We start from the raw sequence: 72089 nt of genomic DNA on the forward strand, positions 1-72089 counted from the left end.
CTCAAGAGTACGCTGCGCGTACTCAGGTGCTTATTTTGGACGCGGACTCGCCTAGGTACGCTGGGCGTACCCAGGGTTACGCTGGGCGTAGTTGGCCCAGATGCAAAACCCTAAATGTGGCTTGAGGGCTATAAAAGGAATGAGATGGTCTTGTCCGCAGCTACCATCCCTCAGAGAGAAACCCTAGAAGAGCAACTTTATCGTTCTAAAGCTAGTGTGTGTGTTCTTGAGCAAGAAAGTGCCTTTGTGTGTTAGTAAAGAAGAAGAGGAGGTTCTTGTGGAGGCTAGAAGTTGGAGTACAAGCTTGGATCTGAGTTCTACAGAGGGAGGAGCTTCACTTGGAGGTATAAAGCTCAAAGCTTTCCTTGTTATTTTTGATTTGTGCTTTATTGGACCATTGCTAGGGTTAAAGTCCTAAAGGTGGAGACTTTATGAGCATAAAGGACTCCATGGACCTAGATCTGTCCCATTTCAGTGATATTTGTGTTATAGATCCATAAAGTTTCCATCTTGGTCGTTGATATGAGGTCATGCTTGAATTATGAGCTTTCTAGAGTTGGGAAATGGAATGTTATGGGTGTTAGTGACTTGTCCAGCCATGCAAAGGCTTAAAGTCACCAACTTTATGGATTAAGAGTCTTAGAAATGGTCAGGTCTAAAAGCTGGACATGGGTCTTAACTGTTTAAGACCTCAAGAGCTAAGGAGTCTGAAACTGGGAGTTACGCTGGGCGTAATCCCAGTACGCGCGGAGTAGGGGGTCGCGTTCCCTGTTTCTGTGAGGTTGCCGGGTACGCCCAGCGTACAGGCTTGGTACGCGCAGCGTAACCCGGAGAGTTGACTTTTGTTGACTTTTAGGGTTTGGTCAACAATTGGACTTTTAGGACCATTAAGGGGTAAAATAGTCTTTTAACCTTCTGAGAGGACATAGGAAGGGATTAGTCTAGCCTTGAGAGCCGTTAATGATTTAAAATAATTACTTTATGTGATTTGGCGGGGCTAGGTCGTTGTTTCGAAATTCAGGGATATCGAGCACGTGAGTTACTAGACATCATACGAGGTGAGTCTTTTCACTATACTGTAGCTGGAAGGGTACTTATGTGTGACTGTAAGGTCTTGTATGCTATGATGTATGTACTATATGCGGTTATGTGATATGTATGTGCTATGTATGATTACGTATGATATGGACCGGAAGGTCAAGAGGTTACGGACCGGAAGGTCGATACGGGTAGGACCGGAAGGTCTACCGGGATTTGGGACGGGAGTCCCCTGAGACACATGGATCGGAAGATCCTACAGAGTTGTGGCCTGGAAAGGCGTATGTGTGGCATGTGGTATTTTGGGGAACTCACTAAGCATTTATGCTTACAGTTGTTATGATATGTGTTTCGGGTACTAGCGAGGACCGTGGGAAGGCGCCGACATGATCCGTACACACTTATGGAGTTTATGTTATTGAGATTCTGGGACATGTTTTTGTTATGACACAGTGACACATTATGTTTTGTGATTATCATGTGAATGAAAGTATGATTTAAAAATGAAAAAATTGTTTTGAAAATTTACGTTGTTACAAGTTGGTATCAGAGCCTTGGTTTGAGGGATTCGGGTGCATCTTCGGATAGATCTGAACTCAAACTGAGGAATTGAGAAAGTTTTTCATAAAATAAATAATTTTTCTAAAAGAGTAAAAGATTTTGAGAAAGGCAGAAGGAAGCATTGTGTACGATCAGCCAGCGCCTGAATGGTGATTTCCCAAAATACCCTTACATTATGTGTTATGAGATATGTTATGATATGATATGCATGCTAGAGTTGGCTAGGTATTCATATTAGGACTAGAGTGGCCTGATTTTGGGATGCCTTAGCCTAAGAAGATTTTTGCTGCTATGTGATGCTTGAGAGTGAGTAGATAGCAGTGAGGAGCTTATAAGAGGTCTACCGAAGGGTAGCCTATGCCAGTGAGATGTAGGGTACTTGTGATCTGGGATCCATGGAGGAGGACTTAGAGTGAATGCTGATGCGGTGTGGACGGTAGTATAGGGCCCGTACTACTGAAGACACCGGAGCAGTGCGCACCCTAAGTAAGAATCCTTTGGGTACTAAGGAACAAGTAGGGTTGAGTTATCGAGTGTGAGTATGCTCGAGCGAGTCTCTGATATTATTATGTTGTATTTCAGAGACATCATGGTTGGGACATGCCACAGACCTGAGGCGAGCGGTGTGAGTGACGAGGAGCTTCGTCAGATGATCCACGATGAGGTGGCAGCGGCGATTCGAGCCGAGATTCCAGAGATGTTTGGGTCTATCAAGACCACATTGAGTGAGACGTTTGATGAGCGGTACGCAACGGTGACTGAGGCTGCGGCTGCTGCAGCTACTGCAGCTGTCGCTGCTGCCAGACCTCAGGGAGGTGACTCGTTATTGCTTCGAGAGTTCAGCAACACGAAACCACCAGAGTTTGATGTGACGCAGGATCCGATCGCTACGATGAGATGGATTTCTGATATCGAGGGATGCTTCTATACGTGTTCATGTCCGGAGCATCTGAGGGTACGGTTCACGTTGAACCAGCTCCGCTTGGGAGCGAAGGATTGGTGGAAGTTCGTGACGGCGAGCTTCACTCTTGCAGAGATTTCAGCGGTGACCTGGGAGAGGTTCACCACCATGTTCAGAGACGAGTATGTTCCCCCGGTGGAGAGGGAACGGTTGGTTCAGGAGTTCTTGACCCTCAAGCAGGGTACTGATTCTGTTACGGTGGTTACCAGGAAGTTTCATGAGGGGGCGATGTTCTGGCCTGAGCAGGTGTCTACTGAACAGGCACGCATGAGCCGATATTTGGGCGTTTTGAGGAGGGACATTCGGGAGTTCGTGTCGAACTCGACTTACCGGTCATTTGCTGAGCTCCAGGCAAATGCCCGGAAGAGGGAGATTGAGTTGGAGAGTCAGGCCAGGGAGGAGGCCGAGTCTCAGAGGATGGATCGGCGGCCGGCACAGTCTCAGCAGACAGCCAAGCGGGCCATGCCCGCTGATACGAGATCTGGAGGCCAGAAGGGCCGCACTTGTGGGAAGTGCGGCAAGGGACATGATGGGGTCTGTCGATCGGGTGCTTGCTACAAGTGTGGCAAGGAGGGGCATATCGCCAAGGATTGCCCCAAGGGATTTATGGTTTGCTTTCATTGCAACCAGACTGGCCATCGCAAGGCTGAGTGCCCACAGTTACATCAGGGATCAGCACAGGGATCTGCACCTGCTGCTAGGGTTACCGAGGTTCGGCCAGTAAAGGCCGAGGCACCGAAGGCTCGCGGGAGAGCTTTCCAGTTGACAGCGGAGGAGGTCCGCGCAGCGCCCGATGTTGTGGCTGGTATGTATTCTTTATTTATTTATGTTGAGTTGAGATATTGTGCTTATATGATGATATGCGTAGGTACTTTTCTTGTGAGTTCTGTACCTGCCTTAGTGTTATTTGACTCGGGTGCGAGTCGATCGTTCGTGTCGATAGCGTTTAGTCGGCACATCAGTAGCAGACGAGAGGCGTTGAGTCGACCTCTGCGAGTTTCCATAGCTGACGAGCGAGCGGTGTATGCTACGGAGGTGATACAAGGATGTGTACTCGAGATCTTCAGTGTTGAGTTCCCGATAGATCTGGTCCCGATAGCGATGGGGGACGTGTGTTTCATAGTGGGCATGGATTGGTTGAGCCGATTTGGGGCTGTTATAGACTGCGAGCGACAGTTGGTGACGATACGAGACCCTAGTGGGGGAGTACTTACGGTGTACGGCGAGGGTACTCGTTTTGGGACAGTGTTTTGTTCGGCTGCCAGAGCGAGGCAGAGTTTACAGCATGGCTGCAGCGGGTTTGTAGCCTATGTGATGGACACACGAGGGGCCGCTGAGGGGCCAAGTTCAGTGGATGACATTCCAATAGTGCGCGAGTTCCAGGATGTTTTTCCCGAGGAGTTGCCGGGTGTGCCTCCGGAGAGGCAGGTAGAGTTCCACATTGATTTGGTTCCGGGGGCAGCGCCTATCGCCAAGGCGCCTTATCGCCTTGCACCGCCAGATATGCAGGAGTTATCCTCGCAGCTTCAGGAGCTGCTGGGGAAGGGGTTTATTAGACCGAGCAGCTCCCCCTGGGGAGCACCGATCCTTTTTGTCAAGAAAAAGGATGGTTCACACCGGATGTGTATTGATTACCGGGAGTTGAACAAGTTGACGGTCAAGAACCGTTATCCATTACCGAGGATCGACGATTTGTTTGATCAGTTGCACGGAGCGTCTTGGTTCTCCAAGATTGATCTGAGGTCTGGATATGATCAGATGAGAGTGCGTGATGAGGATGTCCAGAAGACGGCGTTCAGGACTCGTTATGGGCATTGCGAGTTCGTGGTGATGCTTTTCGGACTCACCAATGCACCAGCAGCGTTCATGGATCTCATGAACAAGGTGTGTAGACTGATGTTGGATCGTTCGGTGATCGTGTTCATCGACGATATACTGGTGTATTGGAGATCTAGAGAGCAGCACGAGGAGCATCTGAGAGAGATACTCGGGGTATTGAGGACGGAGAGGCTTTATGCCAAATTCTCCAAGTGCGAGTTCTGGTTACGGGAGGTCCACTTCTTGGGGCATCTCGTCAACCATGATGGGATTTTGGTCGATCCGGCCAAGATCGAGGCGGTTATGAGGTGGGAGGTGCCAAGATCACCCACCGAGATCAGGAGTTTTCTGGGATTGGCCGGCTACTATTGGAGATTTATCAGAGATTTCTCCAAGATCGCCGTGCCTCTCACCAGGTTGACCCGGAAGGGTGTTGCTTTTTCATGGGGTCCGGAGCAGCAGACCTCGTTTGAGACACTTCGCCAGAAGTTATGCGAAGCCCATGTGTTAGCCCTCCCGGAAGGGATGGAGGATTTTGTGGTGTATTGTGACGCGTCGATATCGGGGTTGGGTGCAGTACTTATGCAGAGGGGGCATGTGATAGCGTATGCATCGAGGCAGCTGAAGCCTCATGAGACGAGATATCCCACCCACGATTTGGAGTTGGGAGCAGTGGTGTTCGCCCTCAAGATCTGGCGTCACTATTTGTATGGGGTTCGGTGTACCATATACACGGACCACAAGAGCTTGAAGTATTTGATGGATCAGCCCAATCTGAATATGCGTCAGAGGAGATGGTTGGACGTGGTAAAGGATTACGATTGTGAAATCCTGTACCACCCGGGCAAAGCTAATGTTGTAGCTGATGCGTTGAGTCGTAGGGCAGAGGGTGCCCCGATTCGAGGCACTTGTATGAGATTGACAGTGATGACTCTGGTGTTGGACACCATTCGGGAGGCCCAGGCAGAGGCTGTGAGATCGGAGGACCGCAAGAGGGAGCGGGTGATCGGGCAGATGCCTGAGTTCGTTACCGATAGTCGAGGGCTGATGACCTTTTAAGGTCGGATTTGGGTGCCGTATGCAGGCGGGGCACGTACCACTTTGATAGAGGAGGCGCATAGATCGAGGTTCTCGATCCATCCCGGGGCCACGAAGATGTATTTGGACCTGAAGAAAGATTATTGGTGGCCCTGTATGAAGAGGGATGTCGCGTGGTTTGTCGAGAGGTGCTTGACCTGTCGCAAGGTTAAGGCCGAGCACCAGCGTCTGCATGGCAAGTTGCAGCCGCTTGAGGTTCCCCAGTGGAAGTGGGAACAGATTTCCAAGGATTTCATCACCAAATTGCCAAGGACCGCGAGGGGTGTCGATGCAATTTGGGTGATCGTCGACCGGCTGATGAAGAGCGCGTATTTTCTTGCTATCAGTGAGAGCTCTTCTGCTGAGAGGTTGGCAGAGTTGTATGTGAAGGAGGTGGTATCGCGTCATGGGGTACCGATCTCGATTGTGTCAGATCGAGATGTACGTTTCACTTGCAGGTTCTGGAAGAAGTTCCACGAGGAGTTGGGTACGAGGTTGCATTTCAGCACCGCCTACCACCCCCAGACGGACGGACAGAGTGAGCGGACGATTCAGACGCTCGAGGACATGCTTCGAGCATGTGTGTTGGACTTCAGAGGAAGTTGGGACACGTACTAGCCGTTGGCTGAGTTTTCCTACAACAACATCCACCATTCTAGTATTGGTATGCCTCCCTTCGAGTTGTTGTATGGGAGGAGGTGTCGGACTCCCATTTGCTGGGGAGAGGTAGGACAGCGTGTGATGGGTAGCACTGAGATAGTGCTGCAGACGACAGAGCAGATACAGCAGGTTAGACAGAGGTTACTGACGGCTCAGAGTCGTCAGAAGAGTTATGCAGATCGGCGACGATCCGAGCTGGAGTTCCAGGTGGGGGACTTCGTACTCCTGAAAGTGTCCCCTTGGAAAGGAGTGATCCGATTCAGGAAGAGGGGCAAGCTGGGGCCCCGGTACATCGGTCCGTTCATGGTGACCGCGAGGGTGGGCAAGGTAGCATATCGGTTGGAGCTACCTACGGAGTTGAGACAGATTCATGATACCTTCCATGTGTCTCAGTTGAGGAAGTGTATAGCCGACGAGTCGGCAGTGGTGCCGCTGGAGGACATTCAGGTGGATGCGAGCCTGAATTATGCTGAGAGGCCAATCGCGATTGTGGATCGAAAGATCAAGGTTCTGAGGAACAAGGAGGTGCCCCTGGTTCAGGTTCAGTGGCAACATCGGAGGGGGTCTGAGCTGACCTGGGAGACAGAGTCAGAGATGCGGGAGCAGCATCTGGAGTTGTTTTCAGCATGAGACTTCGAGGGCGAAGTCTGGTTCTAGTGGGGGAGAATTGTAACATCTCGAAATTCAGGTACAACTATTTAACCCTTCTCTTTTTGTCAAGTTGTCAAGATTAGCCCTTGAGTGGAAATCGTAGCAAATGAGTACGCTGGGTGTACTCAAGAGTACACTACGCGTACTCATGCGCTTATTTTGGACGCGGACTCGCCTAGGTACGCTTGGGGTACCCAGGGTTACGCTGGGCGTAGTTGGCCCAGGTGCAAAAGCCTAATTGTGGCTTGAGGGCTATAAAAGGAATGAGATGGTCTTGTCCCCAGCCACCATCCCTCAGAGAGAAACCCTATAAGAGCAACTTTATCGTTCTAAAGCTAGTGTGTGTGTTCTTGAGCAAGAAAGTGCCTTTGTGTGTTAGTAAAGAAGAAGAGGAGGTTCTTGTAGAGGCTAGAAGTTAGAGTACAAGCTTGGATCTGAGTTCTACAGAGGGAGGAGCTTCACTTGGAGGTATAAAGCTCAAAGCTTTCCTTTTTTATTTTTGATTTGTGCTTTATTAGACCATTTCTAGGGTTAAAGTCCCAAAGGTGGAGACTTTATGAGCATAAAGGATTCCATGGACCTAGATCTGTCCCATTTCAGTGATATTTGTGTTATAGATCCATAAAGTTTCGATCTTGGTCGTTGATATGAGTCATTCTTGAATTATGAGCTTTCTAGAGTTGGGAAATGGAATGTTATGGGTGTTAGTGACTTGTCCAGCCATGCAAAGGCTTAAAGTCACCAACTTTATGGATTAAGAGGCTTAGAAATGGTCAGATCTAAAAGTTGGACGTGGGTCTTAACTGTTTAAGACCTCAAGAGCTAAGGAGTCTGAAACTGGGAGTTACGTTGGGCGTAATCCCAGTACGAGCGGTGTAGGGGGTCGCGTTCCCCGTTTCTGTGAGGTCGCCGGGTACGCCCATCGTACACGCTTGGTACGCACAGCGTAACCTGGAGAGTTCACTTTTGTTGACTTTTAGGGTTTGGTCAACAATTGGACTTTTGGGACCATTGAGGGGTAAAATGGTCTTTTAACCTTCTGAGAGGACATAGGAAGGGATTAGTCTAGCCTTCAGAGTCGTTAATGATTTGAAATAATTACTTTATGTGATTAGGCGGGGCTAGGTCGTTGTTTCAAGATTCAGGGATATCGAGCACGTGAGTTACTAGACATCATACGAGGTGAGTCTTCTCACTATACTGTATCTGGAAGGGTACTTATGTGTGATCGGAAGGTCTTGTATGCTATGATGTATGTACTATATGCGGTTATGTGATATGTATGTGTTATGTATGATTATGTATGATATGGACCGGAAGGTCAAGAGGTTACGGACCGGAAGGTCGATACGAGTAGGACCGGAAGGTCGATACGGGTAGGACCGAAAGGTCTACCGGGATTTGGGACGGGAGTCCCCTGAGACACATGGATCGGAAGATCCTACAGAGTTGTGGCCTGGAAAGGCGTATGTGTGGCATGTGGTATTTTGGGGAACTCACTAAGCATTTATGCTTACAGTTGTTATGATATGTGTTTCAGGTACTAGCGAGGACCGTGGGAAGGCGCCGGCATGATCCGTACACACTTATGGAGTTTATGTTATTGAGATTCTGGGACATGTTTTTTTTTATGACACAGTGACACATTATGTTATGTGATTATCATGTGAATGAAAGTATGATTTAAAAATGAAAAAATTGTTTTGAAAATTTGCGTTGTTCCACAATTACACAATTATCATTGTGTTCAACTTGTATTCCCCCCCCCCCCTTAAAAGTATTTAAAACAATTAAAAGATTCATTACGGGGTATGAACTCACCTGATGTGGGTGATTCAACGAATACGCGTGTAAGGATGAGAAGTTCCACGAATGAAGTCCCGAGACACAATAAGTCCTAAATGACATATATTGGCATGAATATAGTGTTTATAAGCAACTATATGAAAGGAAACGCCTTCCGGGACTAGGAAACACTTTGTCCAAGTGTTGGAATCACATGTGATTCATCAAAGGAAAGTGAAATGACACTAACATGAGTTTACTACCATGGGTTTATGGCACAAGGGAGTTAACGGCCATAAACTCATGGTCAAACATGCATAAGTGTGGGTTTGAATGCTAGGGAAACTTTAGGGACTTTTGCTCTACACAAGGATGATAAAGACCATCATAAGGAAGGCTTGTGATGAGTTTACGGCCAATGAAGGAGCTTACAGCCGTAAACTCATGGACATTATGAAGTGAGTGAGGTTTAAGGTCCTATACTCATCAATGAACGGTGCTAGGCCACAAGCTTTACACCTAGTAGGGTTTATGGTCCATACATGTTATAACATTGAGTTTACGGCCAAGGGAGATCTTGGGCTGTAAACTCAAGATGTTCTTGGGAAAATGTATGTTTCAAGGGTGTGATTCAAGGCTTCCTAGTAGATACGAAGTATAATGAAGGAATACTTACGATATGGAGGCTTGAAATGGTTGATTTTGGCCAAGAACACTAGTGTGTTTTCTTGGTGTTCTTGGTGTTTCTTGAAGATCTAAGAAAACATGATTTCCATGGATGAATCATGAGGATGAAGCTAGTTAAGAAGGATTAACAACAAACTAGAGAAAGAACACTTACGATTTTTGAAGATCAAAGATGAAACTCGGGATGATACTTGAGAGAGAACTCAAGTGTTCTTGAGGTGAAAGTGAAAGAATGAAGAAAAGTTGAAGGATATGAGCTTATATGGAGGAGTTTACGGCCCACCTTGAGTTTACGGTCGTAAACTCAAGTGTTGTGGCCGTGAACTCTTTTCGATGAGGTTAAGGCTGGTTTTGTTGTACAGTGTCTCTAGCAGGTTCATTCTAACTCTCATTCCTTAAGTGTACTAGGCTTAAAACTCCTTAGAATGACCTTTAACCAGGCTAGAACTCATTACCAATGAGTTTGACACTCAGTTGAGATGACTGACTGACCTCTTAAAGCAAAAAAATTTCGGGTTGTCAAACTAAGTCCATAGTTGCCGATGTTATTTGTTAGGCACTAAGTCTATAGCTGCCAATGTTCACTCATATCATCTTTCATCTCTCATCATTCATCTACCCATGTTTTACCCAACATATTCGTAGGTATAAAATACATATACAGTTTAAATTATTTAAAACATGTATAAAATCGTTCATCCAGCATAGATAACAAGTATACAGATAATATGCACACATAGCACGTAATTTATCTAAAATACTTCATATCTATGTGTAAGATGAAAGTAACTATGCACTCACTTGTTAAGGTGGTGATTCCGAACTCAGACAGCGCTTCGCTTCTTAAAAATAATTTCCTTCGAAGAAACCTAGTATTATTACCACTAAACTTTAGCCTAATATTTACCGTGACTAATTATTATTATTATTATTATTATTATTATTATTATTATTATTATTATTTAAGCGCTTGAACAATATTTTCCAACAACTATGTACAGACAGGGGCCAGACATAAAACACCAGAGGACAGGACCATTTTGGCATATAACACTTCTGAAATCCAACAACCCTATGCGTCACTTTAAACCAGATTTCCCGTACCGCGAGTAGTTAAAAATATATTATAACGACACATATATAAGTCATAATAATAGCCCAAATATTTATTATAAGTTCATAATAACAATACTAATTTTAAATATAAGGTATATTAAGAAAGGGTAAGCAAAACTTACTTACAAGGGGGTTTTAGCTAGGAGTCGGGCTCTGCAGGGGCAGAACTTCGTCGCTGAATCTTTCTAGGAAAGATTCGTGCAGCGCTTCAGCGCTCACCTTACTCTACTAAAACTACAGAAAGAGAAGTTGAATCACGAAGGACCGAAATGCTCGGGGGATAAGAAGAGAAAGAATCTTGAATCAAGAGAATGGTGCAAGAAATATGAGAGCCCAAGGCTCTTTTTTATAGTAATTGAATTTACACAAACTACCCTCCATAATTATTTAATGACCTTATAGTTATATAAACGACTAAACACCCCTTCATAATACTATTTTAAATAGATTTAACGATATTTGTACTAAACTAATGTCGAAAGTATTCAACACTAGTCTAATAATGACCGCATCGTCGATACCTTTCTAATGATATATACATATGTATATATGTGTACCTATATATGATTTATACTTTATTTTAATACGTAAATATGCTATTATAATTTGTAACTCGTTCATACGAACTCCATTTTTGACGCTATTTATATCCACGCGTAGGTGGAGACGTACTCTACAATTTTCATTTAGACTCTGTCGGCTAATTTTGACTTTATTTTTAAAGTTATATTTTTAACAAACCGGGATAGGAAAAGTCCGTTAAAAATTCATAACTTCTTCATCCGACGTCCGTTTTCGTCTGTCTTTTTACAGTTGCTCTACTATTAATGAGATCTTCAATTATCATTTAGGTTGTGTTTGCCAAAAATCGATCGATCTAAAATTCGAATTTCGGGCCGTGCACTGCTATGCCAAATCTTAGAAAATTTATAACTTCCTCATACGAAGTCACATTTGGGCGTTCTTTTTTTTGTATGTTCTCGGTTTAACGTATACTACAACTTTTGTGTAGATCACCATGGCTAAAAAGTCCTTTATCGTAATTTCACTATTTACGTCTCCCGGTGTCGTGCCGGTTTTGCCGTAAAACTTCGACGAGCTATAACTTCTTCGTTATAACTCGGATTTTGGCGTTCTTTATATGTACGGAACCCTTGTAGCATATACTACCACTTGGTTAAGATTATTCCTTCTAAATAATCTTCCATCAAAAACTCATTTTTTGATGCTCATTGTCTCTAAATTGACTAGTCCGGATCTACGGGCGTTACAATATATATATATATATATATATATATATATATATATATATATATATATATATATATATATATATATATATCCCCATTATTTCTCCTTCCCTCTTCGTTTGTTCTTCTTGGTTTTCAAGAACACTTCATAAAGCCCAGAAAAAAAAATTAAACACAGAAAAAAAAAATTAATCAAAAAAGATTAAACGCATTCTTCAAGTTGGTTTTGCAAGTTAAATGATGGTGAGCTGTTGCTGATAATGGGCAAATTAGGTGAATGAACAAGGCAGTGGGGTTTGGTTTTTCTTTTGACGGCGAAGGAATAAAGAGAGCTCCAATTTCTTGGAGCTCCGAAAACCGACGACCACGCATCCGTTATGGACCACCACACCACCCCGGTTATCACGTCTCCGATCTCCCCTTTAGACGAGTCTCCATCGAGTCACACATTATGGAGCCGAAGCCCCTTGTTAAAGCAAACCCTAGTGTCGCCGCCTATTAAAGCACGTACATGATGCATCACCACCAACAAGAAAACTCTTCATCACCACCGTTGGAAACCTTAGATGTGCTGCCTGTCCAAACCATAGCGTCACCATCAGATGAGAACAGTCTACATGAAACCCAAGCCGTCATGAACATCCTAGATTTGTGTTTGAGGGAGTAGCGGATGAAGAAGAAGAATGTTGATGAAGAAGCACAGTTCACCGGTGGATTTGAATCACATGCACACGGAATTTGAATCAAATGTCGTTATGAACATCTCCGACTGGATGAACGAAGGTGATGGTGACGGAGTGGAGAGACGCTGAAGTTGAATCAGATGCAAGAGGGATGAGAGGAACATATTTATGGTTTGAGGCCAAATTTCTTTTGATTTTCATACCCATACACTAACTAACCAAGGAAGATTGATGGTGTTAAAGTTTTAGACGTGGGAGGTAGACGACGACTTGATATATATATATATATATATATATATATATATATATATATATATATATATATATATATATATATATACTAGCCGTTTACCCGCTCTAAGCGATGGGTGCAAATAAGTTTTTTCAGAAATTAGTTGTAGAGGCGATTAGTTTCTTTGCACAAATAGTTACTACATCTAAACAATTATTAATAAGAGTTATGCTAACAAATACGAAATCAGTAAGAATAAAAAATGAAGTGTTTAGCTTGTTTACAAATGTGTACGAACACATGATTGATCGTGTATTGTTAATCATGCAACATTTTTTATAGAACACATTTGATGTTTAAACTTCATTGCCGATGAATTGTTCGTTAGACTTCACAAATATTTTTTTATTGGCACGTGATATCCTTCTCGATGAAGTTGGACATGCGAATAATTAGTTTTGGAAATTATTTTCATTCGGAAACATGTTATATTTCATGTAACACAAGTTACTTTTTGACGAATCATTTCTTTTCGCTATTTATTTGTCATTCGGAAATGTCCATTTTTATTTGTTGTTTTGAATTTAAAAATGAAGCATGTTGATGTTTTTTGTTTAAACAAGAAAATGTTGTTGATTAAAAATAAATGTACATTGTTCTTTTTTATAAAAATGTACACTGTTGATTACAAATTCGATTAAAACTTCGTTTTTTCAGTATAATTATGATTTAATTTGTTGTTTTGTCACAATAACGGATAAACGACGCTTAGGTGGAGACCGTTAATAGGTCTAAGTCTAAGTGGTGGACTGAGGTTAAGTGACTAATCAATGTCCAATGAAACTACCATCAACAAAAGGGTTGTACATAATTTCTTACAATTAGACGATAAAAATAGAAAACATAAGTAAGATGCTAAAATAAACAATTTCATACTCTGTAGTTAATTTGGATAGAACTAATGTCGTTTTGGTTAAATAAAAACGTATGGATCTATTTTGGGTTAAAAAAATAATATTGTTATTTTGTGTAACAATAGTCATTTTTCAATTAACATTGATAAAAAAAATGACAATTTCGTAACAATTGTCATTTTCCAAAAATATTTATTGGACTAAAATACAAAAGTATTAGTTTAAACTTTAAAGAGATATTTATTTATATTTTAATATTAATCTTATTGTTTAGGTAGTTTTGAATAAATCACTTAAAACGATTATCTTTATTATGAAATTTTATATTGGAATTTGTCAAGTTTGAAATGAATTTATGTAACACTATAAATTTTCAACCAAATTTTTTTCATTTAAAACCAAATATATTATTTCAAAATCACAAATTCCACAAACATCAAGTTATTAAAACATTTGTCTAAAAAAATCTTTATAACACAAATCCAGGATCCTCCAAAAACATATCTCCGACGCAGGTGTGTGTACAATCAAGCCGGCGCCTTCCCGTGATCCTAAGAAGTACCTAAAACACATAACACATAACACGGTAAGCACGAAGCTTAGTGAGTTCCCCAAAATACCACACACAGCTCATTAGCCACTCTAGGCTATAGCTCAATAAGACCCTCTGGTCAATGTATCTCAGTGGGACCCTCTGGTCCCAACTAGATAAGCTCATAATAACAATGCTCGTCATAATTCACAAGACATGATGCAAGATATTAAGATACACAGTTAAGCACAATAAACATCTCAATCACACAAAGGTACCACTCATGGTAAATATAATGAGAAGACTTACCTCGTAAGCTAGCAAGTAAAAGTCTCGTACTCGGAAATCTCGAACTAGCTTCTGCCTAACACATAGGATAATCATTTCTAATTAATACTCTACTTATACTCAAATATACCAAAGGTTTCTCTCTCTCTCTCTCTCTCTCTCTCTCTCTTGGAATGGGTAAAATACCATTTAACCCCCCCCCCCCAATGGTTTCCATTACTCATATTGACTAAACCCTAAAGTCAACATAAGTCAACTCGAGTCAACAGTCCAAGTTTGACCCGAATCGCCGAGTGTATCTATGCGACTCGTCGAGTCCACCTATTTTCCTTAGAAGTTTCATGAAAGGTCCAACTCAGCTCATCGATTTGACCCCCAACTCGTCAAGCTTTCGCATGATGAAGCTCATCGGGACAAACCCTTACCGACTCGTCGAGTCGGGACATGGACTCAGCGAGTCTCTTCGATCTGATTTCTTATTTAATGCAGATCTATTACTCCAAACACTAGATCTACCATCCTAAGGCTTGATTGTCACGTAAAGCTTCGATCTTTACGCTCATGCATGGTGGTTTTGCTCGAATCTACCAATACATGTTCTCACAAGGTGTTAAACACGTTACTCCTCATATGAATGAATAAACTTGGGACCTTTGGGCTCTAGGGACCTCACAAGCTCCAGATCTGAGGTTTAAACCTCTTGATAACTTATTATGCTCAAAGTCCCAAATAAAATGTGATGGAAACCCTAATCTCTCAAACTCATGAGATCTAACCAAATAAAGAGGAAAGGTTCAAGCGTTTTACCTTCCTCTTGAAGATCTGGACAAAATGGCTTGAACCCCAACAGCTTCTTCTTGTTTCCTTGCTGAACAAGCTCCTCTTCCTCCTCAAAGATGAACTAAAATCCTTCAAGGTTAGCTTGGAGACTCTCTTAGCTCACTACACTCGTTTAGGGTTTCACACAGTAGGATTAAGCAGCTGATGAGCCGCAAATGAGGCTATAAGTGTCCTTATATAGGCCCCAAACCCGAGGATTTAGGGTTTCTCTTCACAGCGTCTACTCGGCGAGTCGACTCTCTGACTCGTCGAGTAGATCATTAATCCCACGTGGCACATCACGACTCTACTTGACGAGTTGTAGCACCAACTCATCGAGTTTCCCAATAGTCCTAAAAAAATAGATAATATACATGGAAGTCCGGATGTTACAATTCTACCTCACTAGGATCAGACTTCGCCCTCGAAGTCATACTCTGGGTACTACTCTCGCATCTCGGATTCCGGCTCCCAAGTTAACTCGGACCCTCTCCGATGTTGCCACTGGACCTGAACCAGGGGCACCTCTTTGTTCCTCAGAACCTATTGGGTTTTGAGCATTCTAACACTCCTATGGTGTACATGCAACCCTATAAACCTTGGATCTATGTTTTCTCTATTATACATGCAAATATTAACTATTCCAAGGTTTCATCCTAACTAGCATATTATGAAGCACCTATACTACAAAGTTCTAGTTAGATGACATACCTTTTGATGTAGCTTGATGTCTTCAAGCTTTAAGAGCTTAGCCCCAATAGTGTGGAAGCCTCAAATGGAATCACAAATCACCAAAACACCATGGAAGAACTTGAGAGAATATGTATGCACACTAAAATCGGCCCACTCTTATTTTCACACACTTGTTCCAATTTTGTGAGCCAAGGACCCTTTTATATATATTATGGAGGATTAGGGTTACATCCATGTAAACCCTAATACCAATGACCTTTCATTTACATAGGATCCATGGGTTAAAAGCTCCATGGACCATCCATGAAAGCTTAGTCCAACCTAAATGAACTTGACCCATTCCATATATATAAGAGTCCATATTTAATTAGTTCTTTTTGATCACTTAATTAATTCTAAATTAATTCTTGATCAATACTACTTAAATAATATGATTCCATATTAATATATTAGAACTTATAATATATTAATATAAATCATAAATATACTATTCTCAAAAGACTATCCATATAAATTGTGCCGATGAAGTGCAACCCAAATGGACCATGTCGGGTCGGGTCAAGTACATACCAAATATAGTTATGGACTTAGACATTAATCCAACAGTCTCCCACTTGGATAAGTCTAAAACTATTATTGACTATGACTTCAAAACCTAACTGGCAATCGTAGCTCTTAAAGCCGCTGTCGAACTCTGACCTTGTCAATGACTTGTCCATTAGATAAGGGATCATATATTCCTCCATTCTAGATATCATATGGACTGAGACATGGATTATAATCATTCTCTCTGTCCATTTGTTGTATTCCGATTTTCGATTTATGATGACTGACTGATTGAACAAATCAAATCAGTCCTGGCTTGGCCAAGCTCTCACATGTGTCATCGCTAAATCATCTAGGGGCCCAGAGATATCGCTTTTATCCCGAAGGTAAAAGGAATGGATAAACTTCGACACATATGGCTTGTTCTACTACTTGTTGAATCATACACAAAGGCACGTTTTATAACATCGAGTTACCAATGCGTTTTCGTGCAATCAATGTGTAACCAACTCATAGTAACAACTCATATCTCTAGGTTTTAAGAATATAAGATATTATCGTCTCATGATCACTCGTGATAAAATCCATGAAGTGATTCAAATGAGCATGGGTTGAATCCAATACTCAGAACTTATGAGAACTCATGAGTGTTGTATCACCACTTTGTCCACCAACTTGGACCTCTACAAACCAACCCAGGACAGTCTTGATTCATATCTACTTCCAACATATGACCGACTGTGGATGGTTTGAATAACTTAATCATTCAGGAAGAGCGACTTAGTTATTCTGGAAGTCAAAACATGCAAAGTGAAACACAAGAATAAATGAATCAAATATGGTATCAAACCCTATGAATATAAATAAACACTTTTATTTATCACCATACTGATTACTCATTATTCATTGTTTCGGTTTTATCAACTTTATACTTGAATTAAAAACACTAGTTGTCCCATGCTCCAAGAATGTACACTATGTTTTTCTTAAACAATAGCTTTTCCATACACCAAGTGTGCACTCTATGTTTGTCTATGATCCTTACTTTGTGAAATAAACCAATTGAACATAATTTCAATGATTCTAATTTCACACTCCCAACTCCTTATCGAAAAATGTGAGAATTTCAAATTCCTATCATTTATCGAAATCTGTTTAGATTTTAAACTTATATGCACTGACCCTCCTGTAATGAATATGTACAAAGTCACAAAGACTTGTCAACAGTCATTATAAGGTATTCCAATGGAGATCAACTCCATGGAAACTAAGTCTCATATTCAAAGTACATTGCTTTGGACATGCTTCTTGCATTAAGTTTTCTAATCTTACACAGATAACTTCCACCTATGGAGACAACTCCATATTCTCATTTTGACTATCACTTCTGAATAAGAGATGCCTCTTTTCAGAATATGTCAATATGGTCCTTCCAAAATTAGCACTATACTTCCAACTGTCCCTGAGCAACCAATCTTTGGTAAACCTCAGATTGTCCTCGACAATTGCTTAATCATTTTAGTCATATCCAATTCTAGACCTTTTCCCTTCTTAATGCCTCTGGGCATTTGGAAAAATTTAGAAATGACAAATATTATAGCACATGCAATCGATCCTGTACCCAAAGCAAATGGTACACGATTCATGATGTCTCACATAAAGACATGATTCTAGACCAGTCTTTTGCTACAATATTTTTATGTGCCATGTTTTCAAAATTTGACTATGAAGAGGGATGCCGTAATCATAATCGAATTTTGAGAACACAATATATAGAATTTCCTTAAGTTGAACCAATCCAACATGAAATTCATATATATATTCTTGACTAAATATGAGTAAGGTCTCAATCTAAGCCTTTAGAACTGAAATGAAGTATATCCTCTCCCTTAATTATAGCAAAACAACTTTTTCAATCCCTGCAGCCTCACGAATTGAAACTTTTGTTTTCTATAATTAACATTGCTAACTTGCAACACTAACAATAATTATCATGCTCCCACTAACATGATGATTATTAGCATAACGCTTATGCTCCCACTAGCTTTGACATGTAGATCAGAAATCAGCTGGACTTCAACAAATCAATACTTTATTGACTTTCTTACCAAAGTTCAGATTTCTGATACGAGATGCTTTGATAAAACTTTATCAAAATCATACACCTTTCCTTAGATAGCATGCATGTGTGTCTAAACAATTTCAGAACTATGAAAAGGAATGCCGTAATCATAGTCTCAATTGTTTAGACCTTTTGCCATCTGCTTCAAATCTACTTGGTGGAAGTGTTTCCTCACCATCATTTTCATGAATCGGAGAGAAACCTTATGACCCTTAGATTTTATGGTGTATGTGTTCTTATCCATGTGAATTGTCAAAACCATAGTTATAAGACAAGGATAATGACAAATCCAAACTCATATGGACTGAACTTATGCAACCTTAACTTCTTGCCACCTGGCAGTACAGGGCCTGCCATTGCTTCCAAGTTGTTATGCAACCAATTGAGAACTTTCAGAACTCCTATGCAAAGCCAACTTTAACTGGAATGGGCACAGAATATGTCACCATGATAGGTTATAAACCTCAAGTCGTGTGCTAGTGAAGAACCTCAGGTTTTATTCTTGATTAGTTCTTGAAATTCTTTTTAGGATCTTTAAGACTCCCACTATCCTCTTGAAATATAAGACTATCTTGCCAAATATTCAAGAGATAGTGCGGATTCTTTATCAAGACAAACACTTCACACAATTGGCCTTAGTTGGTCTCTGTTTTATCCACAACATCACAACTTACCAATTTCAAATGTACAAGAGTAGGACACTTTTACTCTTACATTTGACAAGTGTTTTAAACCTTTCTTTAAGATATGTCACTCAAGTTACAATCTTGGAGTATGACTCTAATAATTGTTTTGGAACGAAGTATGACTCATCTTCCTAATCTAACCATTTCAACAATTCATGACTCCTCTTCTTAGTCATAAGAATGCACTAAGATGACCTTTAGAGGACTAATTGTGATATGATTTCTAAATCATTAAGATGATCACAAACATGATACTAAAGTACTCTCCCATCTTTTCAGATTTGAGAAACGTTTATCTTTCTACCTAATTTGATTCTTCCCATTCGTTCTGCCATACATTGAGACTTTTCCAATGTTTCAGAATTATACTTAAACTTGTAAGTATAACCATATTTACTAAACTTTAGTAAATCAAATAGTCTTAACGAGCTTTGTGGTGGACATGACCAGTGCACAAGAATGTGTACTCGATCCCTTTAGTCCTTCACTTGACTCACACATCCATGTGAACAAGTAATTAGTCTTGATTTTCCAATGCTTGAAAGTTCTCATTCATCATACTATTCAACTTGCATGATTCCAAGTTTCGGTACAATTGAAACTTGAGCGATGAGGAACTTTCCTGATTTGGTAAATTTAGACACTACCACAATTGAAAGAATCAAATCCATTTTCCAATATTGCTATCAATGGAAACATGTAAACAACAATTTTTCACAAATGCCATTGTAAGGATACTTAAAATAAATAAATCAAAACTGTTTTTTTATTTTATTTTAAAACTTCCGGAAAAACTTATCCTTACAATGCAAATGCATATGAAAAACTTGTTGTTATCTATTCCTAAGCAATATATCATAACTCCTAAGCAACAGCTCAAAATTCTGATCACCGAACCATGCGATCGAAAACCATCTTCGCGATCAGAATCAACATATGCTTCCTTTAAGTTTCTTCACTTTTTCTTTGATTCTTAAAACATCAACATGTGACCAAGTCATATCATGTAATAAGAATCTCAGAATATAAACTTAACAGAGTTAGATAGTGAACTTTACCTGAAGCAGAGTCAAACTTCTTGACTTGATCAACCTTATGATCTTTTAGGTAAATAGGCAGCTTCGCAATCAATGCCCCTTCCTTTGGCAAGAGAAACATATGGACTCACTAGGAATGGTACATGGGACTATCTCAGACTTAGCCTTTCTCTTTACCATTTGGTCAACCTAGTTGACTATGGTAAAACCCTTTCTTTGGGATGAGAAGGCTTTTTTAGATATCCAATGTTACCATTGTCAATGTCCATTGGGAAGTTGATCTCCTAATCAATTTGCTTTACTAGTCCTCAAATTATTGTTGACCAAGCAAATATATAAGATCATTAAGGGTCATGTCATAGTCTGTTTCATAGTAGTCCCAAAGGAACTCACTAAGTGACTTAGAAAGTGATTGAACATCCAACCTTCTTAAGACTTTGACACCCAACTCTCCCGGCTTGTCAATATGTGACTTCATCTCCAAGATGCGATCACACATAGACTTTGCTTGCCAATAGGGATTGAGTGACCTTTGAACTTGTGGGTTAGGGACAATAATTGGAGGAGGTGGAGGAAGTAAAGTTCCAAGAGATTTGGGAAGATCATAGATGTCTGAGCTAGACATCTTTTGGGAGATATTCAAGATAGTTGATTTAAAGTCCTTAATATAACACCCAACATGAAATATTAAGGCTAGGATCCAACAACCTATTTATAACTGGAAGAGGGATGCCGTAATCCGAGTTATAAAATAGTTGAAGGTAGGTAGATGACGATTTACTAATTTCCACCATGAAAAACGAAATATAATTAAGTTTTAATTGGATTTGAAACTCGTAGATCTTTTGAGATTCATTGAACTTTTCAATGGCATGTTTCAATCTCGAATGTGCCCTTCAGGTTTTGTGACTGGGATGCCGAGGATCACAAAACAAGGTGTGAAGTAACCATGCAAATATACTTGGTACCCTTAATATTTACCCCTCAATCGATGTGCCGGTTAACCACACGAGCTCCACCGATACTATGATAAATATTAAGTTACCCTTTACCTACTTTGTTAAATCCAGGTTAGTGTGCCGGTTAACCACACACGCTGCACTAACGGTTTAAACAAAGTGCAAAGTGTAATTTCATGGATTAGCACCTTATTCACATTTTCCTAAGTAACTAAGATTGGGAATTTATAAATGTTTAGTTACTTAGTATTTATCATTAATACTTTTAATGAAGGGAGAATTATAGTCTTTGTCCTACCCGTTCGGCTAACGACCCTCCACCAGTCAAGGAAGCGGTGGGTGAGAGTGGACACCCATTAAACTGCCATTTTATAGGCAGTAACCTTATACCCCCCTTATAGACCGGCTTCGTGAATGAGGACTACTAATGGTAAGACTGATTACTTGGTACCCTTAAGTGTTTACCCCTCAATCGATGTGCCGGTTAACCACACACGCTCCATCGATACTATGATAAACATTAAGTTACCCTTTGCCTACCTTGTTAAGTCCAGGTTAGTATGCCGGTTAACCACACACGCTCCACTAACGGCTTAAACAAAGTGCAAAGTGTAATTTCATGGATTAGCACCTTATTCACATTTTCCTAAGTAACTAAGATTGGGAATTAATAAAAGGTTTAGTTACTTTTAGTATTTATCATTAATACTTTTAATGAAGGGAGAATTATAGTCCTTGTCCTACCTGTTCGGCTAACGACCCTCCACCAGTCAAGGAAGCGGTGGGTGAGAGTGGACACCCATTAAGCTGCCATTTTATAGGCAACAACCTTATACCCCCTTATAGACCGGCTTCGTGAATGAGGCCAACTAATGGTAAGACGACTTGCTCTTATACATATAATATATTAAACTTTTAATATTATAATAGTATAAGGGTGTATTTTAGACATTTAAATACTTGGTGGTTTAATCTATTAATTAAACTAGACTTTTAATTTAATTAAACTCAAACCATATATTTATGGAATAATAATACTCTTTTAATTAAACGCTTTAATTAACTATTAATAAAGTCCATAAGAGTTAATTTGAACTATTCAACAAAACATCATAATTCCAATTATTAAAACTCAAAATTAAAACCATTTAATTAATTGTTTAAGTTATGAACCCAAGAGTTTTAGAATTCAATTCTTTTTTTCATAAATTTTTTTCTCAAATTCCAAAACTTGAGGGCAAGTTTTGTAATTCTTGAAAACCTTTGGATTCCATAACTTATGAATTAATGGTGTTTTATGATGAAACTTTCCATGTTCCATAACTTAAGAACAAGTTATGGAATTCTTTAAAACATTAACACCAAATTTTGTAACTCCATAAAAACTTTGAATCAATTTTTTTTTTAAAAAAAACTTTCATATCCATAACTTATGGAAGTTTCAAAAACCCTTAAGATCACAACTTTTAAATAAAACTTTTGAGCTGCAAAATTTTATGACAAAATATGTAACTCCTTAAAACATTTAGATCAAACTTTTAAAACTAATAAAATAATCATATCATTTTATCTTTTACTAAATTTGACCTAATTCAACTCATATAACAAATGATTCAAATTTTACAAATAATTCGTTTTTCACAAAACAAGTAATTATCTTAAAATTTGACAAACGTCATGTTTTTTTTTTCTTTTTTTTTCAACTTGAAAATAAAACATTTGCATCAACCCATGACTCTGATACCACTGTTGGGTTTTGAGCATTCTAACACTCCTATGGTGTACATGCAACCCTATAAACCTTGGATCTATGTTTTCTCTATTATACATGCAAATATTAACTATTCCAAGGTTTCATCCTAACTAGCATATTATGAAGCACCTATACTACAAAGTTCTAGTTAGATGACATACCTTTTGATGTAGCTTGATGTCTTCAAGCTTTAAGCGCTTAGCCCCAATAGTGTGGAAGCCTCAAATGGAATCACAAATCACCAAAACACCTTGGAAGAACTTGAGAGAATATGTATGCACACTAAAATCGGCCAACTCTTATTTTCACACACTTGTTCCAATTTTGTGAGCCAATGACCCCTTTATATATTATGGAGGATTAGGGTTACATCCATGTAAACCCTAATACCCATGACCTTTCATTTACATAGGATCCATGGGTTAAAAGCTCCATGGACCATCCATGAAAGCTTAGCCCAACCTAAATGAACTTGGCCCATTCCATATATATAAGAGTCCATATTTAATTAGTTCTTTTTGATCACTTAATTAATTCTAAATTAATTCTTGATCAATACTACTTAAATAATATGATTCCATATTAATATATTAGAACTTATAATATATTAATATAAATCATAAATATACTATTCTCAAAAGACTATCCATATAAATTATGCCGGTGAAGTGCAACCCAAATGGACCATGCCGGGTCGGGTCAAGTACATACCAACTATAGTTATGGACTTAGACATTAATACAACAGAACCTTCACCTTTCAATCCATGATCGCAATCAACCTCTCAATATAATTCAAGCTCGCATCCACCTGAATGGCCTCTAATGGCACCACTGATGTCTCGCTAGCTACACACTTCCTCAGCTGAGACACGTGGAAGATGTTATGAATCTGACTCAACTCTATAGGTAGCTCCAACCGGTATGCTACCTTACCCACTATGGCGGTCACTCTGAAAGGACCAATGTATCGGGGCCCCAGCTTGCCCCGTTTCCTGAATCGGATCGTCGCCAATCAGCGTAACTCTTCTAGCGACTCTGGGCTGTCAGTAACCTCTGTCTGACCTGCTGAATCTGCTCAATTGTCTTCAGCACTATCTCAGTGCCACCCATCATTCTTTGCCCTACCTCTCCCCAACAAATGGGAGTCCGACACCTTCTCCCTTACAGAAGCTCAAAGGGAGGCATACCAATACTCGAATGATGGTTGTTGTTGTAAGAAAACTCAGCCAGGGGTAAGTAAGTGTCCCAACTTCCTCTGAAGTCCATAACACATGCACACAACATGTCCTCAAGCGTCTGAATCGCCCGCTCGCTCTGCCTGTTTGTTTGCGGATGGTACGCGCTACTGAAATGTAACCATGTACCCAACTCCTCATGGAATTTCTTCCAGAACCTGGAAGAAAAGCGCACGTCTCGATATGAAACTATTGAGGTCGGGACTCCATGCCGAGCTACCACCTCTCTCACGTAAATCTCGACCAGTTTCTCTGCAGAAGAACTCTCACTGATAGCGAGGAAGTGAGCGCTCTTCGTCAGCCGGTCCACAATCACCCAAGTCGCATCAACTCCACGTGCAGTCCTCGGTAACTTGGTGATAAAGTCCATAGATATCTGCTCCCACTTCCATTGGGGAATCTCCAAAGGTTGTAATGGATCATGTGGTCACTGGTTCTTTGCCTTGACCCGACGGAAGGTCAAGCACCTCTCGACTACCCAGGAAACATCCCTCTTCATATAGGGCCAACAGTAATCTCTCTTCAGGTCCAAATACATCTTGGTGGCCCCGGGATGGATCGAGAATCTTGACCTATGCGCCTCCTCCATCAGTTTACGCCGAGCTCCGCCCGTATAGGGCACCCAAATCCGCCTTCGGAAAGTCATAAGCCCACGATTGTCCGTCACAAACTCAGACATCTGTCCAATCAGCCGCACCCTCTTGCAGTTCTCCGGTCTCATGGCCTCCACCTGGGCCTCTCGAATCGCAACTAAGACTGGAGTCATCTCCATCATCCTCATACACACATCTTGGATCGGAGCGCTCTCGGCTCTATGGCTCAGGGCGTCGGCTACCACATTACCCCTACCCGGATGATACAGGATCTCACAGTCATAGTCTTTCACCACATCTAACCACCTCCTCTGTCTCATATTTAGGTAGGGCTGATCCATGAGATACTTTAGGCTCTTATGGTCCGCGTATATGGTACACTGAACACCATAAAGATAGTGGCGCCAAATCTTGAGGGTGAACACCACCGCCCCTAACTCCAAATCATGGGTGGGATACCTCGTCTCATGAGGCTTCAGCTGCCTCGACGCATACGCTATCACGTGACCCCTCTGCATCAACACTACACCTATACCTATAATAGACACATCGCAACAGACCACAAAGTCCTCCACTCCCTCCGGAAGGGCTAACACTGGAGCTTCCCACTACCTTTGGTGAAGAGTCTCGAATGATGCCTTCTGCTCAGGCCCCCAAACAAAAGTAACACCCTTCCGGGTTAATCTGGTGAAAGGAACCACGATCATGGAGAAATCGCTGATAAATCGCCGATAGTATCCGACCAATCCCAAAAAACTTCTGATTTTGGATAGGGATCTTGGCACCTCCCATCGCATAACCGCCTCAATCTTGGCCGGATCGACCATTATCCCATTCTGATTAACGAGATGTACCAGGAACTGGACCTCTCGTAACCAGAAATCACACTTGGAGAATTTGGCATACAGCCTCTCCGACCTCAAAACCACAAGAACCTCTCGCATATGCTCCTCATGTTGCTCTCTGGATCTCAAATATACTAAGATATCATCGATGAACACGATCACCGACCGGTCCAACATAGGCCTGCATACCTAGTTCATGAGATCCATGAATTCCGCCGGTGCGTTGGTGAGCCCGAAAGGCATCACCACAAACTCGTAATGCCCATAACGAGTTCTAAAGGCCGTCTTCTGAATATCCTCCTCACATACTCTCATCTGGTGATATCCGGATCTCAAATCAATCTTGGAAAACAAAGATTCCCCCTGCAGCTGATCGAATAGATCGTCGATCCTTGGAAGTGGATAACGGTTCTTGACCGTCAACTTGTTCAACTCCCGGTAATCGATGCACATCCGGTGTGAACCATCCTTTTTCTTGACAAAAAGGATCGGCGCTCCCCATGGCGAGCTACTCGGTCGAATAAATCCCTTCCCGAGCAGCTCCTAAAGCTGTGAGGATAACTCCTGTATCTCTGGTGGCGCAAGGCGATAAGGTGCCTTGCAAATAGGTGCCGCCCCCAGAACCAAATCAATCCAGAATTCCACTTGCCTCTCGGGAGGCACACCCAGCAACTCCTCGGGGAAAACATCTGGAAACTCGCACACTATAGGAACCTCGACGGTAGAACTTGGCCTCTCTGACACAATCTGCGTATCCATCACGTACGCCAGGAAGCTCATACAACCCTGCTGTAAACTCTGCCTCGCCCTGGCAGCAAAGCAGAAAGCTGACCCAGATCTGGTACCTTCGCCATAAACTGTAAGCACTCCCCCATTAGGGTCTCGTATAGTCACCATGTGATGCTCGCAATTGATCACTGCTCCAAAATGGCTCAACCAATCCATACCCACGATGACACAGACATCACCCATCGCAATCGGTACCATGTCAATCGGAAACTCGACACCAAAAATCTCCAGCACACATCCTCGGAATATATCAGTAGCAAAAACCGCATGCTCATCGGCTATGGAAATCCTCTTAGGTCGACTCAACACCTCTCGTCGGATACTGATGTGACAACTAAAAGCTAAAGAAATGAAGGATCGACTCGCACCCGAGTCAAATAATGTCACAACCAGGAAATTCTAATGCTTTTGTAAACATTAACAAGGATAACATTTGTAACTAAAACTTGAAAGCATGCATCATGTTTTTCAACGACAACAAAATTCCATCAAACACTCAATACAAACACTTCAAATAGTCAACAAAGGATTGGAAACCCTAAAAACCCCCGGTTTAAGTCCAATATGGACTAGGATTTTCTTATTGGGCCTAATGGACCAATAAGTCTCCAATTTGACTAGTTTGGGCTTAAAACCATTAAATGGGCCCTAATTGGACCCACTTTCACGAAACTTCACATTTTGGGCCATAATGGGCCAAAAATGGATTAGTTTACCTTTAATGGGCATTGTTGGGCCATAACAAATCTAATTAGCCCTAATGGGTCATAAATCCATTCTTTTATACAAAAATTAGGCCGTGAACTGCCCTGAAGGCCCAATGGGCTGAAAACTTCTCTATGGATTTCATAATTTCAAAACAAGGAAAGAATTGGGCCAAACTAGTTCATCCTCTTTCCTCCTAGCCCAAATATCGACCCAAGTATAAAAAAAAAAAAAAAGAAGTATTATGGGGAGGGTTGACTTTGGGAGGTGCCACCTCCATATTAGACACCATATATCCATGCATGGACCAACATGCATCCATAATAGTCACTTCACTTCTCTCTCTCCCCTCTCTTCTTCTTCTCGGCCGAGGCTACCCACACACACACACACACACACCACCATTTCAATTTACTTCAAACTCTCTCAAGAACATCTTCATCCTCCCTCCAAATTTTTGAGAATCATAAGGGCTTCAAGAAGAATTTCATCCAAAAATCACTTCAAGTTATATACTAGTGGTAAGATCTTGTAAACATGTTTTCCTTCTACACTTAATCACTCTTCTTACAACCTTAAATTCTTGATCATACTCCATAGAACTCTTCAAATTCGAGGTCTCTTCAAGGAACTTGTTAGGGCCAAAAACAACACCATCTTCTTCCATTTCTACTTCAAAACCGAATACAACTAAGCAAGGTGAGTTCATACCCCCTTGTTTTTGGTTTTTACTTGTTTTTGGGGGAGAATACTGATGGGTTTTGAGCATTCTAACACTTCCTAAGTGTACATGCAACCCTAATAACCTTGGATCTATGTTTGTCTAATAATCATGCAAAGTTGAATTCCAAGGTTATATTCCTATCTAGCATACATGGGGAACATTTTTAACTTGAATGAAAGATAGAATAACTTACCTTGTTGTTGATTATGATCCTTAAAACCTTGTGAGCCTAGCACCCCAAGTGTGATGCCTCAAATGCTTCACACAACACCAAATGCAAAGGAGTAAACTTTAAGAGAATCTTACACTTGCAAAATCGGCTCTAGCCCTTTTGTTTCTTATGTGTAGCCAATTTTGGTGGAGAATGAGTTTCTTATATAGTGTTGACACATCTAGGGTTACACCACGTAAACCCTAATGTGTCATGACTCTTCATTTCCATGACCCATGGGTTTGTAACTTCCATGGAGCATCCATGGAGCATCCTATGGGTGGAACCCAACTTGATAATCCATGGAGCCTCTTAGCCCACTATATAAGATATGGAAGATTTACATAATCTACCCATATATTTCATTAGTTATCTTTTGATCACTTAATTAATTCTAAATTAATTCTTGATCAAACTAATTAAATAATATTATTAATATATTAGAACTTATAATATATTAATAAACCATAAGTGTTATTTCTCTCATTTTAGTTTATCCAATTGCATGGTGCCATGCAACCCAAATGGACCATGCCGGGTCGGGTCAAGTACATACCAGAAATAGTTATGGACTTAGACACCTTATCCAACAGTCTCCCACTTGGATAAGTCTAATAACTATAACTGCAATACTTCAGGAACCGATCGGCAATCATAGCTCTTTCAAGGTCTCTCGGAACTGAGAAGATGATGATACGCCATTTAAGATAAGTGATCATATAATCCTCTGTTCTAGATATCAGCCGGACAAATACATGGAACAGTGTCTTACTTTGTGTCCAACAGTTTGTTTCCCGATTTCCGATTTGTTTGACATAGAACACAATTGAACACATCAACTTAGTTCTGACCAGGCCCAATACATAGGTCAAAACAAAATCATCGAGGGGCCCAGATATCAGCTTCTAATCCAAGAAGGAACAGATAAACTTCGACTCATATGTTTGTTCTACCACTCATTGAATTATACACAAAAGCACGTTTCATAACATCGAGTTACCAATGCGTTAACATACAATCAATGCATAACCAACTCATAAGTAACAAATCATATCTCTAGGTTTGAAGACTTATATGATATTACCCTCTCACGATCACTCGAGATAAATTCTATGAAGTGATTCCAGTGAGCGTGGGTTGAGTCCAATGCTCAGAACTTATGAGCACTCATGAGTGTTGTAGCCATGTCCAACAACTTAGACCTCTGCAACCAATCATGACAGTCTTGATTCATACCTACTTCCGACATATGACCGACTGTGGAGGTTCGAATAATATGATATACCAAACATAATTATTCTGGAAGTCAAAACATGCAAAAGAAATATAGTAAACGATCGACAAGAGATAGCAACACTTTTCTCATAAATAAAACACCTTTTAATCATCATCTAATGTCAATTACACTTTACAAATTTCAAGGTTATCTAACTACTAAATCTAATATCATCCTTCAGCCCTATGCTCCGAGCATGCTGGAGATGCTTAACCCGAGTCAGTCCCTTCGTGAGGGGATCTGCTGGATTCTCATCCGATGATACCCTCTTTGCCACTAGGAGTCCTTCTTCTATTCGATGTCTGATGAAATGGTATTTTCTGTCGATGTGTCTGGATCTCCCGTGATCACTTGGTTCCTTGGCTAAGGCAACTGCACTTTCACTATCACAGAAAATTTCCATTGGCTCTTTAATAGCTGGTACAACTCCAAGGTCTCCAATGAAGTTCTTCAGCCATATCGCCTCCTTTGCTGCCTCGCTAGCTGCTATATACTCTGATTCGCAAGTTGAATCAGCCACTGTCTCTTGCTTGGAACTCTTCCAAGAAATTGCTCCTCCATTTAAGGTAAAGACCCAGCCTGACTGAGAGCGGAAATTATCCCTATCAGTCTGCAAGCTAGCATCACTATACCCTACAACTCTCAAGTCGTCACTCCCACCGAGGGTAAGGACCCAGTCCTTAGTCCTCCGTAGGTACTTGAGGATATTCTTTACCGCAGTCCAGTGTACCTTGCCAGGGTTCCCCTGATACCTGCTAACCATGCTCAAAGCAAAGGCTACATTAGGTCGAGTACACGTCATAGCATACATGATCGATCCTACAGCCGAAGCATAAGGTATTCGACTCATTTCTGCTATCTCAACCTCAGCACTAGGGCTTTATGTCTTACTCAATCTGGCATTACTCTGGATGGGTAACTCTCCTTTCTTGGAGTCCTGCATGCCGAATCTCTTCAACACCTTATCCAAGTAAGTACTCTGACTAAGTCTAATTAGTCTTTTACTCCGGTCTCTCAAGATCCTTATCCCTAGAATATAGGCAGCTTCTCCTAGGTCCTTCATAGAGAAACACTTCCCAAGCCAGGACTTAACTTCCTGCAGAGTTGGGATGTCATTTCCTATGAGTAGTATGTCATCCACATATAATACCAAAAAGCTAACTATACTCCCACTAGCCTTGACATACACACAAGATTCATCTTCACTCCTAGAAAAGCCAAATTCCTTGACTTTCTCATCAAAGCAAAGATTCCATCTGCGAGGTGCTTGCTTTAACCCATAAATGGATTTCTCAAGCTTACACACTCTATTAGGGTACTCTATGTTGACAAAACCCTCTGGCTGACTCATGTAAACATCCTCAGCCAACTTTCCATTAAGGAAAGCGGTTTTGACATCCATTTGCCATATTTCATAGTCATGAAATGCGGCTATGGCTAACAGAACCCTAATAGACTTAATCTTGGCCACTGGAGAAAAGGTCTCATCATAATCAACTCCCGGAGTTTTTGATAAACCCTTTGCAACCAGTCGTGCCTTATAAGTGTGTACATTACCATCCATGTCGGTCTTCTTCTTGATGATCCATTTGCACCCTATAGTCTTACGACCTGGTACATTCTCAACCAAGTTCCAAACTTGATTGTCATACATGGACTGTATCTCGCTGTCCATTTCCTCTTTCCACTTGGCTGACTCAGGGCCTGCCATGGCTTCCGCGTAACTGTTAGGTTCATCCAGACCTATCAGTGTCTCATCACTGATAAGTGTATCACCTTCCGCAGTAATATGGAATCCATTGTAATGCTCAGGTGCATTCCTAACCCTTGTGGAACGCCTCAGTGGTACAGACTTCTCAATTGGCTCAACAGAAGTTTCCTCCTTAAGTTGAGTGCTAGGGTTTGAAGTTCCTTCACCACTTGACTCTTGAATTTCTTCAAGGTCAACTTGCCTCCCACTGTCTCCTTGGCTTATGAACTCTCTCTTTCGAAAGAAAGCCCTCCTAGCTACAAAGACCACATTCTCACTAGGTCTATAGAAGAGGTAACCAAAGGATTTATGTGGGTAGCCGATGAAAATACACCTCTCACTTCGAGGTTCGAGCTTATCATGAGTCTCGCGTCTCATGAAAGCCTCGCAACCCCAAATCTTAATGTGGTCTAGTTTGGGTACTTTACCAGTCCACATCTCATGAGGAGTTTTGGCAACTTTCTTTGTGGGAACTAGATTAAGGATATGGGCGGCAGTCTCTAAGGCATACCCCCAAAATGAGATTGGTAGCGAAGCTCGACTCATCATGGAACGAACCATATCTAACAAGGTTCGATTACGCCTCTCAGCTACACCATTCAACTGCGGTGTCCTGGGAGGTGTCAATTGTGAGACAATCCCACATTCTCTAAGATAGTCGAGGAACTCTGAACTAAGATACTCACCACCTCGATCGGATCGAAGCATCTTAATGTTCCTGCCCAATTGATTCTCGACTTCCTGTTTAAACTCTTTAAACCTCTCAAAAGTCTCTGACTTATGCTTGATTAAATAGACATATCCATATCTACTGTAATCATCAGTAAAAGTCAAATAATAACGATTAGCATCCCTTGTGGCATGTTTGAAGGGCCCACACACATCCGTGTGTATAAGATCCAACAAACCTTCACCCCTCTCACAAGAGCCTGTGAAGGGTGACTTTGTCATTTTTCCAAGTAAGCATGATTCGCAAATATCATTTGACTTTAGGTCAAATGACTCCAATACTCCATCCTTTTGGAGTTGGCCTATGCGTTTCTTGCTTATATGTCCAAGACGACAATGCCATAATGATGCTTTATCCAAGTTATTATCATTAACAGAATCAATACACAATACATTATTTCCTAAGTTATCAACCACAGATACAGTTTCATACACACCATCACAAGGTAATGCTTTAAAATAAAGAACATTATTAAAGAAAGCATTAAACGAACCAACTTCATTATCAAATGAAAAGGTGAAACCTTGTTTATACAATGCATGAAAGGAAATAATGTTTCTTGCCATTTCTGGCGAATAACAACACTTATTCAAATCTAAACTAAACCCACTACTTAGCAATAAAGTATAAACTCCAATCTTTGTGATTGGTAAAACTTTCCTATTACCCATGATTAAGTTTATTCTTCCATGCTCCATATTCTCACTTCTTTTTAGTCCCTGCAAATCAGAACAGATATGAATACCACAACCGGTATCAAGGACCCAAGAGTTAGAATGGGGTGAGTTATTAGATAAGATAGTGTAAATACCTACATGGTTGGGTTTAAGTTTCCCATCCTGCACATCTTGCTGGTATTTTGGGCAGTTCCGCTTCCAATGTGACTTTTCATGGCAATAGAAGCATTCAGCCTCTTTAGGGTCAGAAGAAGGAGTGACAAAACCTTTCTTGGTTCCACTTGAAGAAGACCCATCAAGGGTCCTAGCCTTGGTACCCTTCGAAGAGCACTTCCTCTTCTTCCCTCTACCTTTCCCGATTGCCAAAACCGGGGCGGAGTTTGGAGTAGGAGTGTTAACAACCGACTTACCCTTAAGACCTGTTGCTGCGGTCTTGAGGAGTCCCTGAAGTTTGCTGAGTGTGACCTCTTCCTTATTCATGTGATATGTCATGCGGAATTGATCATAGCACGATGGTAAGGAGTGCAAAATGATATCTATTGCAAGCTCCTCATGGAAGTTCACATTAAGCTTCAGCAACCGATCCACATACCTTTGCATTTTCTGCATGTGGCTCGTGACAGATTCCCCGTCCTTCATCATGGTTGTTATGATAGAGCATATGATTTCATACCTCTCTTGTCGTGCACTTTGATGGTATCTTTCCAACAGATCTTGGTGCATTTCAAAAGGGTAAAAGTCCTCATAGGACTTTTGGAGTTCCGCTGTCATGGTGGCCAACATGATGCATGCCACTTTTGTAGCATCCCTTCCATGTGCCCGGAAGTCAGCGATCTCCTGGGGAGTTGCAGTGGTCTCATCAATCTCCTTAAGCTCCTTGTCAAGGACATATTCTTTGTCCTCGTAGCGGGTAATCATCCTGATGTTTCTGATCTATTCATTGAAGTTGGATCCATCAAAAGTGACTTTCCTACACAAGTTCATAAGGGTAAAGGAGCCATTAGGATTAGAGCCAGAAGCAGCATTGTTTGAGGACATCTGAAAGAAGAGAACAAGATTAGTTTAGATATTAAGAGAGTCCTTAATAAAACACCCAAATGTAATATTAAGGCTAGGATCCAATCACAATATATTATAACTTAGAAGAGGTATGCCGTAATCCAAGCTATAACATATTTGAAAGGTAGGTGAATGACGATTCACCAATTTCCACCATGAAAAACAAAATATAAATATTAGGTTTTTAATTGGTTCTTAGAAATTCCTAGATTCTTTTGAGATTCAATGAACTTTTCAAAGGCATGTTTAAATCTCGAGTGTGCCCTCCAACTTTTGTGACTGGGATACCGAGGATCACAAAACGAGGTGTGAAGTAACCATGCAAATCACTTGGTACCCTCAAGGTTTATCACTCCACCGATGCTATGGTAAACCTTAAGTCACCCTTTACCTACCTTGTTAAGTCCAAGTAAGTGTGCCGGTTAACCACACACGCTCCACCAACGACTTAAACAAAGTGTAAAGTGTAATTTCATGGATTAGCACCTTATTCACATTTTCCTAAAGTAACTAAGATTGGGAATTTAATAAAAGCATTTAGTTACTTTAGAATATTCATCATACTTTTAATGAGAATTTATAAGTCCTTGTCTTACCCGTTCGGCTAACGACCCTCCACCGATCAAGGAAGCGGTGGGTGAGAGTGGACACCCATTAAGTTGCCATTTTATATGCAACAACCTTATACCCCCCTTATAGACCGGCTTCATGAATGAGGCGTACTAGCGGTAAGACCACTTATTGTTATACATATATATATATTAGTAACTTATAATATTATAAAGTATAAGGGTTGAATTTTAACTTTTAAAATTCTAAGGGTTGGAACTAAAGTTTTAATCAAGACTTTACATGTTCCAAAACTTGAGGGCAAGTTTTGTAAACTTCCAAAACTTTTCATTTCTTATAACTTATGAATTAATTGAGTAATAAAAATGAAGACTCTTCATTTTTATAACTCTTGTGTTCTTTTAATGGCTTTAATAAAAGTGAGACTTTTGGTTTTCCATATTGAGGACAAGTTATGGACTCCATTAAAACACATTATGATCATGAATTAAACTACCATGAAGGTTACAAACAATTCCTATGATCATCTAATCTTCATAAGTTCAAGAACATGAATATGAACACTTTCAAGAATAAAAAATTACACTTAAAAAAAAACTTGTAATATTAATAATTGCCATTGTAAATGGATTAGCATAAACATTACACCATCTAAAACAAGCTTTAAAACATCAAAACAGTTTACGGTAATGTTTCTAGTCCATTTCCAGCAACAAATGTGCAAACTTTCATACGAGCAGAAAACAGAAAAACGATTTTTTTTTCAAGCTGTTTGCACACAAAAAAACAACAACAAACAAACCTAGGCTCTGATACCACTGATGGGTTTTGAGCATTCTAACACTTCCTAAGTGTACATGCAACCCTAATAACCTTTGATCTATGTTTGTCTAATAATCATGCAAAGTTGAATTCCAAGGTTATATTCCTATCTAGCATACATGGGGAACATTTTTAACTTGAATGAAAGATAGAATAAGTTACCTTGTTGTTGATTATGATCCTTGAAACCTTATGAGCCTAGCACCCCAAGTGTGATGCCTCAAATGCTTCACACAACACCAAATGCAAAGGAGTAAACTTTGAGAGAATCTTACACTTGCAAAATCGGCTCTAGCCCTCTTGTTTCTTATGTGTAGCCAATTTTGGTGGAGAATGGGTTTCTTATATAGTGTTGATACATCTAGGGTTACACCATGTAAACCCTAATGTGTCATGACTCTTCATTTCCATGACCCATGGGTTTGTAACTTCCATGGAGCATCCATGGAGCATCCTATGGGTGGAACCCAACTTGATAATCCATGGAGCCTCTTAGCCCACTATATAAGATATGGAAGATTTACATAATCTACCCATATATTTAATTAGTTATCTTTTGATCACTTAATTAATTCTAAATTAATTCTTGATCAAACTAATTAAATAATATTATTAATATATTAGAACTTATAATATATTAATAAACTATAAGTGTTATTTCTCTCATTTTAGTTTATCCAATTGCATGGTGCCATGCAACCCAAATGGACCATGCCGGGTCGGGTCAAGTACATACCAGAAATAGTTATGGACTTAGACACCTTATCTAACAAATACAAGTACGATTTGTTGATCTATGTGTGTATGCTTGTCATATGTGATTTCTTTGGTTTATGTAGTGAAAATATGATATTATTTGCTAAATCACGAAATCTATGGCTAAAATGTGAAGGTTACATGAACAAATAACCTAATAAACCACACACTTCAAAGATCTAAGAGTCTTTAGGTTCAAGAAGTGAAAACAAATTCAAAATCCTTATAAGTGTCATTTTTGCAAAAATAATAAAAGTTTGAGTAAAATAAGATATTTTGAGTTTTATAAGAACAAAATGGTATTATTTACATAGAATAATGAATTTTATGAAAATAACACTTGTCTAGGGGTCAAAAACATAAATTTTAGCTTAATGGGCTTTAAATTTGGGCCTCACGAGTTTTGGGCCCAAAGTTGCGAAAAATGTAGTATTTGAGGGGCTGAAATGGAAAAGTTAACAAACGATGAGTCTAAAATGTGAATAAAACTATTTTAGGGGCTTAAAATGACTTTGATGCAAAAATTGGACTAAAAATGCAAAGTTTTTGATTTTGGGGTCAAAATTGTAAAACTTACGGAAATTGAGCCAAAAGTTTAAAATTTTTACAACTAAGGGCTGGAAATGGCAAATACAATAGTTTTGGGCTGAAATTATTATTTAAATAAAGTTTGGGTCTAAAATGTCACGAAAAACGGTTTAAGGACCAAAAATGTCAATTTTTGTAAAAGGGGACTAAAAGTGCCATTTTTATAGATAAAGGGGCTGAAATGGTCAAACTAAATGTTTTTTTGGCCAATTAGACGAATATTAAATTATTGGGTTAAAAATATTAAGTTTATAACGCATGGTTTTAAATATATATATATATATATATATATATATATATATATATATATATATATATATATATATATATATATATATATATATATATATATATATATATATACGTATAACCAAAACTTCGTTATAAATCAAACAAAAAGTCTTTTAACACTTCGAACAAACATTTTCGCTTACAACAAATACCTACATTACGAACTTAAGATCAATAAATTATAAATGATTCAATGGTTGGGCTCAAATATCTTCTATTCGTGCTATTGGGTCTTTGTGGCCCAATATAATCACACATGTTTATTGGGCTTCCGGTGACCCAATTACATACCCAATGGGCCTTTATCAGCTTTAACATGCTATTGGTCCTTAATGGTCCATTTGCATTGCTAATAAGACCCTAAACATTCATAATATGATTAATGAGCTATAACGTGTCCGTAGCATACTCGACAGCCTGTAATAACATACAAAGTTAGTAGGCCTCTGTTGTCCTATTTTCCTCATTTGTTAGGCTTACCTTTTATACAAGTAAACATAAATCGGGGTATAAAACAATGTTATTCAATTTCATTTGAATTTCGTGAGATATAATGGGTGACACCAATAAGTGTCGGTCGTAGTCTGTAGTTATAATCAAAGTCTCCTGGAGAGAGAGAGAGAGTTTGTGTATAGATCTATACGGGGGTGACTCTCCCACACCTAAGCTGTTTGCTACAGTTAGACTCGACCAGTCTAGGGTGACAAAATCTTAATTCAAGACCGGCATTCGATAAAATGCCAAGACAGGCGAATTAGTCATTATTATGCATGGTTATAACGGCTCACATAGAGATACATTATCATCTAAGTAATCATGGGAAATCATATTCATACGCTGTGACGATGCAAAGAGATTATACAATAACACAAAACTATCATACCTTTTATATAGGAAAACATCGGGTTTTCCGGGGAACAACATTATTCACTTCTACTTACAACAACTATATTACAAGGAACTACTATGAAAGACATTTCACTTTTACATGTTTTGAAATCATATACACGTATACTTATGGATCATCACACCTTTTTCGTAAACAATTATCGTTTCCAAAAATATCGGATTTTCTAGGTTTTACAGACAATACAAAACGTTTTTACATCAAACCTGCTTATGAACTCACCAACATTATATATGTTCACCGTTTTCAAAATAACTTGTGTTCTCAGGTAACCGTTAGAATGAAGAATTATCAAGCGTGTTTCTGAACATCTTTTGTGTGTTGTCAATTGATAAACAATTTATGTTTTGGATTATGTAATGTAAACAATGTACCGGATGTGAACAATGAAGGTTGTAATGTATTAATGCATGGTGATGTTTATGTTATGTTTCATGTATATTCATTGTGATGATATTTCAATTTAACTCACACGAGCCCTCAGACGTTTCCGCCGTCTGGTTCGGGGGTGTGACAAATAACACCAAAGCAGGTACATAATTCACAAGAAATGTATCTAAATACAACACAATATAAGCACAATAAATCTCAGAATAAATAATAAGGAAATATGTACCAGCCACGGCATCAGGCGCTGCGCAGACCTTTTTCGTTGTCAGCTGAAAAACTCTCCAACGAGCCCTCGGAACCTTGGTCTTCACCGGCCGAACATCAGTAGTACGCAAAGCAGCAGGAGTGGAACCATGGCCTGATCCCTGAACAAGCTGAGGGCACTCGGCCTTCCGATGGCCAGTCCGGTTGCAGTGAAAACAGACTGCAAATCCCTTGGGGAAATCCTTCGCCATATGCCCCTCCTTGCCACATTTGTAGCAAATCCGCACCCGACAAGATCCCTCATGACTCTTGCTGCACTTGCCACAAGTGCGGCCCTTCTGGGCTCCTGATCTCGAATCAGCGGGCTTAGCCCGCTTGGTTGTCGGCTGCGACTATGCCGGCCGCCAGTCTCTCCCTTGAGACTCCATATCCTCCCTGGCCTGAGTCTCCAGCTCGATCTCTCTCCTCATGACATTTTCCTGAAGATCAGTAAATATCCGATAAGATGAGTTCGCCACGAACTCTCGAATATCCCTCCTCAGAATGGTAAAATACGCCGCTCATGCGAGCCTGCTCAGTCGACACATGCTCAGGGAAGAACAACGCCCTCTCGTGAAACATCTGCGTAATCACAGTCACCGACTCTGTTTTCTGCCTGAGAGACAGAAACTCCTGGGCCAAGCGTTCCCTCTCCACTGGGGGAACATACTCATCTCGGAACATCCCAACAAACCTCTCCCAAGTCAATGCAGAATGCTCAACAGAAGTAAAACTGGTTATCGCAAACTTCCAGCAGTCCTTCGCTCCCAAGCGAAGCTGGTTCAGCGCGAACCGTGCCCTCAAATGCTCGGGGCAAGAACAAGTATACAGGCACCCCACGATATCAGAGATTCACCCATCGCAACAATCGGATCCTGAGCCCCATCGAACTGTGGTGGCTTCGTGTTGCTGAATTCACAGTACAGCAACGAGTCACCTCCCTGTGGTCTGGCAGCAGCGACAGCTGCGGTGGCAGTAGCAGCAGCGGCCTCAGTAACAGCGGCATACTGCTCATCAAAAGTCTCAAACAAAGTGGTCTTAATAGACCCAAACATCTCAGGAATATCCGCTCGAATAGCTCCAACCACCTCCTCGTGAATCATCCTGAAAATTTATAATGTAACACTATAAATTTTCAACCAAATTTTTTTCATTTAAAACCAAATATATTATTTCAAAATCATAAATTCCACAAACATCAAGTTATCAAAACATTTGTCTCAAAAACTGTTTATAACACAAATCCAGGATCCTCCAAAAACATATCTCCGACGCAGGTGTGTGTACAATCAAGCCGACACCTTCCCGTGATCCTGAGAAGTACTTGAAACACATAACACAAAACACGGTAAGCACGAAGCTTAGTGAGTTCCCCAAAATACCACACACAACTTATTAGCCACTCTAGGCTATATCTCAATAAGACCCTTCGCTCAATGTGTCTCAGTGGGACCCTCTGGTCCCAACTCAATAAGCTCATAATAACAATACTCAACATAATGCACAAGACATGATGCAAGATATTAAGATACACAGTTAAGCACAATAAACATCTCAATCGCACAAAGGTACCACTCATGGTAAGTATAGTGAGAAGACTCACCTCATAAGCTAGCAAGTAAAAGTCTCGTACTCGAAAATCTCGAACTAGCTTCTGCCTAACATATAGGATAATCATTTCTAATTAATACTCTACTTATTCTCAAATATACCAATGGTTGCTCTCTCTTTCTCTTTCTTATAATGGGTAAAAGACCATTTTACCCCTCCCCATGCTTTCCATTACTCTTATTGACCAAACCCTAAAGTCAACAGAAGTCAACTCGAGTCAACAGTCCAAGTTTGACCCGACTCGCCGAGTGCATCTATGCGACTCGTCGAGTCCACCTGTTTTCCTCAGAAGTCTCATGAAAGGTCCAACTCAGCTCGTTGAGTTGACCCCCAAATCGTCGAGCTTCCGCATGATCAAGCTCATCGGGACAAACCCTTACCGACTCGTCGAGTCAGGACATGGACTCGGCGAGTCTCTTCGATCTGATTTCTTATTCAGATGTTTTAAGGCAGATCTATTACTCCAAACACTAGATCTACCATCCTAAGGCTCGATTGTCACATAAAGCTTCGATCTTTATGCTCATGCATGGTGGTTTTGCTCCAATCTACCAATACATGTTCTCACAAGGTGTTGAACACGTTACTCCTCATATAAATGAATAAAGTTGGGACCTTTGGGCTCTAGGGACCTCACAAGGTTCTGAGGTTTAAACCTCTTGATAACTTACTATGCTAAAAGTCCCAAATAAAATGTGATGGAAACCCTAATCTCTCAAACTCATGAGATCTAACCAAATAAAGAGGAAAGGTTCAAGCTTTTTACCTTCCTCTTGAAGCTCTAGACGAAATGGCCTGAACCCCAACAACTCCTTCTTGTTTCCTTGCTGAGTAAGCTCCTCTTCCTCCTCAAAGATGCACTAAAATCCTTCAAGGTTAGCTTGGAGACTCTCTTAGCTCACTACACTCGTTTAGGGTTTCACACAGTAGCGTTAAGCAGCCGATGAGCCGCAAATGAGGCTATAAGCGTCCTTATATAGGCCCCAAACCCGGGGATTTAGGGTTTCTGTTCACAGCGTCTACTCGGCGAGTCGACTCACTGACTCGTCGAGTAGATCATTAATCCAACGTGGCACATCGCGACTCTACTCGACGAGTTGTAGCACCAACTCGTCGAGTTGCCCAATAGTTCTGAAAAAAATAGATAATATATGTGGAAGTCCAGATGTTACAATTTATTAGTTTGTTAAAAAATGATTTGCTTATCAATAAAATTGGTTTTCATGCGATGTAGAGAGTTTGGTTTATAAATTAGGACTCGGTGCTCTTTGGTTGTTGTTGGAAACAACCTATACCTTACATTCCATCGAAAATATTTAAAGTTTGATACGTTTAAAATATGCCATTAGTTTTTTGTGGTAAATAAAACGAAGCGACCACGTCAATTCTAAAATTTATTTAAAAGACTTGAACTAACATCAAAGAAGTTAACTAACAGTGTTAGATAGATAGACCAAAAAACATTACTATTTTACAACCAAACCGATCGCTGTCAAATATAAATAAAAGTATGTTAGGGATTTTTAGATTGAATTAGCGTTGCTTAATTTATTTTACAAAAAGATTATCAATAACACAGCACACTCACACAGACACATCACACATGCACACATTATAGACACACATTACAAACACATACTTTTTTTATCATTTGAAGTGTTTTCTATTGTTTTGACCATTTTGCCCCTGCTTTCGTGTTTTCCTTAGCTGCTACCTTTGAAGGACTCGAGTTCTTTCCCTTGCTTTTAGAGTTGTGTGGAGTTTGCTGCCACGGTTTGGTGTTGTGATGTTTACTATTATGCCCTTTGTGAACATAATCAGAAAACTCAAACTGTGAGAAAAAGAGTGTCATAAACATACAACAACAAAGAAATATAAAACAGAAAATGAAATTCTCAAAACTCACCATGTTTTTCATCCACCAAACAACTTCAAAGATATATGCCCTGCCTTTAGTAGATGCAAGATCTATAATAACATATAAATGCTCGGGGCAAGAACAAGTATAGAAGCACCCCTCGATATCAGAGATTCACCCGTCGCAGCAATCGGATCCTGAGCCCCATCGAACTGTGGTGGCTTCGTGTTGCTGAATTTCCAGTACAGCAACGAGTGACCTCCCTGTGGTCTGGGAGCAGCGACAGCTGCGGTGGCAACAGCAGCAGCGGCCTCAGTAACAGCGGCATACCGCTCATCAAAAGTCTCAATCAAAGTGGTGTTAATAGACCCAAACATCTCAGGGATATCCGCTCGAATAGCTCCAACCACCTCCTCGTGAATCATCCTGCGAATCTCATCATCACTAGTCCCACTGCTCCCGGGGTTGTAGCGTGTACCCACCATGATGTCTGTGAAACACAACACAAAATCATCAGAGACTCGCTCGAGCATACACACACTCGATCCCTCATCCCTACTCGTTCCTTAGCATCCTAAGGATTCTTACTTAGGTTGCTTACAGATCCGGTGCTTTCAGTAGTACGGGCCCAATACTACCTTCCACACCAACCTATAGTCATCCCAAGTCCTCCTCATAGGACCCCAGATCACTATTACTCTATCTCTCACGAATAACAGACTACCCTCTCAGAGGATCCCTCATATACTCATCTAGATATATCCCTAGATTATTCCTTGACTCAAGACTTTCTCTCTCTAAGTGATCCTGCTAAATACTCTCACTCAGTACATACTCAAAGCATATAACAGATAGCAACGAATCCTAAGCTAAGGCATCACAAATCTGGCAACTCTAGCCCTAAAATATGAAATACCTAGCCTATCCTATAGCATGCATTACAAATATTTCATAAATATCTCGTAACACAATTAAATAAGGGTATTTTGGGAAATCATCGTTCGGGCTCTGGCTGATTATACACACCGCTTCAACTCGTTTTCTCTTAAAAACTCTTGCTCGGTTTTGGAAAAATCATTTCTGTTAAAACCTTTTTCTCAATCCTCAGTTTGAGTCCAGATATACCCGAAGGTGCATCCGAATCCCTCAAACCAAGGCTCTGATACCAACTTGTAACACTGTAAATTTTCAAGCAAATTTTTTTCATTTAAAACCAAATATATTATTTCAAAATCACAAATTCCACAAACATCAAGTTATCAAAACATTTGTCTCAAAAACTGTTTATAACACAAATCCAGGATCCTCCAAAAACATATCTCCGACGCAGGTGTGTGTACAATCAAGCCGGCACCTTCCCGTGATCCTGAGAAGTACTTGAAACACATAACACAAAACACGGTAAGCACGAAGCTTAGTGAGTTCCCCAAAATACCACATACAACCCATTAGCCACTCTAGGCTATATCTCAATAAGACCCTTCAGTCAATGTGTCTCAGTGGGACCCTCTGGTCCCAACTCAATAAGCTCATAATAACAATACTCAACATAATGCACAAGACATGATGCAAGATATTAAGATACATAGTTAAGCACAATAAACATCTCAATCGCACAAAGGTACCACTCTTGGTAAGTATAGTGAGAAGACTCACCTCATAAACTAGCAAGTAAAAGTCTCGTACTCGAAAATCTCGAACTAGCTTCTGCCTAACACATAGGATAATCATTTCTAATTAATACTCTACTTATTCTCAAATATACCAATGGTTGCTCTCTCTTTCTCTTTCTTATAATGGGTAAAAGACCATTTTACCCCTCCCCATGGTTTCCATTACTCTTATTGACCAAACCCTAAAGTCAACAGAAGTCAACTCGAGTCAACAGTCCAAGTTTGACCCGACTCGCCGAGTGCATCTATGCGACTCGTCGAGTCCACCTGTTTTCCTCAGAAGTCTCATGAAAGGTCCAACTCAGCTCGTTGAGTTGACCCCCAAATCGTCGAGCTTCCGCATGATCAAGCTCATCGGGACAAACCCTTACCGACTCGTCGAGTCAGGACATGGACTCGGCGAGTCTCTTCGATCTGATTTCTTAGTCAGATGTTTTAAGGCAGATCTATTACTCCAAACACTAGATCTACCATCCTAAGGCTCGATTGTCACATAAAGCTTCGATCTTTATGCTCATATATGGTGGTTTTGCTCCAATCTACCAATACATGTTCTCACAAGGTGTTGAACACGTTACTCCTCATATAAATGAATAAAGTTGGGACCTTTGGGCTTTAGGGACCTCACAAGGTTCTAAGGTTTACACCTCTTGATAACTTATTATGCTAAAAGTCCCAAATAAAATGTGATGGAAACCCTAATCTCTCAAACTCATGAGATCTAACCAAATAAAGAGGAAAGGTTCAAGCTTTTTACCTTCCTCTTGAAGCTCTAGACGAAATGGCCTGAACCCCAACAACTCCTTCTTGTTTCCTTGCTGAGTAAGCTCCTCTTCCTCCTCAAAGATGCACTAAAAATCCTTCAAGGTTAGCTTGGAGACTCTCTTAGCTCACTACACTCGTTTAGGGTTTCACACAGTAGCGTTAAGCAGCCGATGAGCCGCAAATGAGGCTATAAGCGTCCTTATATAGGCCCCAAACCCGGGGATTTAGGGTTTCTCTTCACAGCGTCTACTCGGCGAGTCGACTCACTGACTCGTCGAGTAGATCATTAATCCAACGTGGCACATCGCGACTCTACTCGACGAGTTGTAGCACCAACTCGTCGAGTTGCCCAATAGTTCTGAAAAAAATAGATAATATATGTGGAAGTCCAGATGTTACAATTTATTAGTTTGTTAAAAAATGATTTGTCTTTATCAAAAAAGATATGCTATTATCTTATTGAATTGGAGTTTGATTTAACGAAAATCTATTTTTTTTATCCGAAATTGCTTATCAATAAAATTGGTTTTCATGCGATGTAGAGAGTTTGGTTTATAAATTAGGACTCGGTGCTCTCTGGTTGTTGTTGGAAACAACCTATACCTTACATTCCATCGAAAATATTTAAAGTTTGATACGTTTAAAATATGCCATTAGTTTTTTGTGGTAAATAAAACGAAGTGACCACGTCAATTCTAAAATTTATTTAAAAGACTTGAACTAACATCAAAGAAGGTAACTAACAGTGTTAGATAGATAGACCAAAAAACATTACTATTTTACAACCAAACCGATCGCTGTCAAATATAAATAAAAGTATGTTAGGGATGTTTAGATTGAATTAGCGTTGCTTAATTTATTTTACAAAAAGATTATCAATAACACAGCACACTCACACAGACACATCACACATGCACACATTATAGACACACATTACAAACACATACTTTTTTGATCATTTGAAGTGTTTTCTATTGTTTTGACCATTTTGCCCCTGCTTTCGTGTTTTCCTTAGCTGCTACCTTTGAAGGACTCGAGTTCTTTCCCTTGCTTTTAGAGTTGTGTGGAGTTTGCTGCCACGGTTTGGTGTTGTGATGTTTACTATTATGCCCTTTGTGAACATAATCAGAAAACTCAAACTGTGAATAAAAAAGTGTCATAAAGATACAACAACAAAGAAATATAAAACAGAAAATGAAATTCTCAAAACTCACCATGTTTTTCATCCACCAAACAACTTCAAAGATATATGCCCTGCCTTTAGTAGATGCAAGATCTATAATAACATACAAATCAGTAACTCATTAAAATCAGAATCTTGAACAAAAAAAACTATATATATTAAAACCAGTCTAGCTTATGAACAGTGACGTCTATAAGCGGCTTCAAATGTTTTGATAAAAATTAAGATGAAATGGTAAAAACAAATTAACAAACCTCTCCAAAGAATATGATTAGAGGTGTTTCTGAATCTACTGATTCCCATTCCATTTCCACATTTCCTTGATCCTCCTATTTTATCCTTCACTTGCAAATATATGTTCAGAAGTTTAATCACAAAATTTTCATAGAAAAGAGAAAATAATATAAGGAAGGTTTGGAATTTAAGGAGATATAGCATGAAAACTACAAACCTGTAGCCACTTATCCACAAATAGATGTTCAGCTTTGAAGTAGATTTAACTAAAAACTTGCTCCATCTCAATCTTGTAGAACCAAATTTGTAGCCTATTTCTTGCACAACCAATATCTATAGTCGGATTCATCCACAAAGAATACCCTTCCAAAGAGAAGTATAAAAATCATAGGTTATTACCTTATATATACACCTACACAGATACACACACCTACATACAAATACACAAAAAATAGATATAAACACATGCATATAAACATATCTACATATATAGACTCCTACATAAATAAATACACATAGTTGTGCATATGAAGAGAGATAGGTTGTAGGAAATGGATTTTATGAGGGAGTGAAGATAGTGGTGTGATAGTTGGTCGTGATGGCGAGTTGAGGGTTATAAATAATAATATTGGTGATGAGTGACGATCGTCTTTCTCGACTCTTGTGAAATACACATCAAATGCTTTTATGTCTATATAGTCTCATAATTCATCTTCAATAACATATGTGAATTCCTATAATGGTTAGATACAATGTAAAAATAGAAATAGGATTCAAAAATTAGAAATGGGTTCATATAGCATACCCTGGTGGAATTTGAGCATAATCATCCATGATCATCAACATCATCCTATAAAACATAATTCACAAAACATAAGTGCCAGGTGCAACTGAAATCATAAACCATTACCAACATCAGCTTTTAATAATAATCAACAACAACTGGCACCATCAACCATTAGCAACACCAGTAGCCGGAAGCCAATAACTAAATTATTATCTCAAAACATTATTTGATTGATCAGTCACATATCACCTGATCAAGTAAATGCCGAATAATGCAATTACTTTTTATCTGATCATGGTTTCATAACTCAAGCCTAAGATTGAACTTACACAAGTTCATACACAAAAACACACAGATTTCACAAAAAAACGTTAATACTCAGCTTAATACCTTTTTTTTGTCTATTCCAATTGATAATACTTTTCATTCATATTGACCTAGAAAAAAGATAAAACCATGATTAAGAGAAAACGTAAAACCAAAATCGTGCACCAAAGGGTTCACCGAAGAACCGGGTATTTGAGAGTGTCTGAAAAGTAGCAAAATAGATAGTATTTGAAATTCGTTAAAGGTAAGTAGCACCAAAGATAAAGCACCTTCTTCTCTTTTGCACCATTTTTTATAGTGTTGGGTTATACACAAAGAGATAGTGATTTCAACTTCAGATTCCATCAAGAAAAACAATTGAAATCAAGCAAGCCATCAGATACAATTTTCACTCAATAGCTTTTAGAGAGAGACCATCAGATACACACAGAGAGATGACGATGAATTAGAAACCAAAACAAATATCAAGATGGTTGTTCAGGTTTTTGCTTGAAATCAAATTCCAAATCTGATTTCCTTTATCACAAATAATTAGAATCATAATAAGTTTTTCAATATATTAATAATTAAAAGTGATAATCAGTTTTAAAGCTCATCCACATACTTACTTCTACTTACTTAATGAAGGTGTTTGTCAGAGTTGTTTATAAACCTAACTGGATGAATGAGATGTAAATAAGAACTTATGATTCATACATATCGGACTGGAGATGAATAACTCGATTAACACAACAAATGGAAGCTACACTGGAACCTACTTGGGTTTACCTGTAACCTGTAACAAACAGTACAAAATTATCATTAAACCTGTAATAAAAACGAAAAACAAGTACTAAAATCTACGAAGCTACCCAAAAGTCAGAAAAACAAATAAGAAAAAAAAGAAAATCATATTAACATGGGCAAATCCTTCATTTTGAAAAAAAATGAAAATAGATTTGACCAAAGACGCAACAAAATGAAAATTTTGGACCACTGTGCTACTTAAACCTTTTTGAACCAAAGTGGCAATTTTCGACATACCACAGGGATCATTCTTACAGTTTCGTTTTAAAAAAAATCAAGCATGTGGAAATTATGAAAACCCTTCATTAATGCTTAGCATGTTCTTAACAAAAGTAATCAAATTCATCAAGGCCACAAATGCAATCAAACCCATCGATGTATATGAAAAGTTAATTTTTTTAACGACTACACTATATTAACGAAAGAAAAGGAAACCAACAGATCGTTGCCCAATAAAAAGAAACATCAGAAGATAAGAACATAATATAAACATCACCACAATGACAGAAAATGATAACATCTGAGAAAATTTAAATTCCATAATTGCCCTTAACACTTGATTTTTTCTAGATGTCACAAACCTTGAATTCCTTCACCTTTCCAATTTGCTTTTAAAAGACAACTCTTTTGTAGATTGAGCAACCTCAATCCCCAATAAATAACACAATAAGCCCAAGTCTTTCATAGCAAATTGGTAGGCCAAACCATGCTTCAAAGACTATACCATCATGATCATCACAATAATATTCATATCATAAACATATAATGAAAGAAGAATCTGACCTGCACTTGTACAATTAACAAATAAAGTTGTGCCATGATTACTAGCATGAAATCCAGGAGAAATAATTACCATATAAAATTTCTCAAACCAAGAAAGAGGGCTTGTTTGAGAGCACATAATGTTTTCCGAAGTCAACAAACTTCACCTGGTTGGTGAGAAATACCAAGGTGAGGAGGCATGTATACTTCCTCATAAAGATCACCATTCAAGAATGCATTCTTGACATCCATTTGATAAATTTTCCATTGTCGAAAAAGAAGAAACAATAATATGGGTGCAAACAATCGCCATTGTTACAACTAGAGTAAAAGTCTCCTCATAATCCATACCATACTATTGTGAATATCCTTTTGGAACAATTTTAGTTTTACAACGTTCAACAGACCAATCAGAATTGGTTTTAATCTTGTATACCCAACAAAAACAAGTTGTGTGCTTTCCAGGAGGGAACGAAACCAAATCCTACGTATCATATGATAAAGAGTTGTAAGTTCCTTAGCCACATCGTTTTGACAAAGGGGATCAAATACGAGCTCTTTGTAGGACGCGGGTTCAGAGAGACGATGTACATTCGTAATAAACGAGGAAAATGTTGTTGAGTATGAGAAATATACAAATTATGGAATCTTGGTGGACTTTCGATTACGAGTAGGCCTTGATGGTATCCATTATACTTCCTAAGCCCATAACCCCTTTTTCTTTGCTTGTTAATGTCTTCTTCCATGATATCCATGAAACTTTATGTTTTTCCAAGTTCCCGGCCACTCCCAAAGAATTTCCTCCTTAAACTCTCCACTTTTGACAGTGTCTTGAAGAGCGGGAAATAGTAAGAGGCGAGACTACCTAGAACTGATTTACATAGTGTCATATGTCCTTCAAATAGAGATTTTGATGCTTTCCATATAACACTCGATTTCAGCTATGACTTTCATTTGTGTAATCTTAAGAAAATTGGTTGCCTACGAGTGGTGAGGGGATCACCACGCGTGACATTTTGCATGAAACGCGTGTTTCATTTAGAAACCACGACGTGGGAATGCAATATCCACGAAGTGGTGACGACAGATGTGCAAAACCCTAATTTACAGGCTCAATGCTCTATTTAAAGGAAGTGATGGCTACGGTTTCTTCCACCCTCGACGTTAATCACCTACAAAAGTATGCTTGATCAACCTTAACGTCTTTGCAAGCTTGGAGCTCATTTTGATGTTTTTGTTACACTTTAAAGGAAGAAGAATAAGATTCTAGTGCAAGGATCAAGCAAGCAAATCCTCTTCATCTTTGGGATCACTCTCTAGATCATTTGTAAGACTTCAAGAGTTAATATTGTTGGCTACTTCTTGGTAGATCTTGGATTTATGCATATTTTGGTTCATAGTTGTGATTTGAGTGGTTCAATGAGATAAAGTTTGCAACTTTATAACTCATCAAGGTCCCTTGAGCTTAATACCTTCTAGATCTTGAAGTTGTGTAACGCCCCGATTCTCTGGTATTGTTTAAATAAGAATTTAATTGGTTTCAAGGCCTACTCGACGAGTTGGTTGCCCTACTCGTCGAGTAGCAGCGGGTTGGTTCGCGTATTTAGTGGCCTACTCGCCGAGTCCATGAAGGGACTCGACGAGTAGGAGCTGGCAGATGAAACCCTAAATCCCGAGGTTTTGCACTGTATTTAAGGAAGCATAAGCCTCCTTTGGCCTCTTTGTAGTCCTTTGAGAGCTCAGAAAACCCTAATTCGTGTGGTGCTTCATTCTTGTGTGTCTAAAGCTTTGGAGAGGAGATCTTTTGAGAAGAATAGCTTGGAGAACAAAAGGCTAGGAGCAAGGAAGTGTGGGAAATCAGAAATCTACCTCAGATAGCATCATTTGGAGGTATCAAGTCCTCACCTTTTCTTCTTTTTCCTTCTAGACCTCTTTTGGTTGAGATCTACGGTTTTTATGGTTTGGTTGAGATGGTAATGTGGGATATGAGCTAGATCTGAAATTGTAACTTCAGATATGTACCCTTCTTGGGTTCTAGAGTCATAAAGCTCTGAATTTGGTCATGTATGAAGCCTCTTTGAGTATGAAACCCCCATTGTGAGCTTGGATTTGACATTAAGAGCCTTTGTAGCTATGCATGCACGTAAAGTTTGCAACTTTACGTGAAAAGCATGCCTTAGAAGCTTGGATCTGTAGTTTGGAGCCGCTGCATGGCTCAAATGAGTCTGTATGGCAAAAAGGACTGAAGGGACTCGGCGAGTCGCATGGTCGACTCAGAGAGTCATTTGAAGATAGGCATGAACTCGGCGAGTTGGAAGAACAACTCGGCGAGTCCGTTGGACATTGCCATAGACTCGACGAGTTGTATGAACAACTCGACGAGTCGGATGAGAATTCCCCAAGTTATGTATGTGTGCGTATCCGTCGAGTTGCATGAAGGAAACTCGACGAGTAGCCGTAGAGTTTCGATCATAAACCGAAGGAACTCGACGAGTCACCCCGGTGACTCGGCGAGTGGGTAAGTACTTCAAGGAACTCGGCGAGTAGCCGAGGGTACTCGGCGAGTTAGGGTCAACATGGACTGTTGACCTTGACTGAGGACTTGACTTTGACCAAATGTTGTCTAGTAGGTTTATGGAGTACCTTGTAAGGTTGAGGACTTATGGGCATATTCATATTATGGTAATATGTGGTGGAGTCTTTGGCAAGTGATCCGAGAGTTGGAGTTTATCTACCGAGTCGACATCTGCAAGGTGAGTTATCCTCACTACATCAGTTATCCTCAGTATATCGATAGGGTCTAAGGCACCAAGGCCGACCCTTTAGTTGTTATCGTTATGGTATGCTACATGTGGATATGATCTGTTAGATCGGAATCAGGATACACAATATGTTATGCTCTTATGATCCGTAGGGATTGATATGTTAGTGACCTGCTAGGTCAGTGCTCTAGTTATGAGAGATTGCTATGTTTGGTGATCAGTGAGATAAATATGTTTGATGTTTGTATATGCCAGTATATGTTAGTTATACACACGTGGTTATTTGCTTGTTGCTTGGGTTGAGGCGGTCCTACTTTGTGCTGAAGGCCAACACACCCTATAAGCGGTCCGGGGAGACTGTAGACCCACGTGGCGGTCCAGTTATGCAGAAGGCTCGGGACATATTCAGATAGACTGTAGGCCCTGCAGGGCGGTCCAGTCAGGCCGAAGGCCCAGTATGCGTGTTGATGTTTATTGGAGATTGATATGGTCTTATCGGTGTGGTATTGGTATTTTGGGGGTAGCTCACTAAGACCTCGAGCTTACAGTTTTCAGTTTAATGTTTTAGGTAGTTCAGGAGATCATGGCAAGGCGAAGGTGTGACCGTACCGCTCCTCATCCTTATGATCTGGTTATTGGGATACTCTGATGAATAATGATTGAAAACATTTTGTAAACAAATACTATTTGCTTTTATTTATTATTGAAAAAGTTTAAATTTGGCGTAAAGTTTTTGGATGTTACAAGTTGGTATCAGAGCCTTGGTGTGAGTGAATTGGGGGAAACACACGTGTGAACCCAGTCTCAAATCAAGGAAATTTTCGGAATAAATTCTAAAATCGTTTTCAAAATAAAGGATGGAGAATGCAGAGGGTATGATCAGTCGGAGACTGTAAGTAAACCCTAAAATACCATACAGTTATTGATATTATGATATGTTAGAACAGTATGCTAGTGCTGGGCTAGGGATCTTCAGGAATCACATGATAGACTTGCCTGATTATATGATGCCTACCAGCCTAGGGTTTCTTGTATATGGAATTGACATCATTACTGTAGTCGTTAGTGTAGGCATCACGGCTGCGCGTAATCAAGATCTTATAACCTGAGAATGTTTGATTCAGTCTTCGGATAGGATTGGATATTCGAAAGTCTATTGGGTCCAGTGTTATGTGCGACTAGCCTGCACTAGCACTGCAGGGGTTGATGAAAGTTTCATGGATGTGTGGGGTGTGAGGAGCTGTGAGATCAGTTGTGGGATAGGCGATGTTTCCCTAGGAGTAAGGGTTGAGCGCATATTGTTTTGATGATAGTGTTAAGGTGTTGTGGCGATACTTAAGACAAATATGGGTAGGTGTGGAAGGTAGTATGGGCCCGTACTACTGAAAGCACAGGACCCATACGCATAGCAAGGAAGTCACAACCCCTAGGGTTTGTGGGTTTTGGTCTCCCGATATTATGTTATTTATCTTATGACTTGAGTATATTTTTCAGTATGGTGGTGACGAGACGTTTTGCTGCTGGGTCCGGATCAGGATCGGGATCCGAATCAGGGGCAGGGTCGGGAGACGGAGGGTCGGAGGTGCCGGGAGCACCTGAGCCCGTGGTGTAGATAGTGACAGAGGAGTTGGATGCCAGGATCCGGGAGATTCTGCACGATGAGATTGTTGCAGCGTTCCGAGCGCAGCTGCCAGATATGTTGGGGTCGATTAAGACCGCGATGGTTGAGTACTTTGATGAGTGATATGCAGCTCTAGCAGAGACAGCTGCCGCTGCAGCCACATCGGCTGTAACCGCGATAGGGGTTGGAGGAGGAGCCGGCAGGGCTTTACAGTACCAGGACTTCGATAAAACGCAGCCCCCGACGTTTGATGGTACACAGGATCCGATCAGGGCTATGAGGTGGTTATCTGACGTGGAGGGATGTTTCTTCACGTGTTCATGTCCTGCTGACCAGAAGGTCAGGTGTGTCCTGAACCTGCTGAGGCTTGGGGCAAAGGACTGGTGGATATTGACGACTGGGTCGTACACTAATGATCAGCGAGCTGCTGTTACTTGGGAGCATTTCCGGGATATGTTCCGCACCCGCTACGTTCCACGCGTTGAGCGGGAGCGGCTTGCTCAGGAGTTTTTGACATTGAGACAGGATGGGGAGTCAGTGATGGAGATCACTCGTATGTTCACGGAGAGGGCTATGTTCTGCCCGGACTTTGCTTCAGAGCAGTCTCAGATGACTCGTTATCTGAGTATGCTCAAGACTGATATTCGACAGTTTGTTTCTATGCAACGTTGTGAGACTCTTTTGGATCTTCAGGAAGCCGTGAGGTAGCGCGAGTTGGAGATAGAGCTACAGTTGAAGTAGCAGCGTCAGGTTCCGGCACAGTCTCATACAGCACCTAAGCGGTCCAAGACCGCCGATACTCGGATCGTGGGTCAGCAGAGCCACACTTGTGGAAAGTGTGGCAGGGGTCATTCTGGGATTTGTCGAGCAGTAGGTGGTTGCCACAAATGTGGCAAGGAGGGGCACTATGCCAGGGACTGTCGCCAGTCCGTGTGAGAACCCGAAATTTTTATTCTGTACAACCACTCAATTCAATAGAAGTCAGAATAGTTTCTGCTAACTTTCAAGCTTTTTGGAATAAGTTTGAGTGTTTTTAAGTTAGTACTTCGGGAGATATCAGGAGAGAGGATGCTTTAGGGTTTATTGTGCAACAATAATGTCCCAAACCCCCAAGAGTTTGGAGTTTACGGCCTAAACAAAGGTGTTTACGGCCGTAAACCCTAAAAGGGGGTATAAATATGACACTTAGTCATTATTTACCACTTTTTCACATTTTCAAGATCCAAACTCAAATCCTGTCAAGTATCATCCAATTTTTCTTCTTGATCTTCAACTTTGTAAGTGTTTCTATCACTAAAAATTTGATATCGTACTTAATCTAGTGATCTTACATGATTCCATCCGTGAAATCATTCTAAGAGTGTAGATCTTCCAGTTTCACCAAGAACACCAAGAACACACACTAGTGTTCTTGGACTTTTAGCACCTTTTCAGGCTTCTACCTAGTAAGTACTTCTATCCTAGTGTACTATAAGACTTGTTACACTTCTAATCATCAAGAAAACACCCAATAATCAAGGGATCAAAGGTGTTTACGGTCCAAGAACGGCTTGGACCGTAAACCCTAATAAAGGGGCCAAAGTGTGCCCTAGTCCCTACCAAGCCTTGTAAACTAGTTTAGATCTCATCCTTGATGTGCTTAGGACTTAAAACATCAAAAAGACCATAAACCATAGGGGTTTACGGCCGTAAACACATGGAGAAGTGGTCCATGGGCCGTAAACTCCATTTAGGAGTGAAATGATGCCACAAACACTTCCTAAGGCTTATACATGAAGTAGGATGCTTCCTTATGACTTGAAAAGCTTCAAATCGCAAAATGGTATAAGTACCATGAGTTTACGGCCGTAAAATCATGGGTTTACGACCGTAAACTCCACGGGTGATGGTCACAAAACCGTAAACTCCAATAAAGGGTCCCCTTAAACCCTAAACTCAATAGCCAAGTCCTACCACCCTTAGATGCAATCCTTAGGACTTATAGCACTTAAATCAAGTGTTTTACATGTCTTAGGATGTCTTAACCTGGTTAATTAGTTGCTTTATAACTAATTGGATACATATATGTGTCATTATATGTTAACTACGATCCTTGTGTGTGCTCAAGTATTCACTTGACACTTAGCATACTATATCAATCCGATCATCCAAACCACTCACTATAGGTGAGTTCATACCCCTTAATTAACCTTTTAAATGTTTTTATATGTTTTTAAGGGGGGGGGGGATACAAGTTAAATTCTTATAGTCATTATATCAATCACATGTGATTAATGACTACCAAACTAGTGGATTTCTTACTTTTCAAACTGTGTTTTCAACAAACTACTTTTCAAACGGTTTTACAAGCTCTTTTACATATCAAATGGTTTTATCAAACTCTTTTACATATCAAATACTTTACTTAAACTCTTTTACATGTCAAATACTTTTACTTCAAATCTTTTACACTTATATTATGTTAAATGTATATCTTTATAGATATAGTTGTATAAGTAGGATTGAAAGGACTTAGAACTGATAACTCACCCTACCTCCCGTTCCTCGTTTGGTTGTGGACTTAGGGTATCGATTATTTGTCCGAAGGTCGTTTGAATCCTAGTTATATATTATGTATATGTATATAGATATAAAAGTTCTTTCTTTCTATTCAAAACCTCTGGGTAGCAAAGGCATACATACATGTTTATACATTCAAATCATACTACTAGTAAGCTACTATATATGTAGTTTAGGGAGTTACTAGTACTGTTACTAGAACAATAAATCATACAACGAGTTAGTTCATACATGAGTCAATACATGCTAGATAGAGAGAGAACACACAATACAACTAGTACACACAATACAATAAAATACATGCTAGATAGAGAGAGAACACAATACAGCTAGTACACACAGTACATTACAATACAGGCTAGACAGAGGGAGAACATACAATACAGCTAGCAAATACATTACATATACATTTCTTCAGTTATGTGAGCCATGTAACGGAGCATGGCATCACCTGCCATGGCCGTTTTGTATCCAACATCTCCTTAATTGGGGAGCGTATGAGTTTGTGTATAGATCTATACTGGATTGACTATCCTACACCTTGCTGCTCGCTACAGTGGGACTTTCAAGTCTACGGGTGCCAAACGTCATTTCTTACGACGTCTTACATCGTCGTTTTTCTATAGAGTCGGTAGCAGGATACAGGCCGATCACATGGTACTTTAAATAATAATTTGTTTAAGGTAGTTAGTACAGCAGTAGTTACTTAATACAACACTACATTACTATTTCATTTTCCCATTACATTCACTTTGTGAACATTCACACAATGCACTGTAATGTAAAAACTATATTTTTGGTTAATGATAGTCAGATTTGGGAAAATACATACTCTTACAAGAGACACTCACACAGACACTAGATGCCTTGGTAGAAGGCTACTTTTAGTAGGAAACATAGGGTTTTCTAGGAGAATTCAAAACGTCTTACAAAACATCTTACAAATACTTTCGTACAAATACAGACACTAATATACTTATGATCTCACCAGCTTTAAAGCTGATACTCGCTTTCAAAATAAGTTGTATTCTCAGGTCACTAGTAGACAGGTACCGGAGCCAGGTTTTGAGAAGATGGAGCTCGTTCAAGACTCATATTTCATTTTGAATTATATTTTGGTGTCTATTAAATTTGGCAAGACATACTTGTATTAAAATTATATTATTAATGCAATGGATGATGTTGTTGCTTGTTTACTACTATTCATTGTTGTGATACTGTACATGACGTCCTCCGCCCCAGAACGTTTCCGCCGTTCTTGGTTTTGGGGTGTGACAGATTGGTATCAGAGCATTGTTTATAGTGAATTGAGTATATCAACCCATAAAAGATATACAGACTATAAATACAATAGGGATTAAAATACTCTGATAAAGAGTTTATACTTTTAAATAATAAAATATTTAATTAAGTATACATGCCTGCATTCATATTAAAATCAGTGTCACTAGGACAGAACAAAAGTATTACGATTGTTGGGCAGCACAAGTAGACTTAGAGACATATTGTCAAAACTGGGAAGATATAGCCTGATCAACTATATTATCCGAGGGTTGACTAGCATGTGCCTAAGTGTGGTTGTGAGGTTGCAACAAGTCTAAAAACTTACCCACAATACCACAATGAGAACAATAGAACATAAACCTAAAATACTATAGGAGTATTTTGTGTGTTACTATAAACTACTTATGTGCTAGATTCTTATATCCCTTTTCTCGCGTAGATAACATGGCTGGATTCCATCCCCACGGCAACGTGTACTTCCCTAACCAAGGTAATGGAGGAGGGTTTGAAGCTGATCCAGGAAATGACCACCCAATCCCCGAGGATGATCACCAGGCTGAAGGCTTCACATATGGTTCTGACGCCGATCCTGAAGTTGAGAACCTACCCCCGATGGCTCTTGTCCCAAATCCTAACCCTCGTCCGGCTTTTCAAGGCCCGACGCCTCCGTGGGTGGAAAGCTTGGAAACATGGAGCCAAGGGCAAGATCAGCCCATGCCATTTAATGGAGACCGAAGCTTTTATGACATGAGCGAAGGGGGCTCAGCAGACAGAGTCTTGCCAATCCTGGTCCGTAGAGTGGCCCGAAATGAGATTCAAGGCAGGACAGCTCTCCATCAAATCACGGAATTTGTCACCAATGCGAGAATGCATACCCTCCGCACCATTCGTCTGGAAGATGCTCGTGACAGATCTAGAGTAGACCATGAGACCCAGCAGAAAGAGCTAGCTGAAACTCGAGCTGAAGTCATAGAGCTCCGAGTACGCTAAAGGGTGTACGAAAGATACTTACTTGATATGGAGCGTCAGCTGGCTGAACTGAGGGTTCACCCAAGGGATAATCATCCCCAGTAGGAGATATTCTACCTTTCTCTCCCGGGTAGAAAGAATAGTCTTCCTATCTATGCTCCAAGTAGCACTTTTCTATGTAACTAACTTTGTACTGTAAGGGCTTTCTAGTTAGGCCAGTATGCCGTCAAAACTTTTGTTACTTCGTATAAGATGTAAGACCTACTCCAAGGTCATTTTTCCCAAGCATATTACATCTTAAATATCAATGATTTTGAAAGTCGACAAATTTTTATGCCAATCATTGTTCAAATACTTCTGTTTTGTTGTCATTAGTATTCTATCTGAAACGTACTCTAGTCAAATTATTGAGCTATGGTAACTTAGCTCAGGGATCACTTCCAATCCTTGTCAAAGGTTGGATAGCAATCGTCTTATAACCATTCTATGAACTTACTTCTACTCGTTACTAGGACTGCATCATAGGGATGTAGGTCAAAACCCCCGAGAACTTACTCCTACTCTTTATATGAATAGTCGAAATGCATCTAGGTTCAACCATAATCACTCACGAACTCATTTTCCTTTCCATAACAGAATCATGTCGTCACCCAGAAATAACAAGCCGAGCAACGAAACCCCTATCCTTCAGATCGACGCCGCTACTTTCCAAGCCGCGGTATCAGCTGCCGTGGCAGCTGTCCTTGCAAACCTCAGCGCTAACAATGCAAGCAAGGCTGACAAAGGGGTGGACGAATCCAATAGTTGTATCAATCCAAGAAACCAACAAATGATAACAGTCACAGACTTGAAAAGCAGTAAAACCGGGAAAACAAAACGAAAGCGCCAAGCCCAAAAGTTGCCCAAGCGATCCCAAAGACTTGCCATACAACAGCAACAAGTGGCAACCCCTGCCATCCCAGTACCGATCAGACCATACGAGGGAAAGCTTCCAAAGTGTGACAAGTGTAGCTTTCATCATAATGGGGCTTGCCATGAAATGCAATGCTGCAATTGCCACAAAATAGGGTACCATGCTCGTAACTGTGGAGCACCGGCACGACCCATCACTCCAGTCCCTGACATCGGAGTCAGCCAGGCTTGCTATGGTGGCGGTAAAATCTGACACCTTAAGAGGAATTGTTCGAAAAGGAGGAGCAGCGAAAGCAACCGTGTCCACATAACTCTGACCCGACACATCACTCCCACCACCAATGCAGGTGCAACCCAGATATGTCACCTATGTGGTGAGATAGGACACCTCGAGGAGGACTGCCCAATAACAAAGAACTCCGGTGCAGACGGGAAGATACTAAGGATCACAGCCGAAGGAAAGACTACTCCGGACCCACGTTGAAATATTAGGGCGTTTCGTAATAGTAGACTTATAAACTGTTAAAAACTAGTGCAACTCGAGTCTTATCTTTTTGGCGAGACCCCGTCAGTCAAGGGACTCTCGTGCTGCGTATACTTGCTTTTGTAGTATACCCTGTTCGCAGCAGTAGTCCTATAGATAAATCTAAAATACTCAAACTCTGTAGAAGTTGCACTGTTATGTTTTGAAACACTTTTATTATCCAGTCTAACGCCTTTTATTCCGAGTAGTCCGACATTAACGTTTAACTTGAGTAAATTCGATCCTCGCAATGCCAGTTTCATGCATAGATTCTTTTCTCCGAAATCGCCTTTCTTGCGAAGCCATCATTCCAGAACTCCGAGGTACTTATGCAGAGAGTACCTTATGTCTCGTATCCTTCCCGAAGAGACTTCAGGAAAACTTCCCGGAGTACCACTCGTACAATACGTCAAGTTCAACCCGAAGACCCATACGGTTGATCTATCGCTGAAGAAGGTATACGCAAGGGTGGTATATAATCAAGGTTCTACAGGCTTAGAATTGATAATTCCGCTTCAACTTCTTTTCCTTGTTTGGATGTGGGCTTAAAGAAGAATTATTTATTCGACTGCCTTTTCAGTCTTAATTATATACGACTCGTATACACGAAACTGTGATTGGTGAACCAAATATGACTTTTGATATGAACTTTAGGACGGAGACTGCCCAAGACTACGAGTGATGGTACTGCCATGCGGATAAACTTAGAATCCAAGCAAATTCCCTTCTCACCGATCGCGTTAATAGATCCAGATAGAACAGAAAACTCCTAGGATTACCCCCGCAACGTCAATTCGAGTTCAGAATCGACTTAGATCTAGGGGCTACCCCAGTAGCCAAATCGCCCTGTCGCCTAAAACCTGCAGAGATGCAAGGACTGTCCAGTAAACTTAACGAACTGCTCAGCAAGAACTTCATAACCAAGTTGCCAAAGACAACGGGTGGACTTGATGCCATATGGGTCATTGTCAATAGATTGACCAAGTCCGCACACTTCCTTCCTATCAAAGAAAATAGACAAGATGGAGAAGCTTACAATAACTTACATAAGGGAGATTGTACGACTGCACGGTGTTCCCATATCCATTATCTCAGACAGAGATAGTAGGTTCACCTCGAGGTTCTGGCAGTCGCTACAAAGTTCCTTAGGAACTAGGCTGGACATGAGTACAGCCTACCCTCCACAGACCGACGGACAAAGTGAGAGGAATATCCAAACCTTGGAAGATATGTTGCGAACCAGTGTGATCGAATTTAGGAAAGCATGGGATACTCATTTACCCCTTGTCGAATTTTCCTACAACAACAGTTATCACACAAGCTTAAAGGTTGCTCCATTCGAGGCCCTCTATGGCCGAAAGGGCAGATCCCCTCTATGCTGGGCTGAGGTGGGTGATACCCAATTAGCTAAAGGACAAGTTCCTGAAAGCACTCTCACGAGTCCGGAGATCATACAGGAAACGACAAAGAAGATCGTTCAAATGCGTGAACGATTGAAAGCCTCTAGATACCGACAGAAAAGCTACGCTGATAAACGAAGGAAACCATTGGAATTCCAGGTGGGCGACCGTGTTCTATTGACGGTCTCACCCTGGAAGGGCTTGATACGCTTCGTAAAGCGTGGAAAGCTAAATCCAAGGTACATAGGGCCTTTCGAGATTCTTGCCAGAATCGACCCTATAGCTTACAATCTTAACTTACCGCGCGAACTCAGTAACGTACATTCTACTTTCCACGTCTCGAACTTGAAAAAGTGTGTGTCCAACGAGAGTCTTGTAATCCCACTCGACGAGATCGAGATCAATGAGAGCCTCAACTTCGTGGAAGAACCAGTAGAGATCATGGACCGGGAGGTCAAGCAAACGAAACAAAGCCATTTCTCGGTAGTGAAGGTTCGCTAGAACGCCTAGCGAGGACCAGAATTCACTTGGGAGCGAGAGGATCAGATGAAACTGAAATATCCTCGTCTTTTTACTTAATTATTTGTAACTACTTATTTGCTTAAATTCTAATTTCGGGACGAAATTCCTTCTAACGGGGGGATGATGTGACAACCCGAAATTTTTATTCTGTACAACCACTCAATTCAATAGAAGTCAGAACAGTTTCTGTTAACTTTCAAGCTTTTTGGAATAAGTACGAGTGTTTTTAAGTTAGTACTTCGGGAGATATCAGGAGAGATGATACTCTAGGGTTTATTGTGCAACAATAATGTCCCAAAACTCCAAGAGTTTGGAGTTTACGGCCTAAACAAAGCTGTTTACGGCCGTAAACCCTAAAAGGGGGTATAAATATGACACTTAGTCATTAATTACCACTTTTTCACATTTTCAAGATCCAAACTCAAATCCTGTCAAGTATCATCCAAATTTTCTTCTTGATCTTCAACTTTTTAAGTGTTTCTATCCCTAAACAGTTGATATCTTACTTAATCTAGTGATCTTACATGATTCCATTCGTGAAATCATTCCAAAAGTGTAGATCTTCCAGTTTCACCAAGAACACCAAGAACACACACTAGTGTTCTTGGACTTTTAGCACCTTTTCAAGCTTCTACCTAGTAAGTATTTCTATCCTAGTGTATTATAAGACTTGTTACACTTCTAATCATCAAGAAAAGACTGTAAACCCTAATAAAGGGGCCAAAGTGTGCCCTAGTCCCTACCAAGCCTTGTAAACTAGTTTAGATCTCATCCTTGATGTGCTTAGGGGTTTACCACCGTAAACACACGGAGAAGTGGTCCATGGGCCGTAAACTCCATTTAGGAGTGAAATGATGCCACAAACACTTCCTAAGGCTTATACATGAAGTAGGATGCTTCCTTATGACTTGAAAAGCTTCAAATCGCAAAATGGTATAAGTACCATGAGTTTACGGCCGTAAACTCATGGGTTTACGACCGTAAACTCCACGGGTGATGGTCATAAAACAGTAAACTCCAATAAAGGGTCCCCTTGAACCCTAAACTCAATAGCCAAGTCCTACCACCCTTAGATGCAATCCTTAGGACTTATAGCACTTAAATCAAGTGTTTTACATGTCTTAGGATGTCTTAACCTGGTTAATTAGTTGCTTTATAACTAATTGGATACATATATGTGTCATTATATGTTAACTAGGATCCTTGTGTGTGCTCAAGTATTCACTTGACACTTAGCATACTATATCAATCCGATCATCCAAACCACTCACTATAGGTGAGTTCATACCCCTTAATTAACCTTTTAAATGTTTTTATATGTTTTTAAGGGGGGGGGGGGATACAAGTTAAATTCTTATAGTCATTATATCAATCACATGTGATTAATGACTACGAAACTAGTGGATTTCTTACTTTTCAAACTGTGTTTTCAACAAACTACTTTTCAAACGTTTTTACAAGCTCTTTTACATATCAAATGGTTTTATCAAACTCTTTTACATATCAAATACTTTACTTAAACTCTTTTACATGTCAAATACTTTTACTTCAAATCTTTTACACTTATATTATGTTAAATGTATATCTTTATAGATATAAAAGTTCTTTCTTTCTATTCAAAACCTTTGGGTAGCAAAGGCATACATACATGTTTATACATTCAAATCATACTACTAGTAAGCTACTATATATGTAGTTTAGGGAGTTACTAGAACAACAAATCATACAACAAGTTAGTTCATACATTAGTGAATACATGCTAGATAGAGAGAGAACACACAATACAACTAGTACACACAATACAATAAAATACATGCTAGATAGAGAGAGAACACAATACAGCTAGTACACACAGTACATTACAATACAGGCTAGACAGAGGGAGAACATACAATACAGCTAGCAAATACATTACATATACATTTCTTCAGTTATGTGAGCCACGTAACGGAGCATGGCATCACCTGCCATGGCCGTTTTGTATCCATAATCTCCTTAATTGGGGAGCGTATGAGTTTGTGTATAGATCTATACTGGATTGACTATCCTACACCTTGCTGCTCGCTACAGTGGGACTTGCAAGTCTACGGGTGCCAAACGTCATTTCTTACGACGTCTTACATCATCGTTTTTCTATAGAGTCGGTAGCAGGATACAGGCCGATCACATGGTACTTTAAATAATAATTGGTTTAAGGTAGTTAGTACAGCAGTAGTTACTTAATACAACACTACATTACTATTTCATTTTCCCATTACATTCACTTTGTGAACATTCACACAATGCACTGTAATGTAAAAACTATATTTTTGGTTAATGATAGTCAGATTTGGGAAAATACATACTCTTACAAGAGACACTCACACAGACACTAGATGCCTTGGTAGAAGGCTACTTTTAGTAGGAAACATAGGGTTTTCTAGGAGAGTTCAAAACGTCTTACAAAACATCTTACAAAACATCTTACAAATACTTTCGTACAAATACAGACACTAATATACTTATGATCTCTCCAGCTTTAAAGCTGATACTTGCTTTCAAAATAACTTGTATTCTCAGGTCACTAGTAGACAGGTACCGGAGCCAGGTTTTGAGAAGATGGAGCTCGTTCAAGACTCATCTTTCATTTTGAATTATATTTTGGTGTCTATTAAATTTGGCAAGACATACTTGTATTAAAATTATATTATTAATGAAATGGATGATGTTGTTGCTTGTTTACTACTATTCATTGTTGTGATACTGTACATGACGTCCTCCGCCCCAGAACGTTTCCGCCGTTCTTGGTTTTGGGGTGTGACAGTCCGCTCCCCAGCAGATATGAGGATTTGTTATCATTGTCATCAGGTTGGTCACGTGAAGACCAGCTGCCCGCAGCTCGCTGCCAAGCCGGCGCAGGGATCCGTACCGGTTACTTTGAGGATGGGAGATGGGAGGCTAGTCAAGGTGGAGCCTCCGAAGGCTCAGGGTCACGCCTTCCAGCTCACGGCCGAGGAGGCCAAGGCAGGACCAAATGTTGTTGATGGTATGTTTCTATTCTCTGTTTCAGTTATTGTATCTATGTTATGCTTATCGGTGGTACCTGTGTTTAGGTACGTTTTTAGTAAACTCCTTGCCTACTTTGGTTTTATTCGACTCGGGGGCAAGTTGGTTGTTTGTATGTCAGACTTTCAGTAGAGAGTTCAGTGTGTCGGTAGATAAGCTTGAGTGTCTGTTGCGAGTTTCGATCGCCAACGAGCACGAGATTTGTGCTTCTTCGGTTTACCGGGGATGCGAGCTGGAGATTTTCGGGGTATCATTCCCGATAGATTTGATTCCTATTACCATGAGGGAAGTATGTGTGATCGTAGGGATGGATTGGCTCAGCCGGTTTGGTGCCATAATCGACTGTGAGCGACATCGAGTAGTAGTTCGAACCCCAAGTGGGGGAGAACTACTAGTATATGGTGAGGGCACCAGAGTAGGATCAGGGTTTTGTTCGGCCGCCAGGGCTCAATAGTATATTCAGCACGGATGTGCAGGTTATTTAGGGTGTGTGGTGGACACGCGGCTCAGGGATCAGACTTCAGTTTCAGAGGTCCCGGTGGTTAGAGAGTTTGCTGACGTGTTTCCAGAGGAGTTACCTGGAGTGCCTCTGTAGAGGCAGGTGGAGTTCAGGATTGATCTGGTGCCGACTGTGGTTCCTATCGCTAAGGCGCCGTACTAACTGGCACCGCCAGAGATGCAGGAGTTGTCATCTCAGTTTCAGGAGCTGCTAGGTAAGCAGTTTATTCGTCCGAGTAGTTGCCCATGGGGAGCACCGATCCTCTTCGTCAGGAAGAAAGACGGTTCACACATGATGTGGATCGACTACAGGGAGTTGAACAAGCTAACGGTGAAGAACCGTTATCCACTCCCAATGATAGATGATCTTTTCGATCAACTGCTGGGTGCATCTTGGTTTTCCAAGATTGACTTGAGATCCGGGTATCACCAGGTCAGGGTGAGGGAGGAAGACGTGGAGAAGACCGCGTTTCGGACTCGTTATGGTCATTACGAGTTCGTGGTGATGCCGTTTGGGCTCACCAACGCGCCGGCAGTGTTCATGGATTTGATGAATCGGGTCTGCAGACTGATGCTCGATCGCTTGGTCATTATGTTCATTGATGATATCTTGGTGTATTCCAAGACCCAAGAGCAGCACGAGGAGCACCTCAGGGAGCTGCTGGAGGTTCTGCGACGAGAACGGCTGTATGCTAAGTTCTCGAAGTGTGAGTTTTGGTTACGAGAGGTCCAGTTTCTCGGACATCTCGTTAACCAGGAGGGGATTTTGGTCGACCCGGCCAAAGTCGAGGCGGTTATGCAGTGGGAGATTCTGAAATCTCCCTCAGACATCAGGAGTTTCTTAGGATTAGCAGGGTACTACCGGAGATTCATTCGAGATTTTACCAAGCTTGCAGTACCCCTCACTCGTGTAATGAGGAAGGGGGTGGATTTCCGGTGGGGCCCTGAGCAGCAGAGGGCATTGGAGACCCTCCGACGATGTTTATGTGAGGCGCCAGTGTTGACGCTCCCCGAGGGAGTCGAGGATTTCGTAGTTTTTTGTGATGCGTCCATCACAAGTCTGGGGGCGGTCCTCATGCAGAGGGGATGGGTGATAGCCTATGCATCGCGGTAGCTGAAGCCGCATGAGACGAGATACCCTACGCACGATCTTGAGTTGGGAGCGGTGGTATTCGCTCTCAAGATTTAGAGGCATTATCTGTACGGGGTCCGATGTACTATATACACGGACCACAAGAGTTTGAGGCACATCATGGATCAGCCGAACCTGAGTATGAGGCAGCGCAGGTGGCTGGATGTACTCAAGGACTATGATTGTGAGATCCTTTACCATCCTGGTAAAGCGAATGTGGTTGCGGACGCTTTGAGCCGCAAGTCAGCTTGGTTTACTACCCCAGCAAGGTGTATGAGGATAGCGGTGGATTCCCCGCTTGTGAGATTGATTAGGGATGCTCAGGTTGAGGGCATGAGACCAGAGAACTGGAAGTTGGAGTGGATTATGGGCGAGAGCAGCCGGTTTGTTCAGGATAGCCGCAGATTATTGACCCGCCACGATCGGGTTTGGGTTCCGATGTCCGGAGGGGTCCGGCAGACAGTGATGGAGGAGGCTCATAAGTCTCGCTTTTCTATACACCTGGGGCCACCAAGATGTACCGGGATTTGAGTTTGAGCTACTGGTGGCCATGTATGGAGCGAGAAATCGCTTTGTATGTTGAGAGGTGCCTGACCTGTAGACTGGTCAAGGCCGACCATCAGAGGCCGCATGGTAAGCTGCAGCCTCTGGAGATTCCCATGTGGAAATGAGAACAGATCCCGATGGACTTCATTATGAAATTGCCGAGGACGGCGAAGGGGTTCGATGCTATATGGGTCATCGTGGATCGGTTGACCAAGAGTGCCCATTTCCTGGCCATACGGGAGAGTTCGTCGGCCGAGAGATTGGCCGATATGTACGTCAGCGAGATTGTCCCTCGCCATGGGGTTCCAGTCTCCATTGTTTCAGATCGGGATGTCAGGTTTACTTCCCGTTTTTGGCAGAAGTTCCATGAGGAACTGGGTACGCGGCTGCACTTTAGTACAACGTTCCATCCGCAAACCGATGGACAGAGTGAGCGAACCATTCAGACCCTCGAAGATATGTTGAGGGCGTGCATCATTGACTTCGGTGGGAGTTGGGATTCCCATCTACCGCTTGCATAGTTCGCCTACAACAACATCTATCATTCCAGTATTGGCGCCGTGCCTTTTGAGCTGTTGTATGGTCGGAGATGTAGAACCCCAGTCTGTTGGGGTGAGGTTGGACACAGAGTGATGGGTCGGACGGATGTAGTCTTGCAGACTACCAAAAAGATCCAGCAGATCAGACAGCATCTGCAGACCGCTCAAAGTCGGCAAAAGAGTTACACTAATAAACGCCGATCGAATTTAGAGTTTCAGGTTCGTGACATGGTACTTCTGAAGGTCTCGCCCTGGAAGGGTGTGATCCGCTTCAGGAAGAGGGGAAAATTGGGTCCCCGTTATATTGGGCCGTTCAGGATCATTGCCAGGGTTGGCAGAGTGGCTTATAGGCTAGAGCTACCTGAGGAGCTCAGCCGAATTCATAGCACGTTCCATGTTTCGCAATTGCGAAAGTGTATTATGGATCAGGAGGCAGTAGTATCGCTGGATGATATACAGGTCGATGAGTTCCTGAATTACGTGGAGAGGCCTGTAGCCATCTTGGAAAGGAAGAAGAAGATTTTGCAGAACAAAGAAATACCATTGGTAAAAGTGCGGTGGGAGCATCGGAGAGGATCCGAGTGGACATGGGAGCCGGAGGCAGAAATGCGAGAGCATTACCCGACGTTGTTTATTCCAGCAGACTTCAAGGGCGAAGTCTAGTTCAAGTGGGGGAGAATTGTAACGCCCCGATTCTCATGTATTGTTTAAATAAGAATTTAATTGGTTTCAAGGCCTACTCGACGAGTTGGTTGCCCTACTCGTCGAGTAGTAGCGGGTTGGTTCGCGTATTTAGTGGCCTACTGTCACACCCCGCTAAAGCGGAAACGCAAGATATGACAGCGATAACGGTTTCATTGCAAAAGATAAAGATACATCACCATAGCAATATTCAAAAGTTTACAACCCATAGCTTAATAGAAACAAGTACAAGTTTTTCCAAAATAACATTGTTCAAAATATAACTTCATAAATAACTTCAACACGATGCAGCATGCTCTATGATGATGAATCTTTATATCCACTTACTAATTATTTCTTGAAAAAGCATGTAAAACGAGCGTCAACTATGAAAATAGTTGGTAAGTTCACAAGTTTATAAAATCAAGATTTGGAATAAGGCTTTTCATAAATACAAGTACATTGCTTTAATGAGAAACAAAGTTGATTGCTATGATTGATAACAAGTTTATTGCTATAACGAGAAACGAGTTTGTATGTGTATGAGCAAACAATGAGTCTCAACCAAACCTATGACTGAAGCCCTATCAAGATCTATGCTTATCGTTTCATAGATGAATATGGTATCATGCACTCCAGCAATAGGGTGAGTGAGCAGTTGTCAATTCCTAATAGCGCTATCCATAATGACCATTGGCTCAAAGAGTTAATGGTTAGAGATAAGGGAAGGGCCTTAGTACGATAAGTTCTCATGTTCCGTGTTGCATAGACATACATAGAGAGACATAGCAATAAAATAGCAATCATGTTTGATACAAATCAATTTAAAAACAACATTCAAATAATAGTTTTTCGGGACATGCTTTTCCACCCCAAAACATAAAAACTGAAAATAGGGGAGTGCGTGAATACTCACAATGTTTCGAGTAGGTACAAGTGGTGCCTCGGAATACACCAACGCCTTACTACCAGGATCCTACGACATCAAACACACACTAGTGAGTTTCCATATCGAAATCTAATGCTAATATACTAAACTCTACATATAGAGAAATGCCAAATTTATGTTATAATATTGGTTTTATATTAATTGGTTACAATCTTTCTGAAATGGTGAAATTCTATAACTCATGTGATTAAGACAATTTTGGATATTAATTTTCCAGATTTAGTAATATTAATTTAGGGTATTTCAACACATTTAAAGGTGTTTTAAACTCCTAAAAATGTAAAATATTATCAAACAGTTTCCAAAAATTGTCAAACCTTGTATTTTCATTCTAAATACAGTAGAGGTCTTCTAGAAAATTTCTCTTGAATTTTTGATATGATTAACTACTTTTCTAAATTTTTAAGCCTTCATAACAACATAAATTCATGAAAAATAGTATTAAAAGCATAAAAATTCCCAAACTTTTTATAATACTGCCATTAGACATACTTGAGCTGGGAAAAATATAAAAAATGATTTCTAAACTGTTTAACCCAATTTTATGATTTTTGCGCATTTATTCTAATAAAAATTGAAATAAATACAAAACAGTTTCCAAAATTACCCAAACTTTTTCTATTACTGTTATTAAGCATTATTAAACTAGGAAAAATATAAAAATTGATTTCCAACTGTTTAACCCAAATTTTATGATTTTTGAGCATTTATTCTAATAAAAATTGAAATAAATAGAAAACAGTTTCCAAAATTACCCAAACTTTTTGTAACACTGTTATTGTACATATAGAAACTGTGAAAAATATAAAAGATATTTTTCAGTTGGTCTTTCTATTTTTCTTTGTTTTATCCTCTTAAATAATCATTAATTGGAGAATAAATAATAAACAGTTAAAGTAAATTACCAAAAAATTTTGTAACATCATTTACAGTGTAAATAACTTGTGAAAAATACCAAAAGTGGTTTTCATATAGTGTAATCCGCTTTTGTGTATTTAAGTGCATTTAATTTTAGAAAATAGGGAAAAAATAGTATACAGAAGAGAAAAATCATCAAAATTTTTATGTAGCCTCCTAATGTACTACAAGGTGTGCTGGTACATTTTCATGAATTTTGGATGAGCAGAACTATTTTTTTCTATTTTTAGGCCATTATAAATACAAAAATCGGGGAAAAATAGAAATGCATTATGAAAAATTCTGAAATTATTTTTCTGAGTCTCCCGCCTCTTGTAAGAGCTGCGAAAATTGTTAGATACAATTTTCATAATCTCTAAAGTGGTTTTGCGATTTATTGGAACCAAACAAAAAGAAAATCAAAAGTCATCCTAAACAAAAACATAAATCGATGAAACTTAACGAGAGGTCATTATTCACCATAGGGGTCATCCACGAATTTATTCAGGATTTATAGACCTCTGGAAGTATTTTATGTGATTTATGCCCTTGTTTTCTTGTAACAATTTTAATAAATCAAGGAAATGATAAAAACTCTTGGGATTTTCCAGATATTCATATCATCTTACTGGGAATTTGGGGAAATTTTATTTCGAACTGAAAAGAATTTTTAGATTTTGTTTTTATAAATAAAATCATTTACATGCACTATTAACAATGTACTTTGATCATCAAGCTCTTTAGCTTGGTGTTCATCACATGCATCATGGTTTGAGAACCATGCATGGACATATGTTGCTCATAGTGATGTTTTTAAAGGAAATACTTGAATGCATAAGGTATATGAACCCTTAAAACTTGTAAAAATCCGTATTTTAGTGTTTGACATAGGTTTTGGTCCTTGGATTTCACCATTAAACAACATGCATGTTGTTCTTGGGTGAAACCCTACCACCATCATCATCAAACTCGACATTCATGGATATGTTCATGAATGTTCATTAAGAATGGTGTAGAAGAATGAGAAATGGAAGAAAACTCTTTAAAACAAGAAAGAAAAGTAAGGGAAAATGAAGGATTTTCGTGAATACCTTGAAGAACAACCTTAGAAGATGAAGATTTGAGTATGGAGAGGTGTTCTTGGCTGATGATTTTCATGGGTTTGGAGAGAGGAAGAGAGAGTTTGAGAGTTGTAAGGGTGGAGTGTGAGAGAGAGAATGAAGAGGGAAGTTGAAGTGTAAGAATGAGTTTAATGATTGAAGTTTTTGGGAAGAGAGAGCATGGGAGAGAGGGTGACGGATTTTATGAGTATAAGAGAGGCCCTCTCTCTCCTAATTCAAAATAAATAAATTTCCCATCAATTTTTATAAAACCTAAATTTTTATAAAAATGTTTCTTTATGTAATTCTTGATTTATTTAAAATCTTTGTTTTTAACTAATAAATTATGATTAATGTTTGATAATTAAATTTTTATGTCTTTGATTATATCTCATAATTTGATTATTTAAATTTGATATTAGGAGGTTCAAAACAAATCTTATAGAGTTTTTAGGTTTTAAAGTTTATAAATTTGGATTTTTGGGCTCTTTAGAGTTTTTGGAACATTGTTTGATATTCACCATCATATTGGAATGAAATTAGAATATTTTAATTTTTTTAGGGTTTTATACCCTTTTTCAATTGTAACAAAGATTGAAGTTTTATTCTAATTCGGGTATTGGCATTTCCTACAGTAGTTAAACAACTTACTAGAATCGTAAGAGTCAAGTATATTAGTCCTAGATTTTAGTTGGATCCTAGTTCATGCAAGATTTTGACCTAATTTATACTAATAGGCCATGGCATGTTGTGCATGTATGGTTTTTATAAAAAGATGCATGAGTCCGAGAATGACCTGAATTGACAGTTGTCACAGTATCCCCCACTCAAAAAGAATTTCGTCCCGAAATTCATTCTATGTCATCGTTTGTCATCGCATGGGAAAAGTTGTGGATACTCTTCCTTCATGAACTCCTCACGCTCCCAGGTGTACTCCGGCCCGCGTTTTGAGTTCCATCGAACTCTCACAATCGGAATCTTACTCCACTTAAGTTGTTTCACCTCTCTATCAAGGATTTCTATCGGTTCCTCAACAAAGGTTAGCTTATCATTGATCTTAATTTCCTCCAGAGGTACTATCAATGCTTCGTCGGTTAAACATTTCTTAAGATTGGAGACGTGGAATGTGTCGTGAATGGCGCTTAACTCTTGGGGTAATCGGAGTTTATATGCCACCGGACCAATCCTTTCAATGATCTCGAAGGGTCCAACATATCTCGGGCTTAGTTTTCCTTTCTTACCAAAACGTACAAGCCCTTTCCAAGGCGACACCTTTAGAAGTACCTTGTCTCCAACTTGGAATTCTAATGGTTTTCGACGATTATCCGCATAACTTTTCTGACGATCTCTGGCGGCTTTAAGCCTATCTTTGATGATAGCAATCTTGTCAGTTGTTTCCTGGATAAGGTCGAGTCTAGTCAATTGTCTGTCTCCGATTTCTGTTCAACACAATGGAGAACGACACTTGCGTCCATACAATGCTTCGTATGGGGCACATTGGATACTCGTGTGGTAACTGTTATTGTAGGAAAACTCAATTAGAGGCAAATGAGTATCCCAATTTCCTTTGAACTCAATGACACACGCCCGTAGCATGTCTTCCAATGTTTGTATTATTCTCTCTGTTTGCCCATCTGTCTGAGGGTGGTAAGCTGTGCTCAAATCTATCTTGGTCCCTAGTGCCTTCTGTAACATCCACCAAAATCGTGATGTAAAACGACTATCTCTATCAGAAATGATGGATAGGGGTACACCATGCAGAGAAACAATTTTGTCGATGTAGATTTGGGCCAATTTTTCCATCTTGAAGTCTTCCCGAATGGGGAGAAAGTGAGCAGATTTCGTCAGTCGATCCACTATGACCCAAATTGAGTCATGACCTTTAGCAGTTCTAGGAAGTTTGGTAACGAAATCCATGGATATCTGCTCCCATTTCCATTGGGGAATTTCAGGTTGTTGCAATAAGCTGGATGGTTTTTGATGTTCAGCTTTGACTATTGAGCAAGTTAAACACTTCCCAACATATAAGGCAATATCCCTTTTCATTCGAGGCCACCAATAGTACTCTTTAAGATCCTTATACATTTTATCCGCTCCAGGGTGGATTGAGTATTTAGATCGATGAGACTCCTC

Source organism: Lactuca virosa, chromosome 8 (assembly GCF_052849685.1).
Source record: "Lactuca virosa cultivar CGN04683 chromosome 8, Lactuca_virosa_CGN04683_v6, whole genome shotgun sequence".
Lineage (NCBI taxonomy): Eukaryota > Viridiplantae > Streptophyta > Magnoliopsida > Asterales > Asteraceae > Lactuca > Lactuca virosa.